Source organism: Adiantum capillus-veneris, chromosome 11, assembly GCF_014529385.1.
Source record: "Adiantum capillus-veneris isolate H3 chromosome 11, ASM1452938v2, whole genome shotgun sequence".
Taxonomy (NCBI): Eukaryota; Viridiplantae; Streptophyta; class Polypodiopsida; order Polypodiales; family Pteridaceae; genus Adiantum; species Adiantum capillus-veneris.
This window is the reverse complement of record NC_140941.1, coordinates 44,997,267-45,069,355: the sequence shown is the minus strand read 5'-3', so window position 1 is coordinate 45,069,355 and position 72,089 is coordinate 44,997,267. Positions and strand designations below refer to the sequence as shown.

At 43.3% G+C, this 72,089-nt stretch overlaps 1 protein-coding gene across 6 annotated transcripts; it reads right to left on the bottom strand.

The window, feature by feature from the left end:
- Positions 1–11,904: 11,904 nt before the first annotated feature.
- Positions 11,905–66,259, bottom strand: KAK (HECT ubiquitin protein ligase family protein KAK). 6 transcript variants are annotated; one of them, XM_086523052.1, is made up of 18 exons: positions 65,120–66,259; positions 64,906–65,016; positions 64,686–64,802; positions 64,416–64,595; positions 64,172–64,336; positions 50,197–50,409; positions 49,997–50,118; positions 48,467–49,880; positions 48,271–48,384; positions 48,059–48,197; positions 46,545–47,971; positions 46,235–46,465; positions 46,053–46,157; positions 13,292–13,372; positions 13,150–13,218; positions 12,931–13,059; positions 12,607–12,846; positions 11,905–12,525 (listed from the first exon to the last, which is right to left on the bottom strand). In XM_086523052.1, exons 1-18 carry the CDS (start codon positions 65,960–65,962, stop codon positions 12,460–12,462), a joined length of 5,766 nt encoding a protein of 1,921 aa, XP_086379178.1. In that variant the 5' UTR covers positions 65,963–66,259; the 3' UTR covers positions 11,905–12,459. The 6 variants fall into 6 exon arrangements, with proteins under 6 accessions (XP_086379178.1, XP_086379181.1, XP_086379175.1 ...); XM_086523055.1 differs by having other exon boundaries at positions 12,700–12,846; positions 48,271–48,381; positions 65,120–66,258; XM_086523049.1 differs by having other exon boundaries at positions 46,545–48,197.
- Between the last annotated feature and the right edge of the window lie 5,830 nt (positions 66,260–72,089).

Below are 72,089 nucleotides of genomic sequence, written 5' to 3'. Positions count from 1 at the left end.
CCGTATATATTATGAGGTTGAGCTTGATCCATCAATTTGAGGTTATTTACTTTCATTTGTGTGTTATGCATGCACTCAAAAATGGTAAAAATTTGTTTTTTGCATATATGTGATGTTATGGTTTATGGTTGATCAAAGTGATAGAGCTATTTTCATCATGTTTATGTTGATGGAATGATGTTATGTGATATATGGAACCTCACAGATGGATGTGGACACCTCACATGCATGTATATGTTGCTTTCCACCCTTCTAGGTCAAAATTGGCTCTATGTGCTAGGGGGTGAGGTGAGGTCATAGTGCATCACTTATGCATGATTTGATATTCTCAAAATTGGATATTCATATTGCGATCATTTGCTGGTCAAACATATTTTATGCATAAAAATTTCATGTCTTAAGGGCCATGTGTGTCAAACTCCAAGTGTGGGAGTCGGTTCAATATGGAATATGGTTTATGGTCAAGGGCTAAGATCCCTCATTGATTATGGTTTTGATTTTGATTGTGGAGGCTCTTTCTAAGGTCCCCAAACTCGAGAAGATTGGGGCAACTTGATAGATGGCCTTCCTTTATTCTCAAGTTTCATTGATGACACCCTACTCTATTTCCATGAAGTAGAGTTACAAGCAATAGAGGAGAGGAAGTCCTTTATCCATCGTGATCGTGGTTGTAAGGGTCATACACCACAGACCGTAAATCAAGGGATACTAATGAAAGCTAATTTCTATATCACAAAGATAAAATCTCATTGGCATACTTAAGATCTATAAACAACACCTTTTTCCCCACGTTTAAGAGGCACGGCCTCCATTCATAAGTCATAGGTGGGATATGAGACTTATACTTAACTAATTAAAATTCTTATTAAAAGTACCCGCCTAATCAGTTCCACCCATCCGTAGACTAGTATCTATTACGATACTAGTCTCCCACTTTCCACGCCACACTCACCGATTATTCTTGTGTTAGCGGGTCACCGTGACTATCGTCTGCTGCAGCATAGCTTTTTGCTACTAGCATAATGTCAATATGCAAGGAAGTGACTCGGGATGGGACATGGAGACTCAATGAGATCATCAATCTCACCAAAGTGAACCTAAAGGACTTTTCATACTTCTACAATAGCAAATCAACCACTTCCTAGTAAAAAAATTAGCTTATGTCCAATCTTAACGCTCTAGGTCATCACGCCTTTTCGGCATCCAAATGAATTCAGAATGCAACAAAACTTAAGGAGAGGTATTACAACACCTAAGGACATTCCTATCATGTTTTGTAGTCATCTGGGAAGGTACATAAATCACGATCCATCCCAAAAAATGTATGGCAAAATGACATAGAACTACATGAAAAGGTTCCCCTTAAGCATAGAAACTCTCTTTTAAGGTCAAAACATTAAAAAAAAACCATTCAAGACCTCAAATCAATGCATTTAGCTCACAATCAAGATGTCGTGAACCACAACAGAGTTGAGAGTGATTACACTTAGATTGAAGAGCTAGAGACAAGGAACACAATGTGCTATTTGGAATCGAATTCTGATTACCAGAAAAGGAGAAAGATTGATTACAAATTGTAGCAGCAAGGTAGCTCTCAGTTTGACGTCCAATTACTTTCCAAGATAATGATAATGTTCTTGGGACTATTTTCCATGGCCATTTGGCCACTTACATGGTTTGTAGGCTCAGGGAGACTAAGAGGGAATGATAGATTATGTTACAATTTGAGAATCATCATTAGCAAAATTACACCGCTTCTTTTGAAAAAATAATTGAGTACAACAAATCCGCCTTTTGAGTGGCATTCCACTGTGTCCACCAGACATTCCTCCCTTCCTATTCATTGCACGTCCTCGTGCAATCTGCCTTTTACTGTCGCCTTAGTAGTTGATCACCTCTTTTCCAGTGTCCCAATGAGTTGCCTGAATCTTTGTGCCCTTGCCTCGATCTCCATCTTCGTCGCCAGCTCTCTGAAAGGATTATTGCTGAGAGTGCTCTGATACGCTATATGTCAAGCTGGTAAATCTTTGGTCAGGGGATTAAAGATGGAGGATTTGACTTCAAAGAATTCTGTCATGAATGCCTCCTCAAAAGTTTGCATGTAGTGGGAGGGCAAGAACATGACTCTCGCATACAATCCCATGATGACGTTTTTGCTGGGAATTTTTGTTTCCATATTCCTGCACAACCGTCTTGTGCCTTCCAAAAAAACTTGCCAAGGATGCTCCACTGCTTCTAGATCATTGAATGTCGTAATGCAGGTGATTAGCATCTTTGCAATCTTCACTAGCATTTGGCATGCAAGATCTGGTATTTCCTTCATCATGTTGATGACTCCCTTAAGCATCTAAACCATATACTTTTCTGATGGGAGAATGTTATTACTTGGCTTCATTATAACTGGGTAGTTCAGAATTGCTAGCCTTTTGCTTTGCCATGAATAAAAACTTTCTCAGGATCGCCATCTATTGATGGGACAATAAGTTGGGCCAATCCTCAGATGCTGCAGAGCATTTCTATAATATGTTTCATCAGTTTGACACTGCTCAAACCATTTTCTTTGCCAAATTGGTTGATTGTTGATGATAGTCTACATCTGTATGGCAGTGATAGGAACATCCCTGCAATCTCCTCTTTGGTTTGGCTCATGCGCAGGTAGCATTTTTTGTTTCCATGAGAGAGCCTCCTGTAGTGGTAGTGCGATCATCTCATGCCCGAGGTCTTTTACCACTTTTTAAGGAGTGGTCATGAGAAGGGCCGCCGCTGACTCCAACACCTTGAGCTCATATTGCGGATACTCCTTGTGTGAAGGGTCTTTGACTTCTAAGATGCACCATTGAATTTCTTCTTTTGCAGTATTCAAGATGGACGTCATGGCTGGATCTTTAGGTTCATGCATTTCCATTCCTGAGCTTGTACCTGGCATATCTATGTGGTGAGCTTCAAAGGTGAATTGTTCCAGTCCTTCTTTTTGTTCAACTTCCACAGGGACTGTTCGTATTGGCTTCACCTTTGTCGCCCTTAGAGCATCCAAATCTTCCTTTGCCTCTGCCAGTTGCTTTCTCAAATTTTTAATTTCTTTGTCTTTAGCTTTTTGCAAAGCTCTATGCCCTGCTGTCATAATTTGCATGTCATACTTCTCTTGAGCAAGGGCCTCCTTTAGATCGTGGACTTCTTTGGTGAGCGAGGTTGATTTAGCTATCATGCTTGTGGAGCTTGGCATCTTGTGCAAGGCTAAAAGCTGGATTAGAGTCTTGCTGACCACTGCATAAGACTCTTGCAGCTTCTCATTCTATTCCCTCTCCCTGACTAGCTCTTCCTCTAGTCTTTATTGCTCAACCTGCAGAGTAGTGTTGGATTCATTAAATTGCTAGAATTCCTTGAAGTAATATGTAGCAATTTCCTATTCCCTTCGTAATTATTGTTGGAATTAGGGTTCCTTATTTGAAAGTAACCTGAGTAGCCATCACACACAGTGTACTTCTCATGACCAGCTACCTCATTTAGTATCTCATCCTGAAATGGGAGGGGAAAGTGATCTCTTTTTGTTGCCTCATTGAGTGGACAGTAATCCACACACACCCTCCACTTGCCATTTTTCTTAGGAGTGACAACAACGGGAGAGACCCACTCTGAATTCTCCACTGGATAAATGAAACCTGCTGCTAGAAGCTTTCTTACCTCCTTGAGTAAAGCCTGCTCCTTGATGACTCCTAGCCTTCATAGCTTTTGAGCTTTAGGTGTGACCTCTGGCTTCAACTCAATCTTGTGTTGAACAACATCTACTCCACGCACATCGGTGTAGTCTTTAGCAAAAAGCCTAGGAAATTTCCTTAACACACATTTGAACTCCTCTCTTTCGTCCTTTGTAAGTGTTGCAGACAACATACCTTCTAACATTCCTTCATCTTGCACATTCTGGTTCTCTTGGGAACCTACCTCTTCCAAACCTGGGCAAGAGGTCCCTTGATTGTTTGGCTTAAACCTTATCCCCATGACTTTGATGGAAGACTCCTCTTCAGTAATGCTGCCACTACTTTCTTCTTCTGAAGTGCTATCGGTCCAGCCTTCCTCCATCTCACTTTGTGATGATTCTTCATGGAGCTCCTTTTGGCGTTGCTCCTTCATGTCAAAGACAACCTTCCTATGATTGTCATTTTTGCAAATTAATTTTTCACTCTCCCAATCCTACAAAGCTTGCATTTTCATTAGCCATGGTCTTCCTAGGATGAATGGATAACCATTTCCTTTGGTAGACATAACATAGAAATCCACTGCCTTCTTAATGCCAAAGGCCTCCACAAAAACATTTTTACAAATACCTACACACCTAGCCTTGCTATTGTTTGCCATTTTTACTTTGATTTCAGGTGTCTCAAGGATGTACATGCCTAGTCTTTACATGAGTCCCTCTGTCATGATGCAAATTTGTGCACCCCCATCCACTAGACCTTTCCTAACCAATCTCCCTTTGATGTAACAATCTAGCACAGGTGTAATATCGTCGTTCATTTCAGCTTGTGCGATTTTTACAACATGCACACTCTCTTTTACCTTTATCCTAGTGCTAGCTGCCTTTGTTAAATCCCTCCTAACTTGTGGGCATAATGCAAGAAATTGAGGCCATGAGATATCAGGACCCTTACCTCTCATGTCTTCCAACAGGTTGTATGGAGTCATACCATGTCCAAGGTTGATACGACATCGAGTCCTCTTAGCTTCCTTGGTCTCCTTCGCCTTCTTTTCTTGTCCATTGTCACTTTGTGACGTAACCCCTTCTTTCTCCTTACCTTTTCCTGGGCCACGCTTAATGCCATTTGCTTCTATGTTAACCTCATATGAATTCGTCACCTCTACCACATGCACATTTGGATCTGGCAAAGGTGGAACTCCTTCTACCCCTTGTGGAGGTGGTCTTGTTCCATTTGGCCTTTGTAGAAGCCTTGGTTGTTGACCCATTCCTTCACATGCATTCATCACTGGGTAATTCAAGTTAGGTTTCCCTGGCTCCCCACGAGACCAAGGGCAATTATACATCCCATGTCCAAACTCTCCGCAATTCCAACATTGCAAGATTCTCCTAGGTCGTGGCTCTCTCTCTTCTGACTTCTTTGCTTGTGCCTTTGGACCTACGGCTTGTGCAAGGTGAATTCACAGGCTACTTAAAGATTCATTTAACTTCTCGATTACTTCAGCTGTTACCTTAGGAAGCTACCTAGATGTCGATGTTTGTGACTTACCTTTGGATCTAAGACCTTCATCAGAAACCTCTCCCCTTAGGCACTAGAGTTTCCTATACTTCTTGGAATCTCTAATTTCAGCTGCATCATAGGTGGCAGGTGCATCCGCCTCCACCTTTACCTTAAGATCAGGAAAGAGTCTAGCTATGAATCTCTCCTTCTTTAGAAATTTTGCACCATCACTAGGGTTAGCAACATTTTGTATCCATAGAGCCCAAAGACGTAGAAACTCTTGCTTGTACAAGTAGTAGTCATCTAAATCTTTTTGCTTATGAGAAACAATGTCTTGCCATAGTTTTTGAGTGTTTTGGGGATCAAAAAAGTATATCTTGAAACGATTCAAAACTTCTGTGTAATTCCCCTTAACTTCCTCAGACAAAGAGTCAAACCAAGTGCTAGCATCTTTCCTAAGGACCACCTCAAACATTTATACGCGTTCTTGATCAGTTACTATCCTCTTGATACGGCAAGACATCTTGAAATTTGCTAAAAATAATTCTGCATCCTCTCCAGGCTCTCCAAAGAAAAGAGGATATCCGGACATTTGGCGTTGGCTTTCCATTATTATGAAAGATTACAACACGAGTTACAACAAGGGATACAATAGAAATTTAGAACCACTCGCCTGCAAATGAAAAAGTAAGAAAGTACCACTCTAGGTTTTCTTCTTCAGCTATCCAAGCTTCAATGAGATCTCAATTTGCTTGATCAAAACAAAAAGGTAAACTATTGATGAGCTCTCAGAAGGGTTGAAATTCTTCAAAGCTAAGGCCATAAACGGAAATCTCTAGAACTTCATTTTCTAGATCCAGAAGAGCAACCACGTCCCAAGTGATGAATTGCACTTGCTCTACAATTCCCAACGCACAAGCGGTTTGTATAAAAACTAGATCTTCATGCTCGTTGAAGGATGTGAGAAAGTAGCAATTGACTAGGAGCTCCCTTCAAGCTTGCACGATTTAAAGACTCCACTTTGTGCTACAAAATTCCTGGACAAAAACTCCTTATGATTATGGTTAAATCATTCATAAGCATCAAGATATTTACAATGTCTCTATGAACAAAGTGTCATAGAAAGTAGAGAAGGATGAGAATTTATACAAATTTTCAATCTTCTTTATGCTCTCTTTATTAAGACAAGCCCTAAATAGCTCCCTATCTCCTTTGTTGAAAGTGAAAGGAAGACAATTAATAAGACGCAAATGAGGGAAAAATTCACCAAATGTGAGTCTATGAAGCATGAACTCTAGCCGCAAGTTTCCTGAAGAGTCTTCCTCAATGGTGAAATGCACTCACCAAACACCAAATTTCACTCTATTTACCAATCTTAGGGTACACACTATTTGGATGAATGTGTAATCTTCCTTCGTGCCCAACAGCAAGAGGAAAATGGAATCCACACGCAGGACCTTTCGTCTTAACTTCACCACCCTCTTGTTACGAGGGAGACGCTTTACTACCTGCTCCTCCAACTCAATCGGTAATCGAGCTAGATCTCTAAGGATTGAACTTTCACTGCACACACATTCCCTGTTAGAACAAATGATCGTTTTTTTGTTTTTTGTAACAAACTTGGACAAAGAAAAATCAACATACACACTATTTTGTTGGCTTGTACTTCATTTTAAAATAAAATGAACATATGTACATCAAAAGAAGTGTGGTAGTTGTTGAGATGTAGGATGACAAGTTGTAGAGATGCAAGAATTTTCCATGCTCTTTCAGCCCCAAACATAAACACCATACGCTGCTGAAAATGTATCTTTCTATTGAGTGCAATATTTATCCTAATATATGGTGTGAAGTAAAAAGGAAAAATTTATGGGCCATTATCTATGCTCTATACATAACTTAATGCTTAAAATAGAATAAAGATATATACATCCAAACTAAGATCGTACCTAATGAGAGGCAAAATAAAAGGATTTATCGAAGCGTTTATCTTGAGGTGAGGTGTCTTTTATGGTTAGGTCAATGGCTATTTTTTGTTAGTATGTTAGTGGTTAGTATTAGTAAAATCACTAGAAAGTTAATTATATATGTACAATAGGTAGAATGAGGTGGATGGTTGAAGTAAGATGGGACAATGAAGTGAGGAAATCCTTGTGATGGTGAAGCTTGAAGAAGTTTTGGACTTTCTTGTGTAGGTTCTCAAAATGACTATCGATCCTCTTTTTCTTCTTCTCTTCTTTATGCCACCGCCGTCAAGGTTGATTATCACGATGGTAATTCGGTTGATGAGATCTCTCAATTTGCAGAGGTTAAGCATGGTTTACATGCTGAATTTTATGTATATAGAGAAGGGGTAAGATGAACTTTTACTTTGGAAGTAATAGAGAGAGGCATAGAGATGGTGTATGTACATGTAGAGCTCATATGAGAGCTATAGAAGTAGGAGGGGAGGTTAATGGTGAAGAAGGTGAGAGAAACCATGGAGGAATTGAGAGGAATGAGTGTGTGTGTGTGTGTGTGTGTGTGTGTGTGTGTGTGTGTGTGTGTAGAAGTGTGGAAAGAGGTGAGAGAAGATTATGGGCTATTTGTGAGAAAAGTGGGCAGATTGGGGTCCAATCAAAAAATCATACCTCACCGATGGTAGCTCCAAAAATTATGAAACTTTTTGAGGTGATTATTCAGCTCTTGTTCCACATTGTGTCTTGTAACCACCACTTCAAATTTGGAGTGGAGATGGATATAAAGAATCCCATCAAAATGCCTATTTTTCTTCACAAAAAAGTCTTCAGTGGCCCCCTTTTTGTTGAATTTTGCATATGGCTCCAAAGGTGAGTCCCTCATTGCATTAGAGCATGACCTAATTGATTTTTAAGGGTTTGTAAATATGCATGGTTGTGGATTATGCATAAATATAATATATGGATATGATGGAAAAAGAACAAGCTAGTATATATCAACAACTCATGGAATCTAAAATAGTGTGGGCTATATATATGTAAAAAATATATATATGAAAATATAGGAAATCAAATGAGGAGGGTCCTTATTTGTTTTATTGATGTAGATTTATTTACAAGAGGTAAGAAGAAATCCCTGGAGAGAATAAAAATTTAGTGAAAGGCAATGATTGATAGTGGAAGGTATTTTTGAGGTTTTTTCTTGGAGTGGATTCGCACCAAAAATAAGAGAAGCTTGAATGAAAATATATCTATATGGAATAAAGAGTGTGCAAAATGGTAAGAAAAAATGTGATAATGGTGAGTCAATGTACATAACATAAATAGGCAAATAACGCACACATAAGTATAAATATTTAAAGAAATACCAAAATAATTATTAAAAATTCTTCTATTTAAACCCTATATATAATGAAATATTTACACACAAATGGACCATAATATTTTTTATTTTTTTGGCTCAACTAGCCCAATGACTAGTTAGCTGAGTGTTTTAAGGAGATATGAGAAAAGTCCCCTAACTCACACAGGTTTGTGTACAATGAAAAGGTAGGGATAGCCACAGTGGTTGGGTGATTTTGGTAGGGTGAGGTAGCTCACTCTGGCAATTACAGAGAGCCAAAAAACGGCTATCAGTACCCAAAAAAAGGAATCTTTTCATAAGACAATATTTCCATGAAATAATTGGAATGCTCCACATGAAATAGGAGATTTATGCCCCTTCAAATCACATGATTGCTTACATAACCCGGTTTGTGGAATAAATTTCTTGGTTCAAAATGAAAAATCCCCATTGTAACTTCATTGGCCCTTAATTTTCAAGGTTAAAAATTGAGTAAATCCAAGTAATCACATTAGGTTTTGGCATAAATCCGATTTGTACCATATTATCTTCGCCTTAAAAGAACGAGGCAAAGAAATTGGTTTTTTTTTTAGCAACGGCTCACAATCTCACATCGATTTCTCCCGTGAGGCACAACCATTTGCCTTCTAATTGTTTTTCAAGGCAAAAGTCAAATCCTTCCAATGTCTTCAAAAACATACAATGTCTCACAAACTCCTTCCCTTGCAATGATTCCCTTGCACGAGAGAGCCAAGCATCCCAATTCCTCCATATTTTAGACAATGGTGAAAATGATGAGACAAGAAAATTGGCGTAGTTCATCGTGAAGTACCACATAAGGATGTGGTCAACACATATACCCGTTATCAATGATATATAGCTGGTTCAACCATCCCAAGATTGGCACAATGATATATACCCGTTATCAATGATATATAGCTGGTTCAACCATCCCAAGATTGGCACAGTTACAAAAAGACTTGTCTAGTTGCATATAAGACAAGTAACTGGAGCACGTGTGACCATGCAAGAGACACAATTATTTCCAAAGGTAACTCATTCTTACTATGCACCATGTGATCACTACCTAAGTCTCTCGATAGACATTTTTGGTTTTGCCAAAATTTATCTCATGAAACGATCAATTTTTTGTTTTAAGGCTTCTTTGTTCCCATTAACAACAATGTGGCAAGATGATGTCTTTAAGAAACTTCTTGCATTGACCAGTAGATATAGGCCGCTTCAAGACCCCATGACTCATGAGGCATCATTTATTCTTTTTCATTGAAGTAGTCCAAATTTGATAGCACCTCCTATTGAGTATGCTAGCCTTTATCACATCACAATAGGTTTAAGTTGTCAAGTGTGTCATTTATGTATCCCCATGAAATACCACCTCTTGAGACTCCTTGTTTGTAAGAGATATATTGCCTCTTAATGTCTCGTGCATGCCATTCTTATGGCGTGTGGTATGCCTATCTCAGCTTGTTCCAATGCATCCAAGCCCAAAGGTGATTATCCAAGCCCACATCAACTTGATCGTGCCGAGGCACATTCACTCGCAACAAATTTATACATGCAAAAAAACCTCAACGTGGAGCCATTTTGATTCATGCGGCAAGCATTTGTGAAGTCTTTTTTAACAACTAAGTATCGATAGGAAAGAGTCTTACCAAGGCACTTTTCATCACAACACCCAAATACCAAGTGTTTGAACTTGCTCCTTGAATTAGAGATTCTTAGGTAAGCATACATAACTGTGAACAATTAAGTGTTCCCTCCTTCCATTTTGAGTCAAAATGTCACGTGGTTGGGGTATCTAGTAATGGTTACCATATTCTTAGATGTTGTGCCCGTGAGGATGAGTATTTATACATGCTGCAAGAAGCCCACATGGGTATAGCCTAAGACATTTTTGGTGCAAGCACGTGACGCCACTACTAGTGAAAATCCAGGGTCACGTGTGACACTGGGAAATGTGTTCTAAAATAGTATGTAGGCATACCACCTGACACGTGGGAATGTACTCTCAATACCAAAATTCTTCAAGCAAGAATGTTGGAAGAAGTGCACATGTGCCACATGGGAGAATGCTGGAAGAAATGCACATCTACCACATGGAGGTACACTCTTAGTCAGCAAAGCAATCTACAATCCTTAGAACATGCTCTTGTCACAAATATATTAGATACCAATGGAATATCCGATGCATCTCAAAAAACATTTATAGGAGGTAAACATGTCTCAATTGAATATAAGCTCCAAGGGGATTGACAACACTGGCAGCTGTGTGTGTGTGTGTGCACGCGTGCTATTGTAACCTGTGATTATGTGCCTCACTTGTGACTCTCCACACATTGAGCAGCACACACAGTAAATTCCATAGTTACATGATCAGGATGGCAAAGGAATGTCATTAGATGCCTCATCATATGTAATGAGTCCTGGGGTTTTCATGGAGTAGCATGTCATTATGCTTATTTACCTACAATCAAGGATTAGAGATGACACGTAGTCCTACTCGACCTCATCATTATGTTGTCAAAGCAAACTGCTTGGGACACTCGCAAAGGGTTCATCGATGACTTTCGTCTCTTAGTTTCCTTTCTTGGAACCTTATAATGTAACATGTGGGCGTTTACATGTGCTTCTCATAACCCATTACAAAGTATTGAACAAACAATCCATCTCAAAACTCCCAACACAGATAGCATTTGCACCAAGAACGATAGATTTGTCAATGATTACCATTGATTGCTAATGCAAATTAGAGGCATCAAAAAAACCTCTGCAAGATCCACATCAATATGAGGTCTAGCTACTCAGTCGAAGTAAACACTCATTAAAGATGAAAAGCAAGCATAAGATAATTTGAAAGGCTGATGATTCCTACCACGTTTTTGTGAACAAGATGTGCTAAACCGCACCCTGCCAGAAAATGTTTTTGCAATACGGATCAACTACCACAATTCCATTCATCAGACAAACATTCCGGCACAACGAAATGACTCTAAACATCTTCCATACCAAAGTCTGTCAAGATGCAATCCTACAATCATTGATAGGAAGAGAGCATGTTTAAAGGTTGCACCACAAGAGTAAAGCTGAGGAGGAAACTTTCATTACGCAGTAGCAGAGAGGCCATAATTTTAAAAAAACATACCAGGAAAAATTATACCTCTTTGCTATCAGCCAAACTTTTTTTCTTAAAAAATACCTACTATAAGAATCTTTCCTAGGAAACATCCAGACTCAAAAGGCTCGCAAGATTCTCCCTGCCTCTCTAAGCGCAGACAGACCATAGGCTCCAAAAAATATAGCAGTATCACAGTAAAATAAAAAACATTACCACACTACCAAAGACAACACTGATCATGGATATCGGACAGCATAAGTGTTTCCCAGTCAGAGCAATAGCAATCTTTATGGACGATGAATTCAGAAAATTAAGAATATGTTGCAATAAAATGCCACATTTAGTTGGCCGACTATACACCATTGCACACTAGCGTGTCTGCTGCAGTAATGTTGCATGTATATCGTTGATAAATTAAGGCAATTGATACATCAGTGTGGTTCTTGGAGATTATAAGACCTAAAGAGAGAGAGAGAGAGAGAGAGAGAGAGAGAGAGAGAGAGAGAGATTTTCAAAGACTTCTTTATACAATGATGGCTGAAAACCTTGAGTCACTCAATGGATGTAAAAGAATGTGAGACGAGCTACAAGCGTGTTGCATCCCACATACGTGTGGAAGCAAAGAACCAAAGCCGGCCAACTTCCATCATCCCGCAAAGAAATAGACCTTCTGTACACATGATATTCACAATCCACCTCCAAACCAACAACGCATGAGGGCAAAACTTAGAGATAAATCAGGGACAGGGTCAGCATGTTGCGAAGAAGACAGAACCCTTGATGGAATATGGGCTTGATGACGACTCATAAAAGCCTGACAAATACTTAGTCTCAGGACAAGTCGAAAGAGCCTTGCCCTTCCAAGATGGCAAACAGTAACCTTTCCCGCATGACTTCCTGCCATTTGAAACCCATAACAATTATCACAGTCCAAAAGCTCCAAAAAGTCACAATCCAAAAAACCAAAATCAATATAACCTTGCAAGAGTATGGTGGCAAACACAACACAATCAATAAAAAGTCCAAAAGCTCCAAAAAATCACTATTTAAAAAAACCCAAATCAATATAACCTTGCAAGAGTATGGTGGCAGCTTCAAGTAATTTGCACACGTCATAACACTCGGCAAATCTCCATCTGCTAAAGGTGTTCCAAGAGCGGATGTGCCAGGGGGAGTAGATCCCAGCACAGCCGTTGTTCCACTTACTCCTGTAGGGTGCTGTAAACACAAACAACGGAACATGTTCAGTGCCATACAAGTTTGCAATGCAGGTAGGAGCTTGCGCAAGCTGTTGCAGCTCACCTTCCGGACGATGGTGAGCTTTGGATTGAGTGCTGCCAGTCCTCCAGAAGGAAGCCTTGGAGCTCCTGTTACAAAACGTAAAAAGGCGCGCTGCTGCTCCGGTGTGAACTCGCCCATAATTTCAAGAAGCTACAAAGAAGAATACGGGAGAACCATGATTATTTGCCATATTCAACTGAAACTATCTGGTAGAAACATTTACTCTCTATCCTATCTCACATTTCGAATTGGAGGACTAGAAGCAGTATAGCCATGGTCAAACTTGATGTGCTCCACAAGAGTATCTGCCTGAAATTGTAGCAAGCTTAAAAGCCGAACATGAGATAACCCACCAAAAAGGAAAACACAAGCAATTACTTACTGTCCAAACTTCTTTGCATCCACACAGCAAGTAGTCAAGTTCCTCTTCATTGAAGATTTGAAGCGATAACATTTGGAACACCTTTATCACAGTTTAACAATCAGATATCACCAGGTGCCTCAAATAATTACTATTTATCATATCCCTACACTTCAAGATCTACAAAAAGGGTCATCGTGAAATTTGAAGCAACCTTGCCCACCTGAGACTGAAGATACAATGTACAGAGATGTATCCTGCTTAATACTGTGACAAACTTATACCTAGATGAATCAAGGATAAGCCCAGATTCACCCTTGAATATAGGAAAAGGCTAACATTCACCTTTTAACGAGCATGCAAGTTTTTAGACTCATAGTTATCGTCCACAAAACCATAACCACCAGCCGTAATAACTAAGCCACACTAGATCCCACTGACATCGTTTTCATGTTAACCCAGTGATTGCTTACTACTGAAAGAGGTTCTGCTAACAGGGGGGGCAAAAAAATGGAGCTGGGAACCTCAAAGAAGATCTGTGGAGTGAAAAACCCATTCGACAAACGTGAGAGAGAGAGAAATGAAATGAAATGATATATTAACGTCTACAAAAGGCCAAAATGACCTATGAGACCAACTGATTACAATGATGAGTCTAGTACCAAGTCTGGGTACAAACAAAGAAAACTACAAACCAATAACTGATATGAGTGCTACCGACTCCTATAGGTGGCTGGTAGGCTGAGCAATAGTATCATGCCATAAAGGTACAAAGTGGGGATAAGTGTCACCATGATACAATATAGCAGTAGCATGAAGCCTATCCTGATCGACACTCTGGGTGTCGTGCTAGAATCCTGTGGATCCTCTGCCGCAATCTCCGCCGGTGCTGCGTGGCTCCCCTCCTCAGTCGCAGTCGTCTCGATCTCCCTAACGCTATAGCTCGATCAATGAGAGTACCGCTGGTGTGTGTATGGGTGGGAACCGAGCTCTGTGGTGGTGGTGTCCCCTCTGCCTCTGAGGTACTCAGACTGAAGAAATCTGAGATGCGTCTCTGGGACTGTCTCTGTCTTTGTCCATTCAATAGAGCGTCTCTATGTCTCTGAATCTCAAGTAGGAATAATCCGAGACATCTTTGATCCTGATATCTCATGACTCTATCTAACGAGTCAAAACCATCTCTGAATAGACAATGAAAGCGTCCCCGTATCTCATAGTAGTGAAACTCTGTCTCTGGCTCTGCATGGCATAACTGACATATCCTACTGTCTGCTGGTATGCCTCTGAATCTACCTGTCTCAATCCCAAGCTGGTGTGAAGATGGAAGATGTGCGAATCTGGCCTATAGCACATCGTAACCCATGAGATAGATGTGTGTCCATGTAACAGGGCCGTGTGACAAATCCGTCTGTCGTGAGTTGAAGAAGATGCTCTCTATAGAAAACCCTCTTCGTACCCAACTCCCATGATGGCTCTATCCATGTCCTCTTGCTATCAAGCTGGATAAGATCCTGCCGAATGAGTCTAGTAGTCTCCATCCGTGTAAGAGCCAAGGATGGTGCATCAAGAGAATACTGGAAAGGGGGCAGCCTGTCCATGCTGAAACCATCCTCTGAAACCATGAGCTCATCTGTTCATACCAACATGATGTATCTCCCTGTAATGCCAGCTGTCTGGATGACTCAAGAGCAAGCCTGGCATACCTGTCCCTGGTGGTGTCCCATAAGCTGTGTACAAATGATACTGATCTGGTGAGTGCCTCAACCTCCATAGGTGGGGCAGCCAGCTCCGCTCATATGATGTCATGTGGGACTGAGGCCTTGGCTCTAATCAGCCTAGAAATCATAGATATCAGGGGTCTCTCCATATTACTCCATCCAGCCTTGTCAATAGACGGTCCCCAAACCTGAACCCCGTAGTGCATAACTGAAGCGACCAATCGAAAAGCCAGAGCTTTGTTCGAGGTTCCTGGAACTGAACCTGCGAACAAATCCTCTCTAAACCACCTAGGGCTGCATAGGCACGAGTCAATCTAGTGTCTATTGCCACTTTCGGTGTGAACCTCGGTCCACTAAAGACCACCCCAAGATATGTGTATGCATCAGTGTACTCCATACTGTCCTGCCCATATGTGAAAGTAGGTGCTGATCTCCTAACCCATTGTGGCGTGGTATTAAATACCATGACCTTGGTTTTACCAAGGTTGACAGACAATCCACTATCCTCTGCAAAACTATGCAATGCGTCCAAATGTCTCTGCATACCCTCTGGTGAGTCTGATATCAACACGATATCGTCATCATACAATAAAAGAGGGATCCATGTCCTTGCAAGCTGAGCACCTCTATCTCCTCCTCTGTCAATATAATCAGAGACCCCATCAACATACATACCAAATAAAGTAGAGGACAGTGGGCATCTCTGTTTCACTCCGATAGTGGAGTGAACTATGTCAGATATCCCCTTGATGTGCGTACATGACCCATCACTGAAATGTACAATGCCATAATCCCCCACATCAGCTCTGTGGGTACCCCCAATTCCATAAGTCGGCGCATCAATCTGGCCCTCGGTACTGTGTCAAAAGCTGCAGTATATCCGTCTACCATGTGCTCGACCCTCCTCAATGATAGCTCTGAGTGTAAAGACATGATCTAGTGTGGAGAAACCCCTTCTGAAACCAGCCTGCCCAGGTGCCCGTATGCCCATTCTGCCCAACTGCTCAGCCTATGCTCGAGGATGGATGCATATAACCGTGCCAATGTGTGTCCTACCATGATAGTACGGTAATTCCCCGGCACTGTGGGGTCTCCTGTCTTGAAGATAGGTACAATAGTAGATAATCTCCAAGACTCAGGAAAGCCCTCACACATGACACGGTTGAATAACCATGCAAGCATCTCTGCCAACAAATCCCCAGCATGTATAATGTGCTCTGCTACCAAACCCTCATGATCCTGTGCCCATCTGGTCTTCATCCTGTCAATGGCCTCCTTTACCATCTCAGTGGTAAAGAAGGTGCTCGTAGCCAGACATGGCTGTGGTGGGTCTGGTAGTGGTAGTTGGCCAGGTGCAGTGTATAAAGATGCTTCATACTACCCCCATATCTCTGTAGAAGTAATCACTGGTGGGGGAGACTTCTCATGGAATAGACGCCAAGCCTCTCCTGAATCTCTACTAAGGAAGAGCTGATATAAATCTTGCTCCATCTGGACCAAGAAAGCTCGCTTCTTCCGTCGCACTAGTCGTCGTGTAGCAATGCGAGACTGTCTATAGGTGATCACTCCCAATGTAAGCTCCCGCTGTATCTGAGCTCTCCTCTGTCGACACTCCTCATCATACCAGATGTTATGAGGCATGTGCCCAGAACGACGTCTCTGCCCAGGCTGAGTGTGTGGGTATGCCTCTGTCACTGCCCCATGTAATGTCACTGTCAGCATAGATGTGATCTCCTCCACTGTGTATACTGGCTCTGATGTGCATAAAAGCCTACGTATCTCCTCTGCATAGACTGAGTCAGTCTCTGGTGTAAAAGTATAGCGTGGATGTCTACAACCCCGTGAGGCCTGAGATGTATTGTACTCAAAGGAGACTGATAATGTCAAAAGTGCATGGTCTACTGCTATCCCAACAGGCCTGGGCCCCACTGTGCAATCTTAAATGTGAGAGATAAAGCTCGGATGTGTCAGAACATAGTCTACAGTGCTGGACCCATGTCTGTGTGGAAACAAGCAAAACCTGTAGACAATGGGAAAGTCGTTAAGCCATTCAGTATGGCTAAACTGTGAGTAGTCGTCATCTCTCTCAGGTATCTCCCATACTCTGTATGCTCTCTGTCGTGTGAGCATCTCTCAAGTCCCATCTCCTCTAGCTATAGCTCTCTAAGCATCTCCTCTGATGTGTCATAGAAGACTGTCTGTGAGCTGCCTGTTCGGACATTGAAATCCCTCAAGAGTATGATGTCTCCATCTCCCAGATATCATCATCAAGTACAGAGTAAGGAGACTGTCCTCTGGGTGAAGCATATACTGAAGTGATGGGAGGAAAATAGCATATGGCGATGTACAAGCAGTCTCTACCCTCAGCCTCACCCCCAAGTATCTGGCATGATCATCTCTCCGAACTATGTGCAGTAGTGGTTGGAGCTCCTCTCTGAAAAGAACTGCTACACCTCCTGATCCTCTAGTCCCATGCGCAGTTCTGGTGCATGTCCTGCAAGCTGTCTCCCATCTGTATCCTGATATATGCGACATCAACTGTCCTGGAGCCTGATGAGTCTCTGAGTAGAAAACAATGTCTCTGTCTCTGAAGCTGTCCTCAAAGGCCCCCACATCAAGTCTATACGAACCATTACATATACCTTCATAAGTTCAGAATAATCTGAACTCACAAATTATAAGAGGGAATAAAGCACTCATAAAACTATAAAAGCGCGGGACACACGAAAAGAAAAGAAAAACAAAAACAAACAAACTAAATCACTTTGTTTGCTACGAAACAAAACTAGATAAAACAAAACATTATTAACTTAAAAAAGTTTTTAGAAAAGACGTGTAAAATAAGTTGAGGCAACTTACTTGGCTTAAAACAAGTACTCCACTTTAAGCACAAAAAAAAGGATAAGACATCTTAAAAACTTAATCCTAGAAATCAAACTTCACACAACTTATAACGGAACACATTCTTAAGTCCTCAGGTAAGCTAAATAAGAAATCGAAAAATGAATACTACTACAAACCTACGAAGAGCAAAGAACCAAACTTGACAATATGTGATCTCAACTTCACTGCTTGTCCAAACAGGAAGAATAAGATTATCACCTTTATCATGCATAGCTTGGACAACAGCTATGACATCCCTACTCACGTCGTCAGTGCCCAAGAGTAGGTGCAGGTTTATATAAAGGCCATTCATGCTTTGAACGTACTCTACAAAACCAACGAGCTCAGTTTCTATCACCCTCCGGAGGTGATGGGCATACTCAGCCATGATAAAGGCTAGCAATTACAGTTCCAAACCGCCATCCTGAGAGTGGTCCCATAGGTCTCGCACCGTCATGTAGAGCGGTGCTCTGTAATCACTACTCGTCCATTTCTGTAGAAAGCTAACTTTCCCTTCTCCCTTGCTGCTATAATCTCTGGCATGACCTCTCTCATATGTGCAAGCTGTGAGAGCGTAAGATCATCTCCTAAAAAGATACTTGTTTTCTTGAGGGTTGGCCTCTTCTTTAAAAAGTCTTTCTTTTCTTCCATGGAGGGAAAGCGCAAAATGAGAGCCCGTTCTTTTGAACTCTCCCCATTACCTTCACTCTTCTTGCCCACTCTCCAAGCTTGTGTGTGCGAGGGCTTCTCCACCCCCATCATCGACATGAGGCTCTTCACCTCTTGGTCCACCTTATCTGAATCTTTTAGGCCGGTTACTCTCACGTGTCGAGCGCGTACCCTTCTTCGTTGTTCCTCTTCTAGTGTTTTGTTGATGATGTCGGGTGTAGTCGGAATTTCCTTGCCCTTTCCCTTCTTGACAACTTCAATCCATTTTTCAGCCTCATCCATTTTCTTTTGCGTTTTGGAGAGAACCTCCACCCATGAGGTCTTCTCCTTTATTTCTTTGACTTGTGCTCGTATACTATTCAGCTCGTCGATCATTGATGGCTCAATTTCTCCATCTTCAAGGCGTCTTCCCTCTTTGGTTTCATCGAGTTCCTTCCGAAGGGCTGAGATGCTACTTTTTAAAGCTTGAATTTCATCCCGGAACTCCTTGCGTTCTAATTCCCTCGCCTGTTCCTCCCTCTTTTTCCATTCAAGAATTAAATTCTTCTCTTTCTTCCACTCATCCATGTGGGCTTTGCATTCTTTCAACTCCTTTTCAATGGCTGTCATCCTCTTGCTTGTGACCATGTAGTGCGCCGCCATCTGTCTTGCCTTATTTGTTTCACTTTCTAAGAGAGAGGAGAGAGCAACCTATACGCACCGCATTATGCATACATGTGTTTCCACATTCAGCCTACATGGCATATATTTGCTTTCTGTACGTGTCAATTTGCAATTTCTGTGAGTTCTGTAGTTTCCAAATTCCTTGCAAAAAAATCCCTGCAGGTCTGAAAAATACAGGATTTTGAAAATGCGAAAATTCGGAAAATCCAGAAAAGCCGAGACTAAAGATTCCTATGGGAATTCCTCCTAGATTTTTGAATTTTGCCGTGTGTATGTACCTGCGGGCTGAAAAAAGGGGGGGGGGGGGGGGGGGGGGGGGGGGGGGGGGGGGGAATGTATGTATCTGCGGGCGCGTTGTCACAGCAACAGGCGGAGGTGGAGGATGCGCAGCGTGAGGGGTTTGTGTGCGTGAATCACAGCAGCAGGCGGGGGGGGGGGGGGGGGGGGGGGGGGGGGGGGGGGGGGGATACGCAACGTGAGGGGGGGTGTAGGCTACGCGAGGGGGGTGAGCAGGCTACGCGAGGGGGAGAGAGAGAGAGAGAGCACTTAAGGTGTAATGTGCAGCAGACGTGATTGATGGTGAATGCTCTGGATGAGTGCTTAGTGCGTACTCAAGGTTCCTTGTACTACGATCTGACGACGAGGCTAGGGCTGGAATCTGAGACGCTAGCTGATCTGCTGTCATGGGCTGAAAACTAAAAATGCCGGTACTCATGGCTGGATCTTCGACAGTACAGCAAGGTTATGGCTGAAAACTGAAAACACTAGTGTTGATGCCCTGATCTGGTGCACAAACGCTAGAGATGCTTGTGGGTACTTGGTGCTGGTACTGAGGGTATTGACTTCTGCTTGAGAAGTGGGATTAAAGCTGGGTTGGGCAATCCCAATAAAGATCCCACGATTTCTAAAAAATGTCGCTTATTAATGAGACAATAAACAAGGTGCTTCGTATGCAGTTAAATGCCTAGGCCTACACGTAGCAGATACTGGCTATGCCCATAGAACTAGATGTGCACCTGACATACGGATATGGCAAGGACCCCCACAATCAGAGTTGGATTGGGATCCTGGTGAGTGGCACTCGCCTTCTTTAGAGGCTGATAGGGCCCACACTGTATCTCTTGGGAGGAGGATTATCTCACGCGCAACTCATCGTCCACGTCTGTCACAGGTATGGCGAGATCAACGCATTTCTCCAGCTTTTTGGTGACATTTTTGGTTGATAGGACCTAGAGTGTTAAGAGCCTTGTAGAGCAATGGCTAGCTATACATTTTTGGTCGATAGGACCTAGAGTGTTAAGAGCCTTGTAGAGCAATGGCTAGCTATACACGTAGCTATCCAATCAATCTATGGGTATTTGCTCCGACTAGGACATAAAAGCACTCACAAATTGAATAAGTGATCCAATTGCAACACAAACTATGTTCAATGGTAATGCAAGAGCAAAGACATAGATTGGTTGTCTCCAACCCAGATCTCCTCACTTCTATTGCACAATCCTACACACACGGGATGGTGGACGAAGGTATCTATCTCTTGCCTACAATCTCTAAACACAAGCGCGCGCACGCACACACACACAACACACACACACTCTTTTGAATGCAATTATCACAAGTGGATACCTCACATACTCACATGATGTTCCAGTATGTCCATTCCCACACCCTATGGAGCGGTCGTTAATTCTCCTATGATTAATGAGAGGTTGGCAATATTTTCTGAGATGGATTAGGACATTATTTTGGAATAAACACATTGGTGCCATATAATTCACACAAGCCATAATTGCCCATACTACTAGGTCTACCAACTGCACTCGCAGAATTTCTCATATTGGATGATATCGCAACTCTGCCCTATCTGGTCACATGAGTAGTATATGCTCACCATATGGACACCTAACTTGCAGTGTGTGTATCATTAATCTTGGATCACATGAATAAGCAACTCACTGCAAACCACTATTTGTTTGATCATTGAGACTTGGCTCCCTCTGATTTTCTACTCGCCCACCTCGGGAGTCGCCATGTTTCTTCTTCTATGAGTTCAGCCCTTTTCTTGCTCTTTCTTTCTCCGCCAATTGTGATCTCCTTTGCACATGCACCCTTTGAACCAGCTCTCTGCTCGACAGCCCCTCTAAGCCACCCCTTTACTCGCCTATTCAGTTTGATTTTTTGAGAACGGTTCATTTTACAGATGAAGTGCTGCCCAATTTGGGTTCGGATTACTTGAGGTGGTTGTTACTCTGCAGATTATTATGATAATCAATATGAGATTAGCTAATTTTTTAGCTTTAAGGAACCTTCCAAAGAGAATTTTTGGGTTATCTAATTATGAACTAATTGCTATTATTCTTTAAGCGCATTGGAAAAGCCATGGAATATACATGGTTTGGTGACTTTTTCTTTCAAATGGTAAGAAGAAATTTCGCTATATATATCATTTGTGGCAGTTTTTTTAAAAGCATATACGACAGAGGGGAAGGTTCATGGATACCTGCTATGTTTGGTAAGTCATAACCTCCCGTGGAGGGTCTCAGTGCGAGGTTAGAATTACAAGCAAGATCCTGTCCAATTTTGGACAGGCAATTAGTATTAGCTTTTCACCTTACCTACTAAGATCTTGATCTCTCCGATTCAAGCTAGAAATCATCCCATGACTCCTATCATGAACGCATAAAGCTAGACTCAATTGGTAGATAACTTTTCGATGATTATTGTATGCATGCACAAATTTGACAATGGTGGCTAAGGACAAGGAAAAAAGAAGATTATTTTCCTTAGTCTTGATTGATAGACTATGTAGTAATACTTAAGTTGCATTGCTAAATCCTAAAAGGCTGTAGGACATACATGGTTGTGATAACTCTTGCTTTCAAACATCGGAAAGGATATTTGGATATGTATATCATCTATCACACGTTCAAGAGTATATACACAGAGTTTCAGTTTATGAGATACATGATAATTTTGGTAAACCATAAACCTCCCGTGGAGGGTCTCGTTGAGAGATGGCATAAGCTGGATATTTTGAAAAATGGTTCAAAGTAGAAACAAGAAGCTGCCTGATTTTGATCAAGCTATTCATATTGGTTTTTTACCTCAAAATATAGAATAAATAGTAAGCAATATATTTAGTAGGAAAAACAAACTTCTCTACTTCGGGAAATTCTAGATATAAATTTCAACTTTTCGTACTTAAAGATCAACTAATTGTCAATCCATCGGGTAAGCTGTAAACTAGGACTACAAGTGTGACATGGATGATAACTCGGTCCACTGTTCACCTGCAACACATGGATGCAAGTAAAAGCTCGACCCTTCGGACCCACACTGTCTCTCTTGGGATCTCACGCCCAGCTCATCGTCCACATCTGTCAGAGATATGGCGAGATCAATGCATTTCTCCAACTTTTCAACGACAATTTTGGTCGATAGGACCTAGAGTGTTAAGAGCTTGTAGAGCAATGGCTAGCTATACACATAGCAATCCAATCAATCGATAGGTATTTGCTCCGACTAGAACATAAAAGCACTCACAAATTGAATAAGTGATTCAATCGCAACGTAAACTTCGTACTATGTTCAATGGCAATGCAAGAGCAAAGCCATAGATTGGTTGTCTCCAACCCAGATCTCCTCACTACTATTCGCTCAAACCTACACACAGGGGACGGTGATAGTAGCATATGTGGCTCTAATTGTCGTTACATTTGATTAGTATATGTTTCACTCATCGGGATATGTGTGTGTGTGTGTGTGTGTGTGTGTCTCCTTATGTTTAGAGATTGTAGGCAAGAGAAACTACATAGATTAACCTCTAATGATTAAGGATGGTACCTTATTCATCACATTCACACATTACCACTAATGAACGTAGCACCAAGGAATGAGATCGTTGCACACTCTATGTACTACGTGGACATGCTACACGTCTTCGGAACCAAGGTCTGTCTACATAGTATAAGGCATTATGTGCTAGCAAATTTGAGATCATATTCACAAAACCTACAAGCGTAGACAAGTCGATTAGATTGCGTTTCCAGTTTTGGAGTCCCCCTGCATAAATGCTTTGTACATATGTTTGACACCTGCTGTTACACTTTGGGGGACATCCGGCAACGCAAGCCTGAGAGAGAGACAACACGACTCGATAGAGTTTCGAGCCAAAACGTATTGGCCCCAAAGACCGGCGTCCCTTTTCAATATTTCTTTATTGTTATTGCTTGCAAAGTACAACTCTCGAGGGTCGGACTCTCCAAGACTCTGCATCCAAATGCTCTCGCACTTACAAACTTACCATCAGCCCTAAAAGTACGTAATCCCAAAGTCGCTGCATCCAAAGACTAGCGCTGAAAACTATCACAAGCTGCCAAAACAAAAAATGGAAATGCATACAGCACTGCCACATCATCAATCAACGCGCTTTGCGGAAATGTTCGTACAGCCTACCAAATCAACATGTCAACGCAATCCGTATAACTTCCAAGTGTCATCTCTTTACGCAATTTTTTTATTTATTTTTTGTGTGTGTGTGAGTTTTCTTTTTTAATGATTTAGGCCCCCTCAACAAGACTTTATAAGTTGGTAGTTCTCTGCTTTTCTTCTAGGTTGTGTGTGTGTGTGTGTGTGTGTGTGTGTGTGTTTCTTTTTTTATGATTTAGGCCCCCTCAGCAAGACTTTATAAGTTGGTAGTTCTCTGCTTTTCTTCTAGGTTTTAGGCCCCTCAACTGGTTCGTACAAAACTCAATCAAGTTAGTTCAAGACCCGAAGGTCACTCAGATGTCCTAATTGACTACACATGCAAATACCACAAATTGAAACGGCCCGTAGGGCAGTAGACTTTAGCTTTCACCCGATTCTTTACTTGAGAAACGTTACTTGAACTTAACAACATAGAGTAACTTCACGCCTAAACCTCTGACTGGAATTAACATTTCAAACAAACCACGCCTGGCAGCTAGGCAAGCAACGACACCCTGTAGGCCCCAAAGACTAGCGTCCCTTTCGGTATTTCTTTATTCTTATAAAACTTGAGATCAAACCTCCAAATTCCTACGAGCTGTCCTACTTTTACCGGGCTGAAAATGGCCTACTCTAGCCCGATTTCAGTAGCATAACCGCAATAGGAGGCTTCACAAATAAAATCCACATGCCAAAGCTGATTTCCACGGCACATACGAGCACTTTCCCAAACCTGGCGAGAATCTGCAACACGCTGAATTCTCTAGTTTTCGCCCCGAACTGCGCCAAATCACCCTTACAGCGATCCCATCGCTTCCCCGAAGCTCCTGGGGGTGTTAGGGATCAATTAGGGTCAAAACCCTAAACCTGTAAAAATACACAACAGGCTGTGTTTTTCTCTCCGAATTCACCTATACTTGCGAGAGATTAGCAATTAGTTAATCCAATACCTTGACAAGAGGCTCTTGCCTCAGCATACGCGCATGAATCCACACAGTTGTACATGCAGATGGAAAACGTTCGCGCGGGGCATTACAATTCAATATTCAAGGGGGGGGAGAGGTGCGCGAGAGCAAGGGAGAAGGCAAGCTTTCCATTAAAGCTTGATGACTTGCACCCACTACTCACACACTCTTGCGTTCACTTCATGAAGTAAAACAGCCTCGTCTCTCAATTTGAGCCCCCTCTTCATGTTGGATTGGGAAAAAGCATCTGGAGCCGCCATGTGTCCCTTAGGCCTCTTTTGAGTTTATTTTTTAGTACCCACCAACTTATAAAGTGTAGCGAGGGGCCTAAATGACTTTGAACTGAGCCTAGACATTCTTTTACTGCTCAGATTCCAGTGCCAGCTGGACCAACCATCTCGTAACGACCTGCCCTTTTCGATTGCAGATGAAACTCTCGACCGTCAGTCGTTTCACACTGGCGACACAATGTCCAGCCATTTGTGACTTCAAAAAGAGGGTCTCAAAAATTAAATAAAAATCAAGGGAAAGAAACCAACAACTAAGGTTAGTGGTTGCCACAGCCTCGTGACATAGAGAGCACAGATCATGGCACAGAGGATTCCGTCTTTGACCAAGAGATTGGCATGGACCACCTCTCTAGGGGGAGTGAGTATGGGACAGGCCAAACGAATGCATTGATCAAATGTGTCTATGACTTCAAAGAAACCCTAACCCTAAAATCACCCTCTAAAATCAAAGAAATCATCCTCACTTGTAGGATACAAAAATGTTCACACTTCTCATGTCACGTGACACATCCAACCCTATGTGTCCGTGGACAAGCTACAGCATGAACAGGGTTCAGTCGGTCCAGTCAGTCTAGATTAGAAGTGATCTGGCACTTTTGTGAGTCTATTCGTAGACCGTGCATACCCAGTCACTTAGTGTAGATGCATATCCTCTGGTTGCACACAGCATGATCATAAGCATTCCCATCAAAATCCATCAGAATCAGTCAGGGGAATTTTCCAGTGCATTTAGCCTATTTTACCTATTTTTGACATTTTTCACTTAATATTGTTAAGTGACTTTTGTTGGAAAGTAGGTAGGGCAAATTGAGTAAGTTTGTATATAAGCAAACCTAGACTAGCACTAAATGGCAGAAGAGGCAACGGGAGCCAAGCTCAGCAGGCAACTTCTCAAGCAAGAACTTTGTGGACTTCCCTCCAATGAAGAAGAACCATCTCCCCTAGCGTTTCCTTCATCAGCATCCCTTAGCGATTTCTCAAGCCTAGCCCTGCATCAACCTGGCGTTTTTGCATCAGGATACCATCGCCACAGTACCCCCTTGCCCTAGCGTTTTTGTATCAGCCCGGAAAGACCAGCAAGCTAGCGTTTTTGGACTCTGGAGACACATCAACCTAGTGTTTTTTCAGATCACAACGTTTGCAGATTTGCAGCCTTTGCAGTCTTCAGCTGTTGGCGATTTTCAGCAGTAGAAAGAGTAGCAGATTCAGCCAAAAAGACCATCAGTTTTCAGCCCTTTAGAACCTCAGTTTTCAGCCCTAACCGTGCAAAATTTCAGTGGCAAAGATCCACAGAAACAGCCCCCAAAATCAGCGTTTTTGGACTAGCCGCAGATTTCAGCCCATAGCGTTTTTGGACAGCAGATAAAAGATTGCAGATTTCAGCCTTGAGGTCGGTCTCATCGTCATCGCCGACATAGCCTAGACTTGCATCAGTCACATGCATACAGTTTGTACCAGATTGTGCAATCATAAGTAGACCACTCTCGCCGACGAGAGTGGGGCCTTCGGAGGAGGGTTTTACAACGTCTCTGGTGTCATATTCTCTCTCTATCTCTCCGTCTCATACACTTGCACGCACATTGTCCATTCACTTTGTTTGTGTTCATAGCATTCTCTCATTAAGAACGGAAGGCTCTCCCTTCCATAAGGACAAAAGGAACCTTGAGCACAATTCGGAGCACTCATCTTGAGCAAAGCGCAAACATTCATTCCGCTGCACCTAACATCTCAAATTCATGCAACTTAAAATTTCACAAATAATCATGCATTCTTGTATCATGATGACCGTCCACACATAAAACATAGCTGCAGATACCTCGGGTGCATCTGAAAATCAATCTTATGGCCAGTTTCTTAGCCAATGCCTATAAAAGGTCATTGGATCCTGCTTGTGGTGCGTGCAGAGTGCACACACCCAAGATCATACCTTAATCATCATCATAATCATAATCTTTATTAATCAAGATTCGTACAAAAGAATTCTCACTTCATCATCAATCTTTATTTATAGTTTCTTTCTTTCGATTCATGCTTCTTAGTCTGTCGTCACTCTTTGAATAGCTTAATTACTGAAGTTCAACACCAACTCTTTGTTCTTGCGCTTCAATTGGATGGTTCGTTCTCTTGCGTCAAAACAGACATGATACTTGTAGAACCAAGGCATGCCCAAGAGAACATCTTATCCTCCCAAATCCATGATGTAGAAGTCAATTGAGTCTATAAATGTCTGAACTTGTAGTCAAAGTGATCCGATCAATGGTATCGATGACGTGTAGTGTCACGATTGTGACGTATTCTTTGTCTTGGTATTACCTTCTCGCTTGGTTCTCTTGCAGATACGAAGACGTACGAGATCCGAGACCCCAATTCTCCAAAGGATGCATCCCTTCGCCCAAGAGTCACACCTGTTCAGTGAATAGCCATGCCCCTTCAGCAAATGGTTGCACCTTTACGCCGCAGGGTCACGACTCTACAACAAAGAGACACGACTACTGGCCTAGAGTCATGTCTTTTGACCTATGGTCATGTGTCTTCATCGTGTCTCTTCAGTTTCTATATAAGAGACCTATTGTAACAGTTTAAGCAATCATCAATCAATCAAACACAGAGTCTTCTTGTTGGAATTAGGGTTGCAGAGAAACACACACAGCTTGGAGAAGACGAAGGAAGCTCAAGGCACACAATAGAGAGTGTATTCCTTAGTGTGCAATGGAAAGATAGATAGCTCTAGAGTGATGGACGTATATACAATGCACGGGGGAAAAAACCTCCTAAAGAGGGAAAAAATGCCCCGGCGGTCCTAGTGTGTTCACACACATCACTACCACATGTATATGGTAACAAATCCCCCCTGGAGTGATGCGGTGAACGAGAGCTGGGACATGAGTAAAGGGAAGTGCCATGCCCTGAGGACAGGATCAGTCCACAAAGGGGAGTAAGCCCAAAGCTTTGCGGAAAGCTTCAAGCTTCTCACGAGACAATGCCTTTGTGAAAAGATCTGCAAGGTTGTCCTGTGTTGGCACATAAGCCAAGCTGATCTCTCCTGCTGAGAGCCTCTCCCTGACATAGTGGTAATGCACCTCAATGTGCTTTGTGCGAGCATGAAAAACTGGGTTCCTCGCAACTGCCAATGCGCTCTGACTGTCAGTGTAGATAGTGTTGGCAGTGTCCTGTCCAACACCCAAGTCAGCCATAAGGCGTCTGAGCCATACACACTCAACCGTAGCTGTGAAGACTGCCCTGTACTCAGCCTCACAACTCGAAGTGGCCACAGTAGGTTGCTTCTTGCTCAACCATGATATACATGAACTGCCAAGCATGAAACAAAAACCACTTGTGGACACTCGCGTGTCAAAACAACCAGCCCAATCTGAGTCCGAAAAAGCATGTAAGTCTGGCGGCAATGATCCCCCCTTGGGATAAAACAAGCCAAGATGTAAAGTGCCACTAAGGTAGCGGAAAATCCTCTTGACAGCCTGCCAATGCTTAGACCCTGGGCTATGCATAAATCTGCTGACCTGCGAGACTGCAAACTGAATATCTGGCCTCGTGTTGCATACATAAATGAGGCAGCCAACAGCAGTTTGGTAAAGAGTGACATCAGCAGGATCGCCAGCATCATGTAGACTCAACTTCAAACCTGTTTCCATGGGAGTGGCAATAGGTTTGCAATCCTCAAGTCCAAACTTACATAGCAATGTCTCTATGTAACTTTTCTGACACAAGGCAATACCACCATCACACTGCTTAAACTGTATACCCAAGTAATGATGCAACAGCCCCAAATCTTTCATCTTGAAAGTAGCATTCAAATCAGCCTTAAATTCAGCAATATGTCTCTCATTTGGTCCAGTGATCAGCAAATCATCAACATAAAGAACCACAATGAGAAATACATCATCCTCACGCTTTACATACAATGTGCTTTCTGTTGGACTGTTACGAAAGCCTCGTTTAACCAAATGAGTGTCAGCTTTCTCATACCAAGCACGAGGAGATTGCTTCAACCCATACAAAGCCTTCTTACACTTGCACACTTTGTCCTCTTGTCCTTTTATGACAAAACCGCGAGGCTGCGTTACATAAACTTCCTCAAATATGTCACCATTCAAGAAAGCAGTAACAATGTCTGATTGATGTACATCCCAACCAAAATGAGCTGCCAATGCACATAGAAAACGCACAGTAGTCATACGACAAGTGGGAGCAAAAGTCTCTTCATAATCTATGCCTTTTTGTTGTGCATAACCCTTTGCAACAAGTCGAGCCTTATGGCGATCGATCTCACCATCCGGCTTGCGTTTCAACTTGTAAACCCACTTCGTACCAATGGCCTTTTTGCCAGGAGGCAAATCACATAAAGTCCATGTGTCATTCTCTATAAGTGCATCATATTCTCATTTCATGGCAGCAATCCAATTTTCTGAATTCTGTGCTTCATCAAAAGACAGAGGCTCCTCAACATCATGTAAACTAGACACAGCCAAAGCATAACAATCTGATGCATAAGATGCATGGCGAGAGCCTGAACGAGTACGACTAGATAAAGGTGCATCCAATTTACTGTCACGCAAAGTGTGCACCAGCCATTTTGGCATACCTCTAGCCTGCTCATTTTCAGCCCTTTCCTCATCAAGTACATCATGTACATCTGCATCAGTAATAGGCTGTTCTAAAACATTTTCAGAAACCCCCATAGGCTGTACATTTGCCTCATTGGAACTTACATTCGTATTTCCACCACTGAAAAGAGGCAACAAAGTGTCATAAATGTCCTCTGAGCTTACATTACTGTCTCTAGTACATGACAGCAAGGGTTGAACAGAATCTTCCACAAACACTACATCCCGTGAAACCAAAATACGTTTTGTTTGCGGATGATACAACCTGTAACCTTTGCTTTCAGCACTATAACCAACAAAAATACATTTGACAGCCTTATCATCCAATTTTCTGCACTGCACTTGTGGCACCAAAGCATATGCCAAACAGCCAAAAACACGCATGTGCTCAATAGAAGGTTTTCTATCATGCCATGCTTCATATGGAGTAATAGACTGCAAAGCTTTCGTAGGACACCTGTTAAGTACATAAGTGGCACACATGATGGCCTCAAGCCAAAAAGAATGCGGCAAAGCTTGACTTTTGACCATACATCGTGCCATTTCCGTTAGTGACCTGTTTTTCCTCTCAGCAACACCATTTTGCTGAGGTGTATAAGGCACTGTACATTGGTGTTTTATCCCACGACTAGCCAGAAATGCATTAAATTCATGAGACATATACTCCCCCCCTCGATCGGAACGGAGGGTGCCCATAGTACATTTTGAGACATTTTCAGCCATAGCCAAAAATTGTTTGAAGCACATAAAAACTTCGGACTTTGCTTTAAGCGGAAATACCCATGCATGCCTGGAGTAATCATCAATGAAAGTCACGAAGTACAGGTAATTGCCCAAGGACGGAGTTTGCATGGGCCCACAAACATCACTATGCACAAGCTGCAACCTGCATGTGGCCCTAACTGAACCATCCTTTGGAAACTTAGAACGCTGCATTTTACCCAGAATACAGCCTTCACAAACATGTTTGATAGGTGCTTCAAGAGGCGGCAAAGAAGCAACCATATCAGATTTCTGCAAACGCAGCAAACTGGCAAAATTCAGATGACCAAAACGTGCATGCCAAAGTTTTGCATCTGAAATAGCCCTTGAATCTGCAACAGCATTTGCAAAATTTTGTCCACACTTGTCATACAAAGTGAGCTTATACAGCCCACGACACAAAAGCCCAGATGCAACAATTTCATCACCAAAACTGAGATCATGAACTGTACATCTGTCATCCACAAATTTGACTACAAGTCCAAGTCTAGCAAGTGCGGATACAGACAATAGATTCTTCTTGATCCCAGGTACATAAAGTGCATCAACAAGTGTGAAGGAACTGCCATTAGCAGCAGTGAGCACAATCTTTCCAAGTCCCTGAACTGGATAAGAGGCGTTGTTGGCACAAGTGACTGAATTCCCATGAGGGACAGACTCGAGAGAGGTAAACAATTCACGATGTGAGGTAATGTGCTTTGTAGCACCACTGTCGAAATACCACACATGTGAATCTGCAGCAACTGACAAGCATGCATCATGGACAGCAGGATTGTAAGTGCACTCTGCGCTAAAAGCCCATTCTGCATCAACATCAGCATCAAAATCTCCTTTCACAGAAGACTCAACAATGGCTGCATTTGTAGTGGAACCAGCATTTGCAGTGGAACCACCCTCTTTCTTCTTAGCCTCTTTGGCCTTCAACTTAGGACACGACTTGATCAAGTGATCATTGGCTTTACAATAATGGCAACGCATCTTCTTTTTGCCCTTATCACCAGAATTGCCAGACGAAGTGCTGCCAGCAGAAGCAATAGGAACAGAATTTTTGCCACTCGCAGCAGAACCATAAGAAGTGGCTGCATTACTGTTACCACCCTTTCTTTGAGAAGCAATAAAAGCCTGCTCAACTGCACGCTGCCTAGTCCTGTTTTTTCTAGAAAGTGACTCTTGCAACAGCAATGTGCATAATGCATCAAACTTGACAACTTCAGGATTTCCTTGGGTCATCAGTCTCCAAGTACTAGCAAAAGTCTGGTAGGAATCTGATAAGGCATCAAGAACAGTCTGCACAAGGGAACTGTCAGAAATGACTTCACCTGCAGAAATGAGTTGCTCATTGATATCCTTGACACTAGCAAGGAAAGTGTCCATATCATCTTCCTCATGCATAATCTTCGACTCTAGCTCTTTACGCAGCAAAGCAATTTTAGCCTCATTGCGGCTTGCATAAAGACCTGCTAGAATATCCCAAGCCTGTTTTGCAGATTTTGCTGAACGGATGTGAGGAATAATGGTGCGCTTCACAGACAACGCAATCAATGCATGAGCCTGCGCATCCTTAACATCCCAACGAGCTTGTTCTGCTGTAGGCAAAACAACTCTAACAGCTGCAATCCTTGCAGCAAGACCTGCAACATCCTCAATATCGCCTACATCTTCAGAACCAGGACGTACATCAATGCCCTGCACAATGTTCCAGACACCTTTTGACACAAGAACGTGTTGCATCATATAAGCCCACATAGGGTAGTTGTCCCCATCCAACCTGTCCTCAGCAGCAAACATCTTGAACACATCTGTGTTGTTGTTGTCAGCCATGGTAAATGCTGCACCTGATGTGAAAACTGCCCAAAAATAGGAGAAATGGAGCGGGAACAACTTGTGCTATATAGCACAAACCGTAGAAGACTATAAGGCACCTGTTATGCAGAAAACGGCACTGACAGAAAATCTGCACAAAATGACGAAATAACCTGTGCAGTACTGCCCGTAGTGGAAACGGAGGCCGAAATGAGCCCAAATCAAAATTCTGAGCAGACCGAGCTCTTCGAGCTCACCCAAAATATTTGTCGACCTGCGAACGCTTGCCAAAGCTCACTGAAATCGGAGAAAGTGAGTAGGCGTGTGCTGGAGCAGCTGGCGACTAAGCCCGGGAGGACGTGACCTGCTCTGATACCAATTGTTGGAATTAGGGTTGCAGAGAAACACACACAGCTTGGAGAAGACGAAGGAAGCTCGACACACAATAGAGAGTGTATTCCTTAGTGTGCAATGGAAAGATAGATAGCTCTAGAGTGATGGGCGTATATACAATGCACGGGGGAAAAAACCTCCTAAAGAGGGAAAAAATGCCCCGGCGGTCCTAGTGTGTTCACACACATCACTACCACATGTATATGGTAACACTTCTCAGTCTTGTTTAGAAGTCAAGTTCAAGTTTCTTTAGTCTTAATCATAAGTTTAAGTACTTAATTGAGGATTAGTAACTAGAATCCTTACAGTGGTATCAAAGCAAAAAAAAAAAATCTCAGGACACGAAGGTTGTGAGCCTCTCACCCTTGCCGCTACCCTCTCCCCTTTCCAGGAGTTGTATGGAAGCTATGGGAGAGATGGTGGAAACAACCAGTTCGTAGGCGGTTAATGTGAACCTCTTTGTATCCCACCCATCCCCATGGAAGATTCAGCCTCGCCGTTATAAACCGGTTTGAAGGACTGAGGTGCAATAATGCTCCGCAATGCTTGTTCCTCGCGCACTGAGCATATGAGAGAATCTTCATTGGCTGTGTTTCCTTTGCAAATAGAGAGAACCTCTATCGCCACCTTGTGTGTGTGTGGTACAAAGAGAACTCAGCCAGCATAGAGCAAACATGACCAGCGTGCTATCTTCAACATAGAGTGCACCCCTTCAGAAAAGATGACACCTCTTCATCAAAGAGTAGTACCCTTTCTTCAAACGCTACTACGTTATCATCTTTTCATAAAAACGTACCTACATGATGTGCAGCAAGCTCAAACGTCACATACACTGCCTGAAAGCGTTGCTTGGGTTTTTGTGACGTCACGCAACATGTTTTGCCACATCATCAAATAATTGCCATGTCATCAACTTATGCCACGTTAGCAGAAGGCATAAAACAAGCAGCATAAGAATTACAGCTAGTGTGGCTGCTCCACCTAGGCAACGTGACTTGCCTCAGGCGGCGCTCATTTCAGCCGGCATGAGCATGGGCAGCTTACCTGCATTCACTTGTTGATCGTTGGCCACCCTTTGTGGGTTTTCTTTAAATGTAAACAACACAAGCAACCCAACAGTGCAATGTATTAAAAAGAACAAGAATCACCAGCAACGCATAAATTTTACCTTTAATTTAATGGTTAAATTGGTCACCCTCTCATGAGAAAGCACCCATTCACTTTCACGCAATAAAAAAATAATGAAAGTTGGCAACAAGGCCCTCTGGTTGCCCTCTATGCGCTATCGGAACCACAACCATGGCAGTTGATGAGTTCGGGGTACCTATCCCATATCTCTCGTACGTAGACGAGGTTCAAGACAGAGATTATGTTAGAATTCCTTTTGCCAAGAAGCGATAATTATCCCAGATTCTCCTACCCCAAAGTTGGAACATGTTCTAGAGGTGGTACACCGTACATGTGTCGGAATTACACGTTTTAGCTCCCGAAGTATCATTTCTTAAGCTTATTCAGAGAAACAATCACTTTCTCTAAGCCTTCGGCATGGCCGAATCACAAGATGCAACGATTCTATTCCACTTGAGGACCCGATACCAGTTCTCAAAGAGCAGATGGCAGCACTTTCGACAAGCCTCGCATCGATTCACACTCACTTGGATCAGATGCAAATGCAAACCTCTTCTCGGAGTCACCCAACTGCTTCTCGAACAATACATGCATCTTCTTTTGAAGCTTTAATGGTCAACCAGGAAGAACCACTCAAGCCAAAGGCTTCGGAACTCAAATTTCTTCACCCAAAGCATGGTTTCTCAAAGACAACTAGACACAAAGTACCCTTATGCGAGCAGCAAAAGTCTCAGCATGAATATTCTTGGAAATGCTACAGTTCTAAGCAACCAACTTCTTATCAGAATCATCAGCAACAAAAGCAGCAATATGAAGCTTCCAAAGGATCATCAACGATATCAAGACGGGAAGATGGGCTTACTTAGTGGCACATATATCCGACCCTAGTCAAGTACTCGGTCGTGAATGCCACGACACTGGGCAAGTTCCCCCTCGCGAGCCATGCCCTACATTTAAGTCTTTCTTATCTGATGGTGGTAAAGTTGAAGATTTATTCATCCTTTCCTTGTGCAAATGGTTCTTATCTGATGGTGGTATAGTTAAAGATTTATTGATCATTTCCTTGTGCAAGAGGATCCTTCACAGGTCCCTTCTCAATTAGGAGCATTAATACCCGCTAAAAAAACTGAAAATTTGAGAGATTCCAATTCTTGTGTGACAACAAACAAGGACATAACCCTTCTTTGGCCGTGATCCACGCAGAAAAATTTGCCTCGTCAAAGCCCTTGTAGAATAAAGTCTTTGTCTTTAAGCAAATACCAAATGCGGTGGTGAATGACAATTTTTCAAACTTGAAGACTCCAGTCTTTGCCTTTAGCGATGCAAAGGATAAATCAGATTCAAACTCTTGCAGCACAACTTTAGTCATTGCAATTGAATCAACTTGTTTCACAGATAAACCTTTACATATGGATATACCTCCAAATACTACTCTGTCTCAGTCTACGACATCCCTTCAGAAGGATGTTACTGTTCCAGACAAACCAATGGAATACCTTACAGATTTCCAACCAGTGGTCATCATTCAACAAAAAACTCAAGTCAGTTCACGGTTCACCAATAGTTTCATTTGAAGCAGATAAAGATAAAGATTCAATCTTTCCTGGACAAAGCTCGAAGTTACAAATGACTTTGACCAAGGCACTAATCACGTTGCAAATATGATCAGTTTTAAGTTTGGCAAAATAATTATGGTCAATAACAGTGCCATGACATGGGACTTGACAGTTAGAGCTTTGGATGCAGAAGCACTACCTTTCCCTCTCCTGGAGTTTCTACAACTACCTTGGGTTTTATTTTAAATGGGAGGGAATGTCACGATTGTGACATATTCTTTGTCTTGGTATTACCTTCTCGCTTGGTTCTCTTGCATATACGAAGACGTATCGAATCCGAGACCTCGATTCTCCAAAGGATGCGTCCCTTCGCACAAGAGTCGCACATGTTCGGCGAATTCCCATGCCTCTTCAGTGAATGGCTGCAACTTTACGCCTAAGGGTCATGACTCTACAGCAGAGAGACACGACTATTGGCCTAGAGTCATGTGTCACAAGACAGGCACCACGTGCCAATAGAAAAGAACAGACTAAACAACTTTAAGCACTTCAAATAATAACCAAACTCGGAGAGAGAGAGAGAGAGAGAGAGAGAGACGACACACGACACGGAGTGGCGGAATTCCACCCCAGAGAGTATTGGCCCCAAACCTTGGCGCACCTTTCGGTATTTCTTTATATTGTATCAACACAATACAAGCCGGTACTCCAGACTCTACACCTTCTCAAGGAAGCATGCCAAAGAATGAGCCCTAGCCTCATATTTAAAGGCCCTTGGCCTAAAAAGCAATTACACTGAAAAGCCTTCAAAACTCAAAAGCTTTTGGTCCAAAAGCAATGCCAAAAGCTACCAGCGTAAATTACGGAAATCCGTATAGTCCTGCCACGTCAACACTACCAGCATAAAAAGCAGAAATCGGTACTAATTTGCCACATCAGCATTCAGTGAAATTTCCGAAGCCTCCGTACAATTGCCACATCAGTTTTTGGTGCAAACCTTTGTGTGTGTGTGTGAGTGTGTGTGGATCCTGCTTTATTTTAATTCCTTGATGTCTCTTGGGGCCCCATCAGACAGGGTCCCCATGAGTTGGTAGGACTTCTTCTTTTGTTACTTGTTCTTCTTAGGGTTTAGGCTCCTTGGCCGGCATTTGTAAGTTGGCCCCATTCTTCAAGGCTTTGACACGTAGCAGTTTGTGGCATCTCCCCTTCTTGAAAGAGAGTAATCGTCCGCGATTACAGCATATCTACAAAACAACTCAAGTTAGCTCAAAAATTTCCGAGGGACGTTCCGAGGGACAATCAGTTTGCTCTTTTTGTTAAGGAGTAAGCTTCTCCTTTCGGCTCTTTTGATCAAGGAGGTTGCTTCTCCTTTCATCCAGATCAAAACTCTTGATATTCCGGCGTGGTAAAATTAGCCATCACACCTAGACCGCACTGATCTTCCACGGGTGTCTTGATGCACTAAAATTACATACCCAGGCCATCTCATCCAATTAGGAATATTCAATGGTTGGCACATCACAATGCAACACAAATGCTCACATATGCATGTTACAAGACATAGAAACATAAAGCTGCCGATGAGCACTCCTCCCGCAGAACCTAAAAAGGTCCGAGCCGGGAGATATAGAGGCCTTTTACAACCAAACGCCCCCCAAACCGCAGCCTCCGTCGATTAGAGGTGCTGTCAGTAACCACTGCTCAGACTTCTTAATACTCCTCCCGCATAACCATCCAGGTCCGGGCCGGGAGTCAAAAACAACACTTTTCAATCATCGTTTCTCACTACTCCACTCGGGAGTAAAATCACCAATCATTGAAACCAGTATTAAAACCAGAGTCAAACATTTCAAATCGGCACGAAAACAAGTTCAAAACAGATACCTTCCATTTCAAACAAATTTTCAAACAATACTTTCTAGCTATAAAGAAAAACAAGTAGAGAGAGTTCATTCGAGGTTTTGATCGGACAACCGAACTTTGAGAACGACTTGCTTGTCCTTCTGCATCACGGTGATGATTCGGTTCCGAGCCTGGAGAGTCGCATCATTCTTGTCGTGCCTAGGCATGCCCAAGAGAACGTCGCAATTGCCCCACTTCATGATGTGGAAATCAGCTTTTCCATGATAATCTTGAATAGTCACTAGAAGAGCACCAATGAGCGGTACTACTTTTTGAGTTTGCCCCGTGGCTAGCTCAGCTTCAATTTCTCTACCCTCTGCATCATAATCAAAGTGCATCGGCTTTAAAAATTCTCGATGGATGAAGTTCTCTGTAGCTCCGTGGTCAAAGAAAATAAGGGCTTTGAAGCCATTGACTTTGCCATATGCTCGACACAATTCATTTGTACTCTCAAGGCGTATGCCATAAATATCAGGAACTAGTCCAATAGCGGGTCTAGCTCTCTTAGCAGGAGGTGGCGCTAAGGTTCTGTCGACCGTTGGCGCGGGCGTCAGCTCCTCTGATCTATCAGTGTGTTTGGGACAATTAGAATGATTATGCCCTATTTGAAAGCATCCAAAGCATCGGCCTTCTTGTAGTAAGGTGTCTCGTTGTTGAGGCGTCAAACGAGGCCTTTGCGGTTGATTTTCACGAGACTCGAGAGAATTTGTTCGTTGTTGCCGAGAGTTGTGGCTAGTGGCCCGAGATTCTTTTGTGGTAAACTCTAGCTTTCCCTTCATCAATTTGTAGCCGACCACGGCATGGTTGGTAACGTCTTTCATAGTGGAGACATGCTTGGATAGACAATATTCCTGCAGTGGTGATGGTAGTCCAATGGTGTATCGCTCGCATTGGGCCTCCAAGGGAACAGATCTAAAGAAGGACACCGAAAGGTACACGTTGAGAAACCTTTGGTTATATTCGTCCATGGTTTCGATGGAAAGCATTTTCAAGTTGCCCACTCTGCCAAAATCCGGACTTCAAACATAGAAGTCATGTAACTACGTGCAAAAACTGTCTTGAAAGCTTGCCACGTTCTTGGAGCATGCAATTGTGTCGCAACTTAACTCCACCATTCCATAGCATTATCTTTAAGAAATCCCGCTGCTCGGGAAATCTTGGATTCTTTTGTATAGTTCCCCAAAGCATAGATGTTGTCGAATTGTTATAGGAACTGCAATGCTTTCTTGTGATCCTTCACCCCAGAAAAAGTGAAAAATTTGACTATCGTGCCGCCATCTTTGAAATCTTTGGGTTGGTTAGGCGCATATCCAAGGTATGGATAATAAGGGTATCCATATGGGCTCCAACCATTGTAGCCTGGTGGTGGAGGTGGGGGCAATGGCGGTGGCAAAGGCGGTTGCATTGGATCAGGGTCAAACAGCTGCACCATATTCCTGAAAACTCCCCCGATCGGAAAAGACTGCTGAGAAGTTTGCCAGTTGGAAGCTCACACTTTCTCATGCCGGAGGAGAAGGTACCACCTAGGGCATCAGAGGGGGTAACATGTTGTTCAAAAATTGTCGAAAACTTTGCAGCATCGGAAGATTCTGTTGAGGGTGCCGCGAAAGAATGTCGTGGAGTTCGTTGAGCAGAAACTGCAAATATTCTGTTGAATCCATGAATTCCAAGTCTTGGGTTCTTTATGGCTTATGCCCTATAAGACAGAGCGATGAAGACGAGAGCTCGCCCGATGCGCGATGAAGTAAGGGTGGGAGTGGCTGGTAAGTCCGAAGTCGGAGGCCGAAGATACCTCAAATAAATTTCCGATAGCTTTGTCTACTCTTTTGTAGGACCGATATGCTTTCAAAAAAGCACACGCGTGCTGCTCTAACACCACTGTCACAAGACGGGCACCACGTGCCAATAGAAAACAACAGACTGAACAACTTTAAGCACTTCAAATAATAATTGAAATGAGAGAGAGAGAGAAAGAGATGACATGCGACACGGAGTGGCGGAATTCCACCCCAGAGAGTATTGGCCCCAAACCTTGGCGCCACTTTCGGTATTTCTTTATAATGCATCAACACAATACAAGCCGGTACTCCAGACTCTACACCTTCTCAAGGAAGCATGCCAAAGAATGAGCCCTAGCATCATATTTAAAGGCCCTTCGCCTAAAAAGCAGTTACAGTGAAAAGCCTTTAAAACTCAAAAGCTTCTAGTCCAAAGCAATGCCAAAAAGCTGCCAATGTAAATCACGAAAATCCGTACAATCCTGCCATGTCAGCACTATCAACGTAAAAAGCGAAAATCCGTACAGTTCTACCACATCAGCAGTAAACGGAATTTCCGAAGCCTCCATACAACTACCACGTCATCAGTTTTTGGTGCAAGCCTTTGTGTGTGTGTATGTGTGTGTGGGTTCTGCTTTATTTTAATTCCTTGATGTCTCTGGGGGCCCCATCAGACGGATTCCCCATAAGTTGGTAGGACTTCTTCTTTTGTTACTTGTTCTTCTTAGGGTTTAGGCCCCTCGGCTGACATTTGTAAGTTGGCCCCATTCTTCAAGGCTTTGACAAGTCAATAGTTTGTGACATCAGGTCTTTTGACCTATAGTCATGTCTCTTCATCGTGTCTCTTCGGTTTTCAATTTCTATATAAGAGACCTATTGTAACAGTTTAAGCAATCATCAATCAATCAGACACACAGTCTTCTGAGTCTTTTCTATGAGTCAAGTTCAAGTTTCTTATGTCTTAATCATGAGTTTTACTTAATTAAGGATTACTAACTAGAATCCTTACATGTAGGTTCCATTAGCCATTTGTGCTTCAATGTGGGTCCCCTTGGCATATTCGAGAATACCTAATCTTGCAGCTAGTTTTGGGTAGATAAAATTTTGCATGGAGCCTGAATCGAAAAGGATAAGGGCATCTTGATCTTTAACTTTTCCCCTAGCTTTACATGGTTCATTGGATGTATCGACCGTAGCAACACTCATCAAATCAGAAATCAATCCAACTAAGAGTCAGGATTTCTTGTATTCTATGCTTTCATATATGGATGATCTTTTGTTATTGGGGTTTTCCGAGCACTCCCAACTCCCAAGCAATATGACCATGAAGGCCACATTTGTAAACCTTCCTTTCGATTAGTATTGTGCCATCTTCAGGAGTCAACCACCAAGTAGATGTATTGGCGATTGTACTAGTTTGCGGTTGTTGGGTATCCTAGGCGAAGAATCGAGGATTTGGGTTTCTCTTCTAAGAAGGGACGGTAATATCTGTGACTACTAGTTCTTTCTTCATAATGTGATAGCCCACTCTTGCATGTGAGATAAGTTGTCATATATTTGATACCACTTTTCCTATGCAATAATCTTGCAGCGGAAAAGGTAGGACCACAATGTACTTCTCAAGCTATTCCACAAAAGTAATCTCTCCAAAGGTGGGAATTGGCAGGTAGGCAGCCCATAATCTTTGGTTGTAAATTGGAAGTGTGTCTAAGGGGTACACCTTGAAGCCAGACCATGCTACAATTATATCTACTTCGAATGTCTCATCAAAGAAGCTTGGGTAAAAAGCGAGCTTAGACTCATGCCAAGTCTTCGGGTTGTCCGGTTCCTTGGTTAGGGCCACCCACCATGTCCTCCTAGAAATTGAGAGAGTTTTCCAGAGTTCTGTAGTGAACTAGTCGGGTGATTGCAAGAAGGGTCACGTGGAAGAGAGCAGTAAATTTGGGAAGGTTGGGGTGGCATCACAAGGAGGATTCAAGGTGCTCAAATAGCTATGCAAAGCTTCCAAGTCAATCATGTCATCCATCAGCCTCTGTCTTTGTTGTTCTGCTAAATATACCAATTGTTGTACCAAATATTGGACATGTGTCTCGTCAGGGAGCCTCTGCGTGGATGGGCTCGATGAATTTCCTACTTCGGTAGCGTGATCTCCCGATGCTCCGTCCATGTCAATAGGATTGAGCTCCGGTTTGCAGTGGGCAAGGGAGCAAGCTAAGCTCTAATACCATTGTAATCACTTCCGCTGACGATCCAGATGGAAACACAGAGATAACTGCAAACTTCACGCTAAGCAATACTTTTAACGCTTCAAAAACACTTGAATAACACCGCAACTCGACGGAGTTCCGAGCCAAAACGTATTGGCCCCAAAGACCGGCGTCCCTTTCGGTATTTCTTTATTGTTATGGTCGCAAAGTACAACTCCCGAGGACCCGACTCTCTCTAGATGCTCCCGACAAGTGATGTAACAAACTGCTGACGTGTCGAAACCCTAATTCTGCTGAAACCCTAACCCTAAAATCAGAAACCCTAACCCTAACCCTGTTTTGCTGATGTGGATGACTGACACATGGCCAACTGTACAGACACCAGTGCGATTTACGAAAAGCTGGCAGCTTTTGGCATTGCTTTTTAGACCAGGAGCTTTTGAGTTTTGAAGGCTTTTCAATGTAATTGCTTTTTAGGCCAAGGGCCTTTAAATATGAGGTTAGGGCTCATTCTCTGGCATGCTTCCTGGAGAAGGTGCAGAGTCTTGAGTACCGGCTTGTACAATGGTGATGCAATATAAAGAAATACCGAAAGGGGCACCAAGGTTTGGGGCCAATACTCTGGGGTGGAATTCCGCCACTCCGTGTCACGTGTCGTCTCTCTCTCTTTCAGTTCAATTGTTATTGAAGTGCTAAAAGTTTGTTCAGTCTGTTCTTTTCTATTGGCACGTGGTGTCCGCCTTGTGACAATGGTATCAGAGCATCAGGCGTGTGCTTTTCTGAAAGCATACCGGTCCTACAAAAGAGGAGACAGAGCTATTGGATTTTTATTTGAGGGATCATTGGAATTTTATTTGAGGGATCTTGTTAGCCACTCCCACCCTTACTTCATCGCACATCGGACGCGCTCCTATCTTCACTGCTCATGTCTTACAGAGCATAAGCCATTAAGATCACTTGCAAAAGAAGGATCCAAGATTTGTTTCGAGCCACTATTTTTCTCAAAGGCAGTGCCATGCAGATGTTGATAGCTACCAAGCAGCATACTCAAAGTACTTGGCAAGCTTTCAAGAAAAATTTTGCCCGAAGTTATATGGTTTCTGACATCTTCTTTCGGAGTGCAACTTCTGGCAGAGTGGGGTACCCTAAAACGCTTGCCATGGAAACCCTAGCAAATTATATCTTGAAATTTCTCGACATCTCTTAGTAGATGTCTCTTCATGAGCAGATGACCTTGGAGGTTTAGTGCGATTGCTATCTTGGGACTACCATCGCCGCCAAAGCAACACTGTTTGTCCAAGAGCTGACGGACCATGCTGTGCTCGGCTACAACCTCATGGAAGGAACGTAACCCTAATTTTTGGTGCACGTTTCAAGATGGAAAGTCAATCGACTTTTCAAGCTCGACTGATGTTCGAGATTGCTTTTTAGGTTTGAGTTCTCTTTGATCTTGTTTGGTGATCCTATTTCGAATTTGTTTGAAATGGATGGTATCTATTTTGGAACCTGTTTTGGTGCCGATTTGAATTGTTTGACTCTGGTTTGATACTACTTTCAATGATTGGTGATTTTACTCCCGAGTCGAGAAGTGAGAAATATTGTTTTGGTATTGTTTGAACCTCGGAACGACGCAGACCGATACCTGGGGAGCGTTTCGTTGTATGTTTGAAAACCTCCGAACGACGCAGACCTATGCCTGGGGAGCGTTTGGTTGTATTTCTTGTAAAATAATTGTTGTTGTGACTCCCGGCCCGGACCTAGATGGTTATGCGGAAGGAGTATTAAGAAGTCTAAGCAGTGGTTACTCTCAGCACCTCCAAACGATGTAGGCTGCAGTCTGGGGAACGTTTGGTTGTAAAAGGCCTCTATATCTCCCGGCCCGGACCTTTTTAGGTTATGCGGGAGGAGTGATGAGGGAGTCGTTGAATATCTCCCGGCCCGGACCTTGTTAGGTTATGCGTGAGGAGTGTTCATCGGCGGCTTTATGTTTCTATGTCTTGTAACATGCATATGTAAGCATTTGTGTTGCATTGTGATGTGCCAACCACTGAATATTCCTAATTGGATGAGATTGCCTGGGTATGTAATTTTAGTGCATCAAGACACCCGTGGAAGATCAGTACGGTCTGGGTGTGATGGCTAATTTTACTACGCCGGAATATCAAGGGTTCCGATCTGGACGAAAGGAGAAGCTAACTCCTTGATCAAAACAATCGAGAGGAGAAGCTAACTCCTTGATCAAAACAGCCGAAAGGAGAAGCTAACTCCTTGATCAAAAGAGCAGAAAGGAGAAGCTAACTCCTTAATAAAAAGAGCAAACTGATTGTCCCTCGGAATGATTGACGGACGATTACTCTCTTTCAAGAACGGGAGATGTAACAAATTGCTGATGTGTCGAAACCCTAATTCTGTTGAAACCCCTAAAATCAGAAACCCTAATTCTGCTGAAGCCCTAACCCTAAAATCAAAAACCCTAATTTTGCCTGAAACCCTAATTCTGCTGAAACCCTAACCCTAAAATCCAAAACCCTAATTCTGTCCAAAACCCTAATTCTGCCCAAAACCCTAACCTAATTTGCTGACTTGGCAGGCTGTACAGAAACCAATGTGATTTACGAAAAGCTGGCAGCTTTTGGCATTGCTTTTTGGACCAGGAGCTTTTGAGTTTTGAAGGCTTTTTAGTGTAATTGCTTTTTAGGCCAAGGGCCTTTAAATATGAGGTTAGGGCTCCTTCTCTGGCATGCTTCCTGGAGAAGGTGCAGAGTCTTGAGGACCGGCTTGTACAATGTTGATGCAATATAAAGAAATACCGAAAGGGGCGCCAAGGTTTGGGGCCAATACTCTCTCGGGTGGGGTGGAATTCCGCCACTCCGTGTCTCTCTCTCTTTCAATTCAATTGTTATTGAAGTGCTAAAAGTTTGTTCAGTCTGTTCTTTTCTATTGGCACGTGGTGCCCGCCTAGTGACAAGTGGCCCTCTAGGCACTTATAAAGTTACAAGGGATGCCCAAAAGCATCTATCCTAAAAGCACTTAATCACAAAAGCATCTCCATCCAAAAGCGAGCGTTGAAAACTATCAAAAGCTGCCAACGCAAAATTTGTGAAAATGTTCATACAACCTGCCATGTTAACGTGTGACAAGTGGCCCTCTAGGCACTTATAAACTTACAAGGGATGCCCAAAAGCATCTATCCTAAAAGCACTTAATCACAAAAGCATCTCCATCCAAAAGCGAGCGAAGAAAACTATCAAAAGCTGCTAACGCAAAATTTGCGAAAATGTTCATACAACCTGCCATGTTAACGTGTCAACACAAATTACGGGATTCCACACAGTCGCTATGTGTCATCACTTTACGCAACTTGTCATTTGTGTGTGTATCCTATTTTTATGATTTAGGCCCCCTCGTCAAGACTTTATAAGTTACTATTTCTCTGCTTCTTCTTCTTCTTCTTTTAGGTTTAAGGCCCCTCGGCCGGTTCCTACAGAACTCAATCAAGTTAGTTCAAGACCCGAAGGTCATTCAGATCACATAGAGAGCACTAATCGTGGCACAGAGCATTCCAACTTTGACTAAGAGATTGGCCTAGACCACCTTTCTAGGGGGAGTGAGTCTGGGGCAGGCCAAACGAACGCATTGATCCGATTCGTCTATGACCTGGGCACAGAAACCCTAACCCTAAAACCCGTCACATTATTAAAAATTCATCCAAGGCTTTGCTAATGCAGCAGGACCCCTCCATGACCGAACAAAGAAGAAGATCCCTTTCAAGTGGGAAAGGTGACAAAAGACTATATTTGACAAGCTTAAATACCTTTTGAGCCATGGTCCTATTCTGATAGTACCAAACTTGAGGAGACCCTTTGAGGAATAGTATGATGCTTCAAGTGATTACATCAAAGCAGTGCTTAACCAAGAAGCCCATCTAGTGGCTTTTCAAAGTAGACAGCTTAAAGATGTTGAGTTGCACGCCTCGATCTACGAGAAGGAACGTATGGTTGTGACTCATGCCTTGTCTACTCGGAAGCATTATCTTCTATTCGCAGACCGTGTGAACAAGACAGACCATCAATGTCACGTGCACATCTAACCCTATGTGCATGTGGACAAGCTAACTCATACTTCTAGGGTTCAGAACAACCTAGGACGTGTTTTGGCACCCTGGTGAGCCTGTACGCAGGACCTGCATGCCCGGGCACTTTAGAATAGTTGCATATCCTCTAATTGCATATGAGCACCACCAGTGTCTGTTGGGTGTAGGCATTGGGGAGTGTCCACTGTCCCCACTTAGTTGTAGACTATCTTGCCTCGTTAGTTACCGCTTGTGAATCACCTCTGATTAAGGGTTATTAAACTTATTTATAAGTGAGCATAGAGCGGCGTAGGTTAAAAAGGAGGCTGCTCAACCCAGTTTTATTTCCCTATAAATGTGAGCCTAGGGCTCACCATCCAAAGTCAAGTCAGTACCCTCAATGGACAACATGCAGAGCTCCCATGCATTTTTCATCATCTTCTCCAAGCACCTCAACCATGGCGTTTTTCCCACAAGCAACCAAATGAGCCCTAGCGTCAACAATTTCCAACCCGTAGACAGCAGATCAGCTAACTTTTCCACGTTTGCAAATTCAGCGAGATTCACCAGACATGCACATTTTATTTTTGTGCCAAATGGTATTAAAGCAAATCTAATGGCTCAATTCTTGCTATTTCACATTTTTTCCATTGCATGGATGCCATCTTCTATCATAAGTGACAGAGATCTAAGCATGACCAGTCCCTTTCAAAAAGACCAAAGGACCAAACTAAACTGTCAACCCACCCGAAAGCCTAAATCAACTTGATAGCTAGAGCAAAACCAAGTGCTTACAAGCAAACAACAAAAAAAATGCTTGAGCACCACCAACGACAGGCCTCAATAGCTATCACCCTCAAACATAGATACAGATTTACAAAAGATGAGAGCGCAAAGTTCAAACCTCGTTAAATCCGGATCGAAAAGCATCTAATTGAGGAGCAATTCCTGCCTTTATGGTGCTGTCTGCTACAAGTGCAACATACTCTTCAAGGCTCTCAATTGTTACCTGCAAAAATGAGAAAAAAATGAGAATTTGTTGCAGGAAAGATCAACATTAGAAAACTGCCTTCACAACATTCTCACCCCAATGTTTTTGCCATCTTGCTTAAGAAGATAGTCTGGGTATCCCGGAAGTGTAAAGTCAAGGCAGAGATCCTCAATCCTTACATCCCGAAATCTCAAATTCTGCACAGATTGCTTGCCATCATCAGCTGAAGCCTCTAGAAACTTCTTCCTCCGGACAAGGTTTTGCATTTCCTGCAACGTTGTTCCCAACTCTGGATCTATATACTGTATGTCATGGAGATCAAGCTCCTATAGCAGAACCAATGACAAACTAAGTAAATAATAACCCGATAGCAAGATTTGCGAACAGCTCTTTACTTTGCCTTACCTGTCCAAGGATGAGCTTGTGGAAGGCAGTTGAGAATGGCAAGTCCAAAAGGCGGCCATCTTGAAGTGCTTTTCCCATTGTACGTCCAAGCAAACGAAAGTGCTCAAGCACTTTGGCATACTTGGTGCCAGCTGAGACATCCGAAGAAGGTGGCCAGGGCCGTGGAAACAAACCATTTGGAGCAAGAACATATTCCCCTACATCAGGTGATCCGTAGTTCAAGTCACCTCCATGGGGGGCGTCCGTGCTCTCATCTAAAGATTCTGAATCTGCATCTTGCATATCAACATCACCCCCTTGCAGAATATCACCCATTGTGCTTGCAGTTGAGCTCGTCCGCCACATCTCTAGAGAAGCCTTTTGCAGATCATGACTTAACAAGGTGTAGAATTCCAACGTTGGCCCAAGGCCAGTACCCACTTCACCGAAGTACTCTACCTCAAGAACAGCTTTATGACCAGAATATAACTCCATGACCTTGGCAGCAGAATCTAAAATCCTATTTCTGGAAACCCTCACTTTCTGTCGTTGCAGCCTACCGATGCGAAGTTCTCTTTCATTTGATGCACTTGGATTATCTGCATTCTGCTGTTGCTGTAAGCGTTGCAGTGCACGGGATAGACCAAATGCAGTGGAGTAGAAATATTGTCTTCTTGTCTCAAAAGGAAAGAGGAAAGGGCATGCTTTGGTCAATTGAGAGCACCATGCAGGAAGCCCACCACTACATAAAGCCAGAGCATCTTGCATTTGGCGAGCAAGTTTTGGGGTTAGCTTACTGCTCAAAAACTCTTCCTGAGAAACAAGACGTCCAGTTATCTTATGTTGATTCATGTTAGTAATCCTACCCTCAGCATATGCATCAGAGATCACTTGGGCGTGTAAACGAGGTGCGAGTCGATTCACTGCTTCTAAAACCCGAAGCAAGAGAAGTATGCTGTATGTAGAGTTTGCCTTGTCCAAATCACAAGGAAGCTCTCCCTGCAAAATACTGTCCACTAACGTAGACTGCTGGCATAAGCCATTTGTCACAGTATTGTTAGTAGCACCACTAGCAGCAGCACCATTGCTTTGAGCTACTGCTATGGATTTTGATGAAGAGCTGCTACTTGAAGCTCCTGTAGCCCCCCTTTCAGGTGGTGAATCTGCCTTTTGATAGCTTATTGTATAAACCTCATCCCAGAGCCTTTTCCCTTCACCTGAAGAATAATCAGCACCAGTGAACCTTTCTTCATCATCGTCTTCTGCTATAGCCTGGCGTTGGATTGCCTGAAAAATGGTCCATGACCTATTGAGGGGCTTTCCAGCTAACGTGAAGGTAAGTCTAGCAGGTGAAGAAGACGAGGATCCAGACAACGCCAATGAGCGACGGTCTCTGCCAGCTCGCAAACCTTTGCCACTTGCTGATGCAAGTCCAGCCATGGCAGCAGCTGCAAATGATAAGGAATTCCTTGTCCTAAGTTCACTCGTGTCAAGGCCTCCACTTAATATGGCGGCCCTGTTGCCTAAATGTATACCTGCAACGCCAGAAGAAAAGCCAGATGGCTTGGATGTCGTATCACCAGTAGTGCCACTTGTGGAAGCACCTTCAACTCCTAGCCGTACGGCATGCACTTGATCCCGTGCACAACCAGAAGCAGGTCCTTCGCCAAACACCTAAGGTAACATAAGGAGAATGGGTATAGAATGAACATTATTAAAAGACAATGGTCTGTTTGCGGGAACTTACCAAGCGTACTTCCTCCCGCTCTTCCTCATCCTCTTCTTCCTCTGAAAGATCATCCTCATCCATGGCCACAGCCTCGTCAAGTTCAACGGGCGAAACCTCTGCATCATCTTCCTGCTAAATTACACTTGTTAACAAATAGGCATCTCTTCTAGATGGTTGCATCTAATGCCTAAAGCAAAGATAAACCCAGTACTACCTCACTCCCCGGTGCAGCAGAATCCCCTTGCTTTGAGCTTGGAGCGTTGGCACCAGCAGCTCGTCTCCTTGCTGCAGCATTCCTAGTCTCAGGACCCCTGGTCTCAAAGGGACCCAAAGCACCCATCTTACCTTTTCCTTTTGAGGTACTAGCATTGTTGCCATTGTCAAGCTCCTTATTGGTCACGCCAGGCAGTTCTGAAACGACAGCTGCAAATGACCTGGATCTTGTTGAAGGTCTTGTCGAAGGGGCAGAAACATTTGGAGAACTTGAATTAGGTTGAGCACCTTCTGAACTGCTTGTTATCGAAGCTTTATTTGAAGCATCTGACCTTTGCACACGAGGCCATAGGAACTCTTCAATGGAGGATAGGGTTGCTAAAGGATCAATAAGGACTATATTAGACGAATAGTCCCGCAGACCCCTCTCCCCAGATGCCCTACAGAGACGCAGTTTAAACGGCTGTGCTAGGGCACTTAATCCAGCAGCAACACTAGCACTTCCACTTCCTGATCGTGGTGCGTGACTCAAAACCACTGGAAAACGCTCAAGAGAAGCCAATGCACTTTGAAGCTTTCGCACAAGCACTGCCACAGGTGGATCCCCTGCTTCTAGAGCAGGGGGGAGTACCAGAGAAACAAACTGCTTCACTCTGTCCAAGGCTTGCTGGCGAAGCCTGGTGTCATATAAATTCTCCTTACACTGGTTTCCACCAGAAAGAAAACTCAGTAGAGATCCCACAATCCCAGAACCAACAAACTCAAAAGTAGAGACACCATCCCCACTGCTGAGCTCAGCAAGTAATTCGGATACAGCTGTAATTATTGCGTCATCGCTAACTGCTGTCAATCCTGTCGCTTTGCCTTTGCCTTTCCATTTATTTTTGCCTCCTGAAACATTGTCACCGCTTAGTTTTTGGCAAAGTGCCTTCAGCTTGCTAAGAGACTCAGTCACTGTGACATCTGTGATGCCTGAATCAGCAGGAAAATGGGTTTCTTTAAAGTGCTTCGCAGCAGAAATCATCATGGACCTCTTGGATGGTTGTGAGGAAAAGTCTGCACCTCCTGCAGGTGGTGAACCAACAGGCACATAACTGAAACCCTTGAATTCTTCTGGCAGTGATTCGCTGGCTGAGCTGCCGGACCCCCTGCGACGACTTCCACGCCTAGGCTTTGCAGGAACTCCATCTGGAGTCCCTCCAGATCCCTCACCACTCTTGCCAGAGGAAGATGGAGGATGGAGAGGGGTGTTTCCATGATCACTGGCAATCAAATTATCAATAGCATGAACTACACCTTCTTTGACAAAAAGCTTGGTGAAGATGTCTGGAAGCTTAAGCATTAGCATCTCTGCCATTTGCAAAGCAATGAGCAGGATGGATGAGTCCTTCAAAGCCAAGACTCCAGCAAGGAAACTGCCATAGAAGGTAAAAAGAAAACATGTACTTCAATCTCAAGCCCCATCCGCATCTTAACCAAAAAAAAACATTCAGATTCAAAAGGTTAGCAGAAAATTGCAAGTGAAATTTGCCTGGAAATGTTCAGATCTTTGAATAAAGAACGCAACATGTCAGCTGTACTAAAATGAATAAGCTTGCTCATTGAAGCCAGGCACTTATGTCGAATGGGTGGATTTACACTTGACCCATAGACCTGCACGCGAGTTATACAAAATGTGAACATAAAGTACAGAATAACAGAACCAGGAAAACCAGTCATTTTCTCATGCACCTGAATTAAAACCGGGAACAAGTCTTTTCCAAACTGAGCCAACAGATTGGGGCGATCCTGCAGTAATTTTTCTCTCAAAGACACATCATCAGATTTTGTGGATGACCCCTTCCTTGCCGAATTGCTCCGTGAAATGGTCACACCATTTAGCGGCATGATGAGTTGAGGCATAGGGGGTAGTAGTTCATTCACAAGGGTGACAATTTCATACAGCTGAAGAAAGAAAAACACTCCACTTAGAAATTGCAGCAGCAGCTTTAACACCGCTAAATACAGAGATCAAAATTAAATAAGGAAAGGGCCAACAGAAAGTAGCAATAATATATATCATTGAGTACTCAACCATGACCAATAATGCAAAATCAATAGCAAGACATTGTCTAAAAGCTTTATGAGGTCCAATAATGTAACAAGAAGATGGTCTATGCATTATTTCTTAAATGATTTCCCCAAAAGCTTAATAAGGTCAACTTACAAACTAGGAGACGGGAATCAGGTGCAGGGCAGAACACCACAAAATTTTGAACAGCTTAAATTACAGAAAGTAAGTTTCAAACTTAACTTACAACATAGGAGAGGGAAATCAGAGCAGAGCTGTTTCAAACTTACAAGTTTATCCAGGGACCAACACAAAGATGTTTCCGAACTATTCTTAAGCTAATGAGCCCTTAATAACAAATTACGGGATTGGACCAAAATAGCTCATTTATTAAGGCCCAACTGCTTACACAACAGAATAACATGTGAAGTCAAAGAAAAAAGCGATTCAAATATCATGCATGCATCTAATGCACCTTTAGGTAAACTATGTCAACTGTTGGCAGCTACGAATGCTCATGTGCATGCTTGCTGGTCACACACCACTAGACACCAGCTTCGGGTCGAGACTAGGAGATCCAACGGAGTACCAACAGAGGCCAGGACATGCCCCCTATGTCGCATGGAGCTTGAGACAGAGTTGCACTACACATGCCACTGCCCAGTCTACTATGAGATACAAGGCCGCTTCCACTACCGTTTAGAGAGGGCTTTGGACCACTCTTCAAAGTCATGGGATACGAGGACCACAGATGCTTGGGTTTGCTTTTGCTCGAGTTGCGTAGACACAGAGAGATCTTGATGAGAGGAGAGGCTAGCCAGTGTCAAAGACAGATCACAAATTTCTTTAGAGGAGTTACTACCACAGCAGAGCCCACATTCTCCTCGCACCAGAGGCATGCTAATTGACCGAGCGACTGAGCTGGGGAGATCCAAACGCCCACGACTACGGAGGACTACAGAGCATCCACAGAGGCTGCATCGGAGGATTCGGATCACTTTGGCCCAACATGCACGACGCCCGGTCGGACTACTGACCATGGAGGAGATAGATGAGATTCGCCAGCGACCAATGCTGAATCTCTTGTGATTTAGCTCTTTCTAAGGATACACACGCATTGTGTTGTATTAGCCCCCCATTCGCCTCACCCCCCCCCCCCCCCCCCCCCAAACTCATATCCTACACAATCCCAGCTAGCAGCTTAGGATTCCATAGTTTTTATTTCGTTACTCAAGACTTTGTATCAAATCCACCACACTGTAACTTTCTGGTCTCATAGGTCGCTTTGGCCTTTTGAAGACGTTAATATAACATCTCTCTCTCTCTCTCTCTCTCTCTCTCTCTCTCTCTCTCATGCTCTCATGTGCAGCGGGAGAGAATGATGGTGTAAGCTCAGGATGAGTGTATAAGTGGGTGCTTAAGGTTCCTTTATTGAAGGGAAGGGAGAGTCTTTCTTGACTTAATGAGGGATTGTGCAATGACCAAAACAAGAGAGTTTGAGAGAAAGTGCTATGAGTGGTAGAGAGAGAGAGAGAGAGAGAGAGGAGATACGACACCAGATGGGGCCCCAAACCCCCCTCCAGATGGGGCCCCAAACCCCCCTCCAAGGCCCCCCCCCCCTCCTCTATTAGAGAGGTATTTGCTTTAGATTGCACAAAGTCTGGTACAGTGGTTCTAAATGCTATGCTGCTTGACGATGACGATATCGATGACGACAACGACGAGGTCAGCGACGATGTCAGGGCTAAGGGCTGACATCTGAAAATGTTCTTGATGCTTGTGGCTGAAATCTGAAATCGGTGGGAGTGCTGGTGGGAAACTCGGCGACGACAATGGCTGAAAACTGAAAAAAGCCAAGTGATTTGCTGGCTGAAAACTGATCTGCCGTCTTGGCCGCGATGGAATGATCGACCGCGACGAAGGAAAGGGGTTCCTCTCTCTCTCTCTGTTATTCATTCTCCTAAGCATGAGACATTTTTTGCATGATTTAATTGTTTGTAAAGATCATCAAGCCTTCAAGTGGCTCAAGTACACCTTGGACTCTGGAGTGACCATAAAGCTAGATGGTTCCAGTCTTGTGAGATATTTGGTGGTTTGATTGTTTATGTTCCTAGTAAACCTAACCCAATTGCAGGTACGACGCAGGACAGATCTTGGCTCTCGAGTCGAGATCCACAATAACCAATGAGGAAGTATTTTTTGTTCGCATGAATAGTCAATATGCATTTTTCAAGTCTCTCATTCATGACAGGCTCTTGTATTTTTGTCACCGTCTTTGTGTGTTACTTTCTCATAGAAAAGCCATATTGCACGATGCACAAGATTCATTCACAAATGAGCACAGAAGCATTAACCACACTCTAGAAAAGATAGAAAGTTTGCATTCAAGGAATGCACGATGTTTCACCCTTGTAGGTCATGTCAACAAATTTTGCATGCTCATTCCTTGGCAAGACACAGTCACAACGAAAGCATTAGCCCCATTGTTCATGAAGCATTAGTATTCCCTTTATACTTTGCCACAATTGATAGTTTTGGGTAGAAAGGTCAAGGTTAGCTCACATTTTTGCCATGTATTTGTCAAAAAGTTTAGCACTTTGCCACATTTCTCATCTGCATTCCATCCACAGTCATTTAGGAAGTATAATCCTTTTCTAGTCATCCAAAAAGTAAAGGTGTGTCTATGAAATTGTGGTTGACGTTGTTTTAGGGAGATTGTCACAAGTTACTGACGCGTAAAGCCACTTGCAGATCCCGGCCGAGGGGCCTAAACCCTAAGAAGAAGCAGAAGAAAGAGAGAGTCCTACCAACTTATGGGACCCCGTCCGATGGGGATCAAGAGACCTAAGGATTGAAGTGGACCCCACACACACACACACACACAAAAAGCGTAACCAGCTGATGGCGTGGCAAAGTAGTACGGAATTCCTCAATTTCGCGTTGACAATTTGCGTGTTTTACGCTAGTTGCTAACGTGGCAAAGTTGTACGGATTTCAGTTTTTACGCTCGCAGCTTTTGGGCATCTTCTTTTGGGCCAGATGATTTTGAGTTTAAAGCTTTTCATATAAACTGCTTTTCATAGGCCAAGGGCCTTTAAATATGTGCAGAGGGCTCATTCTCTGGCACTCTTATGGGTGAAGGTGCAGAGCACGAGTACCACTCCGTGTCGCGTGTGCTCTCTCTTTCAATTCCGTTGTTATTGAAGTGCTAAAGCCTAAAAGTACATCTAGTCTGTTCTTTTCTATTGGCACGTTGTAAGGTGCAGCGGAAGTGAATGTTGAACTTTGCTCAAGATGAGTGCTCCAAACTGTGCTCAAGGGTTCCTTTTACTTACGGAAGGGAGAGCCTTCCCTTCATTTAGTGAGAGAGTGCAATGATCACAAACAAAGTGGGTAAACACTGTGCATGAAGGTGTTGAGACTAAGAGATAGAGAGAGAAGAATACGACACCAGAATGTTGCTCCAAGGGCCCCACTCTCTATAGCGAGAGGTCTATGCTATTGATTGCACAAATCTCGTACAATGGTCTAGATGCAATGGACTTGCCGACGATGTCGACAACGATGATGCCGACGATGTGCTGAAAACTGAAAACGCTAGGGGCTGAAAACTGCAAATCTTGTATCTACTAAATCTGACTCTATGTCGGTGACGACGACGCGGCGACGATGCGCTGAAAATGCAGATGCTGAAATCTGCGAATAGCGGGCTGAATCTGCAAACACTGGTTGATATGGCCGTGCGGCGAGGATCTGTTGCGAGAAGGTGAGATCTGCGAGGTTTGGGGGCTACGGTACGGAGTCTAACTGCTGAAAACTAAAAACATTGATGCAAAAATGGGTTCTGTCGCCAAGAAACTGCAAACGCTAAAGGCTATCTACTGTCCCAAAAACGCTAGGCTTGCGAGGGTATCTGCTGCAAAAACGCTAGGGAATCTGCTAACACCAAGCTGATCTGCAACCTGCAAAACGCTGGGGCTGATCCGCAGTTGTTGAAAACGCTAGGCTGATCTTGATGGCTGAAAAACGCTAAGTCCTCCTGCCGGTCTAGCTGAGAAGGTGCACTACCAGAACTTGGTATCCTGATGCCTCTTCTGCCAGAAAGTGCTAGTGCTAGCTTTCTTATATATTAACTTGCCAAAGTTGCCCTACCCAGTTTCCCAACTAAGTCCCTTAATAATAATAAGTGAAAAATGGGTTCTATGCACTGTAAAATGCTCCTGATGGGTATTGACTGTAATCTGACGATCATGCTGTGTGCAACCAGAGGAAATGCAACTACTCTAAGTGTCTAGGCCTGTACGGCCTACGAACAGACTCACAAAGGTGCCAGAACACTTCCTAACCTGAACTGAACCCTAGTCATGAAGTAGCTTTTCCACATGCACATAGGGTTAGATGTACACGTGACACACATGGTGCCCGCCTTGTGACAGTGGTATCAGAGCTTCAAGCGTGTGCTTTTCTGAGAGCAAACCGGTCCTACCAAAGAGCAAACAAAGTAAACCGTGGCCTGACCACAGAGTCACTAGCCACTCCCACCCTTACTTCATCGCGCATCAGGAGCGCCACGTCACCGCTCACGTCTTACAAGGCATAAGCCATAAAGATCACTTGCAAGGGAAGGATCCAAGATTTGTTCAAGTCACTATTTTCTCAGAAGCAGTGCCATACAGAGGTTGCTATTTATATATACCTGGATGAATCCAGGATAAGCCCAGATTCACCTTTAAAGGAAAGTGCAAGGTATAGACCCATGGTAGTCACCCACAAGACAATATAACCATCACCTCCATCATGCATAGTATTGACTAAATACCACGACATCCCCACTAACGTCATCAGTGCCCAATAGTGGGTGTAGAGCTAGGTACTAACATAAGCTCCAAAACACAACACACACCACACGCATACACACCACACGCCTAGCACTAAAAGAAGCATTAAATCGAATACCAAGTCGTACACTCCAAGAACTTGGCAAGCTTTCAAGAAAATTTTTGCCCGAAGTTACATGCCTTCAAACATCTTCCTTCGGATTGCACATAGTCACAAGGGACGCATTCCGGGATGGGGAACGGGGGACGGGGCTGAAATGGATTTTTAGTGTAAAAAAGAGGGCGGGACGACAAGTGGGGACGGGAAGCCTGAAAAAGGGCGTCCCCTGTGACTATGGGATTGCAACTTTTGGCACAGTGGGGTATCCTGGAATGCTTGCCACAGAAACCCTAGCAAATTAAAACTTGAAATTTCTCAACCTCTCTCAACAGGTGTCTCCTCTCGAGCTCATAACCTTGGTGGAGGTCGAGTGTGAGTGCTATGTCTAGAGACTACCATCACCGCCAGAGAAACTCTATCTGTCCAAGAGCTGATGGACGATGTTGTGGTGGGCTACCACCTTATGGAAGGAACGTAACCCTAATTTTTGGTACAGGTTTCAGGATGGAAAGTCAATAGACTTTCCGAGCTCGTCTAATGTCGAGATTGCTTTTTAAGTTTGAATTTTGTTTGAGAATCTGTTTGAGAACTTGTTTGGTGATCTCGTTTGGAATCTGTTTGAAATGGATGGTATCTATTTTGAACTTGTCTTGGTGCCGATTTGAACTGTGTAAGCGCAAGGCCGCCAAGGGTGCGCCCACAAGGAAGAGTATAGCTCGGGTAAAGAGAAATCCTTCTCTAACACAGATTACAAGCTAAAGAAGAACCTCAAGAACCTCAAGAACCCAAGAACCACAAGAACCCAAGTCCCTCGTGAACTTCAGAACCCAAGACTTCAGTGGATGGTCATCACCTGTAGCGGAATGGATACTTCGCATAGAGGTGGTGAGCATGGGAGTGGCGAAGAAGAGTTTTACCCACCAGGAGGTTTTTTTGACCCTCCCCCTCCCCCTTCCCCATCTACGCAAAGGATTGAACTAACTCCTATTGAGGCTTTCGACAAGATGATGATGGACAAGAAGTTAGAACGCGAAGCAAGGAAATTAGAACGAGAAGAAAGAATGGCAGCACAGATCGTGAATACGAAGAAAGAATGGCAACCATAGTGCGTGAGCGCGAGCAAGCGCGCTTGGAAGCCGAAGTAAGACAAGCCGAATTGGATCGAGCGCGAAGAAAGCCGGTTAGCCTTTGAGCGCGAGTGCGAAGAAAGACAGGCAGCCTTTGAGCGCGAGCATGAGCAAGCGCGCTTGGCGGCCTAGCAGAGAGCCCGACACATGCAAGAGATGTTGCTCAAGTACAGGCACAAATGCTAAGTCTCTTCTTCTCCAAAGCATGATACACAGGATTTGCATGATGATAAGCATGATGAAATTGTCTGATAATGATAAGCATGATGATTTGAATGATAATGATGAGCATGATGATTTGAATGACAATGACAAGCATGATGATTTGAATGACACTGAACAAGCATGATGATTTGGATGACAATGACAAGCATGATGATCAAGATGTGATTTCTCACGAGCATGATGATTTGCATGATCAAGATGTGATTTCTCACAAGCATGATGATTTGCAAGATAAAGATGATGTGATTGTTCACAAGGATGATGTGTTAGTTGATACTTTTTCTAGTGAAGCTAACCTCGTTTTGCAGATTCGATCAATCACGAAGAACTGATCTTGGCTTTCAAGTCGAGGTCCAAAGAACCCCTACAGGAAGATTCGATCGATTACGAAGAACCGATCTTGGCTCTCGAGTCGAGGTCCAAAGAACCCCCACAGGAAGTATTATGTGTTCGAATGATTAGTCAGCACGCATTGTTAGAGTGTTTCATTTGTGATGATTTCCTGTATTTTAGTCACCGTCCTTATGTGATCCCTGTTCACAGGCATGCCATATTGCACGATGAACACGATCCACTCATGAATGAGCACGGATATATGCGGATTACTCATGAAAAGATGAAACTATTTGCATTCAACGAATTTACATTCCATGTCTCTTCCTTGGAGCATGACACAATATCTGAAAAAGCACAAGAAGGATTGAGCATCAAGCATCGGCATTTCCATTGTGATTTGCCACAGTTTATTGATATAGATCAAAAAGTCGAGATTCGACCCCATTGTTTGTGTGTGTTTGATGAACGGTTTGGGACTCCGTCACTTTGTTCATCTACATTGTATGGACAGTTTTTTCGAAGGAATAGTATTTTTCCAGTCACTTTACATGGAATGGGTATCTTCATGTTTTTGTGTTGAAAGTGGTTTCACGAATTTTCATCCTCAGAGATTCTTGAAGAAGGTAGACGCATGACTATCGACGAAGTTGAAGCATTGAAGGAGCCACAGATGACTATGTCGCTTTCGGTGCGGCCCAATGAAGCAAGCGTCGCAAACCTTTATGAAGTTCAAGTATCGCACGACCCACGCATCAAAGTGGGCCGACGAAGAGACCTTTCCAGGATTCCACACACTGTTGGCGATCTCCCTCGACGCCATACAGTTCGGTACCAGTATCTCACTTTGAAAAGGAGGGAATGTCACGTGCACATCTAAACCTATGTGTACGTGGACAAGCTACTTCATGACATGGGTTCAGTTCAGTTAGATTAGGAAGTGTTATGGCACTTTTGTGAGTCTGTTCGCAGACCGTGCATGTCCAGACACTTAGATTAGAGGCATATCCTCTGGTTGCACATAGCATGATCATCAGATTACAATCAGAATCCATCAGGAGCATTTTTACAGTGCATAGACCTATTTTCCCTATTTTAGCCAATTTTCACTTATTATTTTTAAGTGACTTTTGTTGGAAACTAGGTAGGGCAGCGGGACTCCCAGTAGGCCTAGCGTTTTTGCGTCAGAAGCAAAGACCTAGCGTTTTTTGGATCAAGACCAGCCCTGGCATTTTTGCATTGCAGCTCAGCCTTGGTGACCACAAGACATCGCAGATCAGCCCTAGCGTTAGCAAATTCCACAGCTACACGGCAGATCAGACCTAGCGTTAGCAGATTTCCCACAACAGACAGATTTCAGCCCTAGCGTTTTTGATTTGCAGATCAGCCTCGGCGTTTTGCAATTCCATCGCGACAGAATCAGCAGTAGCACCGGCGTTTTCAGTTCTCAGCATCAAAACACCGCAATAGAACCACCGAGCCTCGCAGATCTCACCTTCCCGCAGCAGATCCTAGCCGCACGGTCAGATCCATCAAAGTTTGCAGATGGATCGTCGCCATCGACATCGTCACCGAAATAGAGTCAGAATTCAGCAGATAAAGATTTGCAGATTTCAGACATTAGCATTTTCAAATTTCAGCCCGTCATTGTCGTCGTCGACATCGTCGGCAAGTCCAAGCATTGTAGAGATTTGTGCAATCAATAGTAGACCGCTCTTGCCATAGAGAGTGGGGCCTTTGGAGAAGGGTTTTGACAACATTCTGGTGTCGTATTCTTCTCTCTCTATCTCTCAGTCTCATGCACCTTCATTCACAGTGTTCACCACTTTGTTTGTGTCCATTGCACTCTCTCACTAAAGGAACGGAAGGCTCTCCCTTCCATAAGGAAAAGAAACATTGAGCACAGTTCGGAGCACTCATCTTGAGCAAAGTTCAACTTTCACTTCCACTGCACCTTACATACGCAAAGCAAAATTGGCTCGCGAGCGCAAAGAAAGCCGGTTAGCCTTTGAGCGTGCGCGTGAGCGTGCGAGTGAGCGTGCGCGCTTGGCAGCCGAACAAAGAGCTCAACACATGCAAGAGGAGTTGTGACTCTTTTCTAGTATGCGGGCACATATTGCAAAGGATCAAGAGAAGGAGACTCTCTCAGTCTCTTCTTTTCCAAAGCATGACATACATGATTTGCATGATAATGATAAGCATGATGATTTCCATGATCAAGATGTGATTATTCACGAGCATGATGATTTGCCTGATAACGATGTGATTGTTCACAAGGATGATGGTTTAGTTGATGCTTTTTCTAGGGAAGCTAACCTCATTGCAAATTCGATCAATCACGGCGAACCGATCTTCGCTCTCGAGTCAAGGTCCAAAGAACCCCCACAGGAAGATTCAATCAATCACGAAGAACCGATCTTGGCTCTCAAGTCGAGTTCCAAAGAACCCCCACAGGAAGTATTATGTGTATGAATGATTAGTCAACACGCATCGTTCGAGTGTTTCATTCGTGATGCTTTCCTGTATTTTAGTCACCGTCTTTATGTGATCCCTTTTCATAGGCATGCCATATTGTACGATGAGCACGATTCACTCATGAATGAGCACGGATGTATGCGGATTACTCATGAAAAGCTGAAATGTTTGCACCCAATAATTCACATTCCATGTCTCTTCCTTGGCATGACACAGTATCCAAAAGAGCACAAGAAGGATTGAGCATCAAGCATCGGCATTTCCATTGTGATTTGCCATAGTTGATAGATTTAGATCAGAAAGACAAGTTTCGATTCCATTGTTAGCGTGTGTTTGATGAACGGTTTGGCACTCCGTCTATATGTTCATCTACATTACACGCACAATATTTAAAGACGACTAGAATTTTTCCAGTCACTTTACATGGAATGGGTATGTTCATGTTTTTGTGTTGGAATTGGTTTCAAGAATTTTCATCCTCGGAGATTCTTGAAGAAGGTAGACGCATGACTAACAAAGTTGAAGCATTGTAGGAGCTACAGAAGACTGTCGCTTTCGGCGTGGCCCAAAGAAGCAAGCGTTGCAGACCTTTATGAAGTTCAAGTATCGCATGACCCACGCATCAGAGTGGGCCGGCGAAGAGTCCTTTTCAGGATTCCAGACGCTGTTGGCGATCTCCCTCGACGCCATACAATTCGGTACCAATACCTCACTTTGAAAAGGAGGGGATGTCACGTGCACATCTAACCCTTTGTGTACGTGGACAAGCTAATCATGACATGGGTTCACTTCAGTTAGATTAGGACGTGTTATGGCACTTTTGTGAGTCTGTTGTTCGCAGACCGTGCATGCCAAGGCACTTAGAATAGATGCATAGCCTCTTGTCACGTGACACATCCAGCCCTATGTGTCCGTGGACAAGCTACAGCATGATCAGGGTTCAGTCAGTCCAGTCAATCTAGATTAGAAGTGATCTAGCACTTTTGTGAGTCTATTCGTAGACAAGTCACTTGGTATAGATGCATATCCTCTAGTTGCACACAGCATGATCATAAGCAATCCCATCAGAATCCATTAGAATCAGTTAGGGGATTTTTCCAGTGATTTTAGTCTATTTTTCCTATTTTTGACATTTTTCACTTATTATTTTTAAGTGACTTTCCAACAAAAGTAGGTAGAGCAATTTTGCTAAGAAAATATATAAGCAAACCCAAGTTAGCACTAAATGGCAGAAGAGGCAGCAAGAGCTTCCCGCTCAACAGGCATCTTCTCAGCAAGAACCCCGCAAGCACCCTCAACCTTGGCGTTTTCACTCTCCCATCAGCCTAGCGTTTTGGTCTTCATCAGCACCTCCTCCCACAATTCCCTGGCGTTTCCAACTTTCCAGTTGCAGGCATCGCAAAGCTTCCCATACTACCTAGCATTTTTGCTAACGCTACCCCATTCTACCAGCGTTTTCATTTTCAGCTGTAGATGAAGCATTTGCAGAAGCGTTTTCAGCATTCAAGACAATAGCAGATTCAGCCCCAGACCTTGCAGAAGATCCCCAATTTCAGCCCTCAAAAACGCAGCCAAAACAGTCATTTTCAGCCACCCGAATCAGTCCCCAATTTTCAGCCATAGCGTTTTTATGGACAGCAGATAGAAGACCGCAGATTTCAGCCCTAAAAGTCGTCGTCGTCGTCACCGACATAGTCCCAGGTTGCATCAGTCCATTGCATCGTCATTGTACCACTTTGTGCAATCATAAGTAGACCACTCTCGCCGACGAGAGTGGGGCCTTTGAAGGAGGGTTTTACGTCTTTGGTGTCGTACTCTCTTCTCTCTCTATCTCTCAATCTCATACACTTGCACGCACAGTGTCCATTCACTTTGTTGTGATCATAGCACTTTCCATTAAGAACGGAAGGCTCTCCCTTCCATAAGAACTAAAAGGAACCTTGAGCACAATTCGGAGCACTCATCTTGAGCAAAGCGCAAACAATCATTCCGCTGCACCTAACACCTCTGGTTGCACACAGCATGATCATCAGATTTCCATCAGAATCCATCAAGAGCATTTTTACAGTGCATAGACCTATTTTCCCTATTTTAGCCATTTTTCATTTATTATTTTTAAGTGACTTTTGTTGGGAACTGGGTAGGGCAATTTAGCCATGCATGTATATAAGAAAACCCAACGCTAGCACTTTTGGGCAAAAGAGGCAGCAGGAACACTTTGTTCATCAGGCGCCTTCTCAGCAAGATCCCCCCAAGACCAGCCTAGCGTTTTTGCCAAGATCAGCCAGCGTTTTCATCAACAGCATAGCCCTTGCGTTTTTGTATAGCAGATCAGCCCGGCAGGTTCCAGCAACCAGCCTAGCGTTTTGCATTTGCTGAACAATCTAGCGACAGCAAGACAGATTCAGCCCTAGCGTTTTTGGATCATGCAACAACCCTAGTGTTTTGCAAATTCTCCGCAACGGCTTCAACATATGCACCAACGTTTTCAGTTTTCAGCACACACCGCAATAGAGCCCCAAACCTCGTAGATCTCACCTTCCCGCAGCAGATCCTCGCCACACGATCAGATCCACCGAAGTTTGCGGATTCAGCCCGGAAAACGCAGATTTCAGTATCTGCGTTTTCAGCGCGTCATCATCGCATCATCGTCATCGCCATTGTCACCAACATAGAGTCAGAATTCAGCAGATAAAGATTTGCAGATTTCCACCATTAGCGTTTTCAGATTTCAGCCCGTCTCGTCGTCGTCCTCATCGTCGGCAAGTCCAAAGCATTGTAGGGTTTTGTGCAATCAATAGTAGACCGCTCTCGCCAGGGAGAGTGGGACCTTCGGAGGAGGGTTTGACAACATTCTGGTGTCATATTCTTCTCTCTCTTATCTCTCAGTCTCATGCACCTTCATTCACAGTGTTCACCACTTTGTTTGTGATCATTTGCACTCTCTCAATAAGGGAACAGAAGGCTCTCCCTTCCATCCATAAGTAAAAGGAACCCTTGAGCACAGTTCGGAGCACTCATCTTCAGCAAAGTTCAAGATTCACTTCCGCTACACCTTACAATACTGTTGGCTACTGAGTAGGTTGTCGGGAAGAGGCCCTTGTGCTCTATGGTATCGGAGGACTGCGTGAGGCAACATGTAGTTCAATAGCTACCGAAAACTCTACAAAACAGAGGATGCCTCGAGAGTATGACGCAAAATTTGTCGAGGAGGAATTGTAGGTACTTTGTAGAATCCAGAACCACCATCTTGCTATGTCTGTTCTGGGAAGGACCACTATGCTTTCAGAAAAACACACAACTGAAGCTATGATACAACTATTACAAGGGGCACCACGTGCCAACTGAAAAGAACACACTAGAACAGACATTTAGCACTTCCAAACAACTAAACTGCAATGAGAGACACAAAGAGGCGGAACTCCACTCCCACATTGCAATGGCCCCAAGCTCTAACCACCCTTTCACTATTTCTTTATATTGCTTCAACAAGGTAGAACTTTGTTGCTCTGCTCTACTTCTCCACGGGGTAGAATACTGGAGTGAGAGCCCAGCATACATATCGGTGCAAATACTGTGGAAAAGGAGAAAAGGGCTGACAATTAGAAAAACATATGTTTTATATGCTCCCAAACAACTTAAATAAGGTTAGAAAGAGCTGAGCTTTGGAACTCCGAAGGGACAAAGAAAAAACAAGAACGCGGGGGGGGGGGGGGGGGGGGGGGGGGGGGGGGGGGGGGGGGGGGGGTGGGGGGGGGTTGACGCAGAACAAACAGTCAATATAGACACAGAATAATCTAGAAGAAACTCAAGTTCAAGTGTAACTTATAGACTCACGGTAGTTATACACAAGACATGGAACCATCATCTTGATCGTGCTTACTGATCACTAAATACGACAGCATACATGAGCACACATAGGACATAAGTTTTGCATATATAATTTCCACAAAATTAAAAGACAAAATATTTAAAAGGCTACAAAGAAAGCAAAATGAGGCTTTAAACTAAAACAAACAAGAGTAATAACAAAATAAATAAGAGCAACTTGTAAGTAAATGAAAGCATGCAAGTAGTGAAAGATCAGACACGACGTGCTCAATATTGCTTGTAGCTTCACATATATTACACCATGCAGAAGTTGATCGTTGCATGCCCCAACCACTAAATGCACATTTTACTCATATTTTGATCCAAGTCACTATCTCTTCATTGCTTTTCAGCAACCAAAACCAATCAATGTCAAAGTTTGTGTTCATGTAACTTTTTCTCCAACGTTATTGATAAAATGCTGCTTTAAAATCTACTTAAGACTTGTTGGCAATGATGATCAAAAATAACAAACTTGATTTCTCTTCTGTATAGAGGTTTCTTGCCTCAAAAAAAAACCATAAATCACCTTTAAATTTACCCTCTAGTGGCCAATTCAATTCTCTCTATAGAAAACAATCACTCTTCATGTAAACAAAACCAAGCTCTTGCAAAATTCTCCATCACCTTGAAAATGACACCTACAAAACTACACATCCAGTAACACTAGTCTACCAACTGAAATTACCTGATCTGGAGACCTAGCAGCAGAAAGAGGAGAAACTGTGCTACTGCACAAAACTCCAGATCCAGCCAGGATGTCCTTAATGGTCGAACTAATGTTCAGTAAAAGTAGACTCTCTGCAGCAGCTGCGGAGCCACTTGCACATGTCGACAACAGCCGGATTAAACCCTGCAAAAAAACCTTTAAGAAATAGAATCCGCGACAACTAATAAAGATGTACTTAAAACAGAAGTACATCCTGCCATACCGTGTAAGTTGAACTATTAAGAGAAGTCTGTGAAATCATAGCACCATTTGAATTGTTTACTGACACAAGGCGCACTGCTTGTGGTATCAAACCGTGTGAGCATAGCATGTCTAACTTCTCAGAGGACGTTGCAAAAGAATCTGCTATTCTTGTCAAACAAACAGATGCATGATCCACAACCTGCTCCAAAATGAAAGATCCACTGTCAACTGCTCATCGTAAAAGAAACAATTGTGTGAGACATTGAGAAGGTATGTAATGTTATTGCACCTTTGAATCTTGGTACTGCAGAAGATTTGTCAAAATAGGAACAGCCTCAATCACAAAGTCTGATGCATCCGAGGGCAATTGACGGCAAATATTTGCTGCAGTTGACACCGCTACTCGCTACAAGTCAATGTCCACACCCAAAATAAGCATTCTACAAAAATATCACAATCCTCTATCCACATTCTTTAAGATCTTGTAAAGAACATTTTTGAAGTTTCACCTGAACTCCAGTGGAAAAAAAATCCAGATATGAAAGCACTGCTAATAGCGCTCCTGCTCTAAGGCATGCAGTAGGATGCTCATGAGAGATCTTCTCCAGAGCTTGAAGAGACTAACAGTTGAAAGAGGAACAAAAAACATCAATTGTAGACTCAAAGTCACATCAACTATCAGATATATAAAAATTCCCTGTACTTGGCAAGAAGTGGGCATACCTGCTCAGCAAGATCAATGTACTCTATTGTAAGAAGTCGAGCACAAAGGCATGGAACTGCACCATAATGTACAACAGCGGCACATGATGATGGGAGCACATCACAAAGATGTGTCAATGCCCTCGCAGCTAGTAGCATCATATCAGGGTTGTACTCATGATTTAAGAGGCCAACAAGCACAGGAACGAAAGAGTCTACAGAGAAACTACTCAGTGATTCTTCAGTTCCAATTGAGAGCAATTCACAAAGCTGTGAAAGAGCCTCAAGCTGTCGGCCCTCTTCACCATCTGCTTTCAAACCAGACAAAATTCTCTTAAGCTTACTGCTTTGATGAGGACTGGATGATGGGAGAAGGTCGTCAAGGCCAGCACCAAGCTTCCTTAAAAGTCCATGAAGAGCACTACTAGCCGATGCAAGGTTATGCTGGAGGCTACTGTTACCTTCATCATGATGATCATCATCTAGGTGAGATGCGGGTCTGTCACGCTCTGAACCACGCATCTCCTTCTCTTTGCCCTTCTCGGCCTCCTTTTCTCGAGAAGAGGCTTTGCGTATATGATCATCATCTTTATCGAGCTCTTTCTTTGCATGCTTTGAACCAGAAGATGACGAAGGGAGGGAGGGAGAGTCCATAGTTATCTCTTGAGTCCGCGACACAGTGACAATGGTGGGATGCAGCCGAGACGATGCAGAGCGAGGAGGGAGGCGAGGAAGAGGGAGAGGAAGAGGTGGGGTAGGGGCGGAGAGGCGAGCCCTCTTGTTACTAGCGCTGTTACCGTTTTTGCTGTTGGGCGATGGCCTATCTCCAGTGGCCTCCGCCCTCTTACGACTCCGAGTTTCCATAAAAGAACCCAATCCCCCTGTGCAAATTCTCTACTCGCCAGGCTGCAAGCCCACCATAGCCAGCAGCTATCTGATCTGCAGACCCATAGAAAACCCTAGTTGGCGAAGGGTCGCGTACGCAGGATAACTTATGGGCGCACAAATGTTGAGAGATCCAAGTTCGCAGGGTCCTGGCTATGGCGTAACAAGGTCGACTCCGCAGGGAAGGAGAAGAGACCAACATGGGTATCAATCCAATATATATATAACACAAAGGAGAAACGCAGGACGAAGAGCAGCAGCAATGAAATCGTCGAGCTATAGGCCTAAAAGTTGTCAACAAAAAATATCAAAGAGAGCTTTTTTCTTTTCATGGAGGTGGGTGTGGGCCATGGCACGATTGTGTGTGTGACACAATGTGAGTGTGTGCTTGAGCAAAAATTTCAAGCACTGCAGCTTGCTTCACGGCTAACAATTCAATTGCTACAACATCTCTGCATATGCACACACTTACTAGCTTTCAAAGAGAAAGATTTGAAAGGAATCTATTTGTTATACCAGTTTAAAAACATTGTGAATGTGTGGATGCTTCTTCATGATCGATACTATGTACATTGCTTGAAAGGAATCTATTTGTTATATTGGTTTGAAAACATTGTGAATGTGTGGATGCTTCTTCATGATCGATATTGTGTGGATGCTTCTTCATGATCGATACTATGTGCAATGCTTGAAGGACTATGTATCTATGGTCAAATTCATGGTCGTTAAGTGTCACTGTTTGAAATTCTTAAGTGGGCATTTAGTCTTCTCAGAGACTCCTTTTCACCCTTCAACACAATATAGAATTCTTGAGGGTATGACGAGTCATCCTTCTCAAAGAAGCCCTCTCACCCTTAAGGACAATATATCAAATTCTCTACTAACCACCATCAAGTGAAGTGCTGATGGCTTCCAAACGTTGTGATTTATTTAAAGAGCAATAGGCTCTTGAACTATCTTTGAATGTATAGAGAAACATCATGAATCAATAAAATTGTAGCATGCAGATAGAAAGCATGAAAATGGGATTGTTGTAGATACACTTTATTATCACATTTAGTTTCGACTCTAAAAATGGAAAGTCTAAATTCCTCCTAGAAACATTGAAGCAAAACAAATTGTTTTGACTATTAATTCTGTCAATGTGTCTTTGTTTGATAGTCATAATTAAAGAATATCCAACCTTTAGAGATATTAAATGGATAATAAGGATTGTTACCAGTGTGTCATGGTGGAGAATTACACAACAAACTTAATACATCACACAAAGGTACAGTACAGAAGACCAAAAGAATCATTGCACAAACACAGATACAATCGGAATAGTATTGCTATTCATTAGATCATTTAGGAATCCTCATAATATTGAAGATGAAAAAAACATGATACATTGCACACAGGCCATGCATGTTTTATAGATTCCGTCCTGCATTCCTGTGCGAACAGTTACATTGTTTTCGATCAAATATATCTACCCTTTCAATACTCTACCCTAACACTTGGCACACATGAGGACATGATCCCACATTTCTACAAATTTAATCCCCGTCAAAGGAATTGGTCGGTGGAATAAAAGGGGGAGGTGGGTTGGGGTTTACACATGGTCACAAATTGGGCAAAAGGTTAGTAGTATGGATAATCCCGCATGAGCAAAGTAAATGCCTCCATCCAGCAAGGAGGAGCCAAAGGATTGAAGAGACTCAGAGAATTAACACATTGGTTCAAGAAAAAAGGTGGTGCATCGGAAGAGGCTCTTATACTTGGCCACACTATGTTTTTGTGTGACCACTTCCTCTCGCAACTACTCCTCCTCCCCCTTGCTCATCAACAATTGGGTCTTTAGGCTGTCCAACACCGTCTTCGCCGCTCTAAGAGCCACCTCCAAATTCTGCAACCAATTATTAGGGTCCGCAAGACGATTAGTCGCATGGCCTAAAAAAATAGTGGGCTAGGGAAATGGGATACATTCATCAGCCTTTCTCTTACCCCTATCAATCGAGCCAGATGTCCCACCCGAATGACCCTTTGGTGCGGGCAACGCCGAAATCGTGGAGAAAGGTTTGAGTGTGGATTGCCATTTCTGAATCTCCCCCTCCGTGAACTTGTATATCACTGCATCCGAATCATCTTCCGTCAACGGCAGTAGGTCAAAAATGGCCTTTTGATATGCCATCTTCAGTGAGTAGCCTACCCGATGTTGAGCCACCTCCTTCGATACACTTCTTGCAACTTCTATATGTTACTCTTCAGCCACAGTGGCTATATCTGTCACCTTGCGTACTTGTCATCAAGCTTGCTCCTCCCACTGCTCCGAGGAGAAGGCACATGTCGTATCTCGATGCAACCTTCCCTCCATTTCAACGAGTCTCTCTGTTAATGACTGATTCTGGGTTGTTAGCTAGGAAATTTGTTGATGTTGGGTTGGAACAACTTGCAACTATTGACGTTGCTCTTGCCAATGCCTATTCACTTGATACATAAATTACATATGCTCCCAGTTGGCTAGACTCACCCTGTCCGAAAGTGATCAGCATTGAAGTCAACGTCGGCACATCAACAGGGGGTAGAGGCACATATCGGGAAGTAGGGATAAAACCCAAAAGATGGGTCCTTCAAAACCTGGCTCTAAGAAAAGAAGTCGCAAAATTTCCCTATCCATCGTGCCAATTGAAAGAGTGTGTGGTGTGTGGAATGCGTGTGTGCGTGGTGCGATGCAGGAGAGAGGAAGAGGAGTGACTGCTATGTGGGTGGAGCAACCTCCAATTAGTGGGGAGCTCCTTATTCTTTGTGTATATACAAGGATAAGGGTAGTGGTCAGTGGGTGGCCATGGATAGAGGACGTCTGACCTCGGGCAAAGGCACGGCACCTTTATCCCAACAACCTCCCAGTTAAAGGCGAATGTGCCAATAGGTGTGTCCTACTAGCTAAACTACTAGTATGTACAAGAAAATAGGTGAGAGACTCTCTCTCAACCTATGCCCATTGGCTTGCTCAGTCGATCTACATGCAGTCGTATCGACTAGTGATAGGTGATCGTGTGTATCCACACTAGAGCCTACATGTAAATCTTGCACACAACTTTGTATGGTCTGCATATCAAAAAAATCCACGTCCGTCATCTCTATCCAACTCTCTAAGGAGTAGACCTCCTCTACCTCTATTTGCACAGACTTCGATGACACATGTCGTGTGTTACTATAGCATTGCCGCTCTACCTCTATCTCTACAAAGTCTACTAGCATGTCTTGCACAGCTAAATGCTATGTCTCGTAAGCATGGTGGAGCTCATCCACACGGAGGAGATGCCTCTCGCTCAATGCATGCCAACAATAACATCGAGAACACGTTGTCTCATACCTCAAACACATACATAAGATATACCAAGCCACTACGGCTCTCTTGACAATTACGTGTGATTTACAATGCATCTAGAAAGACTGCTCTCTAAGCAGTGCCTGACACTCACAATATGCTACCTGACTCATTGAGATCAACCTCTGTCTTAGTTGAGGAACATAGCGCATATGTCATAGCGTAATAAGATGCATCACTGGACAATGACAAGCAAACATCTCTTGCACTTGCAATGTCAAACACCGAACCATCAACCAAGTGTACACAACCAAAGTTCCCACTAGAGAAAGTGTTGAACCACTCACGATGTGGTGTGACATGGAAAACCGCATCCTCATATAGCAACCAATGAGGAGAAGTATCACCTCTTAGAAGACATGTAAGGGAGAGGAACGCTAAAGAAAAACGTGACATCACTGTCACTAGCATATGAAGCCACCACTCTAGCATGTGTCAAAACTTCATCTAAATCACACATACATCTTCGCTATTGCCTCGTATGTTTGGAATAGAGGTGCTAAATGTGCCCTGCATGACCACAACACCAACATCTCATCGACAACTACTATGAGACCAACGTCTCTCAGAGTCATCACTATTGACTCTAAACTATCACACATGTATGCTATATGGATGCCACGAAACCAAACTACGGTGATAAATCCTAGGAAAAATTTGGTAGAGTCTCCCCTGTAACTTGAACAAAACCTCAAGCAAAATTCCAACCATAAACCGTGACAGCCTAGCAACAAAATGGGAGATCACTCGACCACTACACAATCATGAAAACCATGATCAATCGTAGCAAAACCGATGCTTGCATATGCACAAAACGACCATAAATTTTAACCATAAACCATAAACCGTATCAAACTATAAACCGTATCAAACTAGCAACAAAGTGGGAGATCACTCGACCACTACACAATCATGAAAAAGTAATATCCGCTTAGGGTAAGCGGTTGGGTTGTTTCAATTTGCTTAGGGTTAGCTTCTTAGGTAAAGCGACATTTGCTTTGCCGGTCGCTCAAAGTTGGCCTTGTAAAGGCGCTTAGGGTTGGACGTGTTTGGCCGCTTAGGGCTAGCCGCTTAGGTTCTAGTTCTTTGCAATTTGGCTATTTCAAGCCTCTTACGGTTAGCGGCTTTAGATTTGGTTGTTCTAAATTGGCTTAGTGTCGCATTAGTTTAGTCATTTCAGTAATCCGCTTAGGTGTTAGTTCTTTGCAATTTGGTTGTTCCAAGCCACTTAGGGCTAGTTGTTTAGGGTTATCAGATTTATATTTGGCCGTTGTAAATCGGCTTAGTGTCGCATTAGTTTAGTCATTTCAGTAATCAACTCAGGGTTAGTCGCTTAGGGTAAGCGGTTGGGCTGTTTCACTCAGCTTAGGGTTAGCTGCTTAGGTAAAGCGACGTTTGCTTTATCGGTCGCCTTGTAAATGCGCTTAGGGCTTGACATGTTTGGCCGCTTAGGGCTAGCTGCGTAGGCTCTAGTTCTTCGTAGTTTGGTTATTTCATGTCACTTAGTGTTAGCAGCTTTTGATTTGGCCGCTCTAAATTGTCTTAGCACATTAGTTTAGCCATTTTAGCAATATGCTTAGGGTTAGCCGCTTAGGGTAAGTGATCGAGCTATTTCAATCTACTTACGGTTAGCCGCTTAGATTCTAGTTCTTCGCAATTTGGTTGTTTCAGGCCGCTCAGGGCTAGCCGCTTAGGGTCAACAGCTTTAGATTTGGCGACTCTAAATCGGCTTAGTGTCGCATTACTTTAGCCATTTTAGTAATCCGCTTAGGGTAAGCGATTGGACTGTTTCAGTCCGCTTAGGGTTAGCCACTTAGTTTTTTCTTTGCAATTTGGCTATTTCAAGTTGCTTAGGGTTAGCGGCTTTAGATTTGGCCACTCTAAATCAGCTTAGTGTCGCATTAGTTAAGCCATTTCAGTAATCCGCTTGGGGTAAGCAATTGGGCTGTTTCAATCCGCTTAATTAGGGTTAGCTACTTAGGGCTAGCCGCTTAGGTATTAGTTCTTCGCAATTTGGTTGTTTCAGGTCGCTTAAGGTTAGCGGCTTTAATCTTGCCACTCTAAATTGGCTTATTGTCGCATTAGTTTAGCCATTTTAGTAATTCGCTTAGAGTTAGCCACTTAGGGTAAGTGATTGGTCGTTTCACTCCACTTAAGGTTAGCTGCTTAGGTAAAACGACGTTTAGATCATCTTCAAAATTTTCCAAACTTTCCTTTTAGGCGTTAACTAGATGCAGCAATTTTGATGGAGACAAAGCTAAATGAAGGATTGATCACTGAAGAAGAAGAGGAGATGTAGAGGAGATGCGATTGGCATGCATGTATTCTACCTTGTCCTTTTAACCACATGAATCTATTTCTATAGCAAGTCTAAAATTGTTGTATGTGCCACTAGTATCACAAATACAGAGCTTTGTGGTGACATGGGCAACACTTTAGAGTGCAACGGATAGACAAACAAAGGATCAGCTTTGAGAGTGGTGTCAAGGCAAGCTTTGTTCAAGACAGTCGGAGTAGTGCCAGGGATGACAATACACAGACTAGCCAGGTTGAATACTTTGGCTAAATCAAAGACATTTTGAAAATTAGCTTTAGAAAGTTTGATATTTTAATTTTGATGTGAAGTGGTTCAAGGTTATTGCTAGTGGTCCTAAAGCAATTGCGCGCAAAGATAGGAGTGGACTGATTCAAGTGAACTTTAGGGGGGTATGGATTGACGATTGGGATACATTT

Bases quoted from the DNA above. Each gene is read 5' to 3' on its own strand.
- KAK (XM_086523049.1), bottom strand. From the start codon at position 65,962: ATGGAAACTCGGAGTCGTAAGAGGGCGGAGGCCACTGGAGATAGGCCA. The intron at 13,219-13,291 runs GTAAGTAATTGC...CTACAATTTCAG, and splicing joins GATGCAAAGAAGTTTGGACA to GCAGATACTCTTGTGGAGCA. The intron at 13,060-13,149 runs GTGAGATAGGAT...TCTTCTTTGTAG, and splicing joins CTAGTCCTCCAATTCGAAAT to CTTCTTGAAATTATGGGCGA.